General features: G+C 43.3%; 1 protein-coding gene across 1 annotated transcript; it reads left to right on the forward strand.

Moving 5' to 3' along the window:
* The first annotated feature begins 1,901 nt into the window (after positions 1-1,901).
* Positions 1,902-35,473, forward strand: LOC107388138 (heparan sulfate glucosamine 3-O-sulfotransferase 3B1). The gene is made up of 2 exons (XM_015963540.3): positions 1,902-2,675; positions 34,140-35,473. The coding sequence occupies exons 1-2, from the start codon at positions 2,215-2,217 to the stop codon at positions 34,756-34,758; spliced, it is 1,080 nt and encodes a 359-aa protein (XP_015819026.1). The 5' UTR covers positions 1,902-2,214; the 3' UTR covers positions 34,759-35,473.
* Positions 35,474-72,089: the final 36,616 nt, after the last annotated feature.

The following is a 72,089-nucleotide window of genomic DNA, read 5'->3' on the forward strand; positions in this document are numbered from 1 at the left end:
TCTCTGTTCATGGTCCCACATCCACGTCTCCTTATCTCATATATACATACATACAACACGCTTTAAAGACCTGCAGATACCCGACATGGGCAATAAACAAAGGAAAACAACGACAGAAAGAAAAGAACAACCAAAGCAAAGAACCAGAAACACAGAAAGACGAGAACCAAAACCAGTGATAACCCTACCATACATCAAGGGCATAACAGAAGAAATAACAGCAACAATAAAAAAGCACAACATAAACACACCAACAAGACCATACACAACAGTTAGAAACAGACTAGTACACCCAAAAGACAAGATATCAGCTGGACTTAAATGTGGACTCGTTTACAAAATCCCATGCAAACTCCAAAATAAACATACATAGGAGAAACCGGACGCCAACTCAACACACGAACAATAGAACATAGAAAGGAGTGCGAGAAAGAAACAAGTCGAAGACACACAAGAGCAGCAAAAGAAGAAGCAGAAAGCACAATAAAGAAGTCAGCCGTAACAGATCACTGCACAAGAGAAAACCATATAATGGACTGGGACAACACAAGGATCATAAACACCGAACAACAGAAATACAAAAGATGGATAAAAGAAGCTATCGAGATAAGGAGACGTGGATGTGGGACCATGAACAGAGACAATGGGGTCCACACATTGGATCGTGCATGGGACTGCATCATCGGAAAGGGTAGAGCGGGCAGCAGAGGGCGACAATGTCCTCTGCTGCCCGTGGATAAACGGAGTAGGGAGTGACGCCACCATCAGCGTCAGCTCTGATGACGTTTGCAGCCGCGAATGAAACTGTCAGCAGCAAGGTAAAAAAAAAAAAACGTTTTCTGTGTTTTATAAAAGAACCAAAAATGGAATTAGAAACAGAAACTCTTTGTTATTTGCGGAGTTCTGTTATTCTTTAACACATTTCAAATCAAATCAAATCAAATACAGGCCATTTACCATTTCTCATTTTATCTTATCACTCCATCTGCTTTTATACAGCATTTTTATTTTTAAAATGCTGGGTAACACTTTACAATAAGGGTGTTTTTATTAATGTTACTTAGTGCATTATTAAGCATTAATAAACAAATGATTCTTTTATTAACATTCCCAATATTGTTAACTATTAAGTGTCTTTAATGTTAGGACAAAGGGCCAGGAGTGTGTATCTGCTTAGTAATGTGCTACTTAATATTAACATTAATATTATGCAGTTCTTAATACTTTATTTAATAGTTTATTAATGCATAATAACGCCCTAAGTATCGTTAATAAAGGGACCCTTATTGTAAAGTGTTACCAAATGTTGTAAATTCAACTGAATCTATGCTGGTGAGGGCTCTCATTCATCCAGGTCATCCAAAGGGGTTTGGATGAAGATTCCTTTGGTTTCTTGAAGACGTTTCGCTCATCATTAGAGGAACTGTTCCTGTCAGAACTGACAAAGGTCCTCTGGTGAGAAGCAACACGTCTGTCAAACTGTTTATTTGGAGAAGGTAAATTACTGATTTTTTTCCATTTCCCAACAGTTTTTTTACTCATATCGCCACACCAAGACTTCATGTATTCGCTAGCCAGCCCCCCCCCCCCCCCCCCCCCCCCAGCTGCGCCTCTGGTAACCTGTTCTGAAGCGTATTTTATCAATGATGATAAATAATAAGTTAAAAGTGGATGTGGTGATGTAAAGAGGAAATTCAGTTACATCACCTTCCTGGTTGTAAAATTAAAAATCCCTTCATCATTTACTCAAACACATTCAAAGCGATTAAACTAACTACCGTGTTTCTCAGGAATGGCTCTAATAGTTTGATTGAAAGATTTTTTTCACCTGTCAACTTGAGGAGACTGGGCTGGGGGCGTGTGTTTGGTAATCAGGGCGTGGATCTGGACCGGAGGGGGTGTAGTCAGGGTTTCCTCGCCAGGGAGCCGCAGGGAGAGCACAGACGGAACGGAGCGCGGCAATGCCCACCTGATCGGAGCCGGGCTGAGGTTACTGGAGATGTCTGTAGCTGTTTCTTGACGAATTCATATAAAATCAGAGGTACACTGGATAATCGAGGGAAATGTGGAGCTCCACCATGCGTAATGGGCGCGTTTTTGGCCAAGAGCGGATCAAGAGATTGAAGTGTATCTCCTGAGTTGGTGATGAAATCAGCATGAAGTCGCTTGATGCGCCGTGTTTCCTAGGCTGTATCCTGATCCGGATTGCGACCCATGGGATGTAGTAAATGGAGAGCTGCGTTCAACTTTGGACACCTGAAGGCGCACAAGCTGTCTGCTTTCTTTACCATGATCATCCTCTTCACTTACTACTTTTACTGTCTCAACGGATACTGCGACTCCCTCCCCAGACCTGTGTACTACTGCAACCACCAAACCATCTCACAGGATGGGCTAGAACCGGAACCGCAGGGCTCGTTCACTGCCTCTCCGGTCTCGTTGGTGCGGAAACAGCTGTCGCACGTGCCAAAGAGCGCATCTCCTCAATCGAACAATATTTCTATTTCTAATAGTTTTGGCAGCAAAAAGTTCCCACAGGCCATCATCATCGGGGTGAAGAAGGGCGGCACGCGGGCTCTGCTGGAGTTTCTACGCATCCATCCAGACGTGAGAGCCGTGGGCGCAGAGCCGCACTTCTTCGACCGCTTCTACGAGAAGGGACTGGACTGGTACAGGTAAGACCCACTCTGGGTCCTCTTAAGCTTCCAATAACGGTTTCTGACCAGCTGATGTTTTAGAGCGTCTTTTCTCATTTAATCACATCGGATTTATTTATGATCTGCTCCAGTATACCAGTTATAAGTCATATTGGACATTTTTGCGCTATGTGTAAAAGTTAGATTACCGAACAGCCTCAGTTCAGAGAATCATACTTATTTAATCATATTTATTCAGGCTTGAGGCATGTTTTTTGTCTATTTTAATTATTTTGGGAGCGTTTTTTGCTTTATGTTTTAAAAAATATTTTACAACAACATTTTCAAAACACAGCTTGTTTAAGGCAAAATAGGGAACACTGACATTACACCTAAAATAAGAAGGCATGGCCCTCAGTGCTTAAAAAGTAATAAGTCAGCTGCATGTTTCTAATTTTCCACGGAAAACAGGAAATGCAGTCTGTTACTGTGATTTTTCAGACACATTGGGTGTTTTCTAAAACAGACTAACACAGTAATTAGAGAAGGCGTGGGGAACCCTGGTCCACCAGAGCTGGCGCTATCCAGCATATTTTAGTAACCCTGCATCATCACACCTGATTTCAGTCAGCAGGTGATTAACAGGCTTCTGCAGAGCCTGATGAGCTGCTGAACAGGTGATTCAACCACTGAATCAGAAGTGTTGGAGCAAAGACGTGCAGGATACTGGCCCTGGAGGACCAGGGTTCACACGCCTGAATTAGAGGATCAAAGTTTCCTTTATTTGCAGTTTTCTTAAGACTTTATTGTTTTAGATCTTTACCGAACCTGAGTTATCAATGTTTTTTTTCTTATTTGAATTTTTAGTTAATTTGGACAAAACAGGTTTTAAAATAATGTAAATAATAATGTAAATCTTAATAATGTCATTAAGTTTGACCTCATATCAAATATCTGCATTTATTTTCATGATTTTATTTAATTTAAGAAAAATTTGGTTTTAGTTTAGTTTAGTTCTTGTTCTAAAATACTGGTATTAAGCTATATGCGTAACCTGTTAACCAGTCGGGTTCAGTTAATGAGGGTAATCATTATGACCTGTTAAGGCCACCCAGAGAAATCAGTGTAGACATTTAAGAAAATGTGGAGAAATAAAATAAAAAGATTCTTTGTAAATAAAAAAAGTCTAAAGTCTGCTTCAGGAGTAAAAGCATTCATTGACTTTATTTATTTTATTTATTTATTTTACTATTTCCACTTCTTTACTTTGACTTTAATGTTCTGAAAATATTTTCACATTTTTCTATAAATTTTGCTCTGCTTAGTTTGACTTGACATCCCATCTTTATTGTCGACACTTGCAGTTTATTTCTCTTCTCCTGTGGGTGGTCTCTCCATTGAAGACAGACAGGTGTGTTTAGTGGGAGACGGTTTTGACTGGGGAACACATCTCAACATAACACTGCAGGGTTTCTGGAGGATACTCTAGAGATTTGTTTATATCTACTTTTAGTTTGGAAAAAGATAAAACAAGAAAGTAGGATCAAAGTGCATTGTTGCGTTTTAAATCAGCTCTAAAGTCTAACGTTTCACAGCAGCTCACGAACTGTTCCTTTGTGAATCTTTACTTTCATCATTCATAAACATTCAACTTTTTCCAAACATGAAAACTGCATGATGCATCTTAAACTTTTTATTTAGCGGCTGATAGTGTTGTTCACACATGTAGATGATTAACTTCACTCAGACTAGCCGTTAGCATATCAGTCCTGACGGATAAAATTTTGATTACTGATAACTCTTACACAGATACCCCTTTAGAAAGGTAAAAATATCCCTTCAATTACTTTTTTCCTTTATTTCAATTAGTCCACAAATTTTTGTTTCATTTTGTTCAAGAATCAGATCTCAAATCAGTTGTTGTGATTTCCTGCTCTTATATCTGAAGAATAATAACAACTGTAGCAATTACAAAGCTTTTGGAAATGCATCACACGTCTATGAGTGCATACAAGGCCTGCTTTTATAGCTCAAATCTGGGATTTGTCTGGTTAATTCTGACAAATCTGATCTTATCAGCAGCAGCTCGTCTCCTCTCTTCATTGATATCCCTCAGAACCAATAAGATTCTGCCCTGATAGCGTCCAGGGATGGTGGTGTATTCAGACCCCCACCAATAAACTGTTGTTTATTGAGCTGGCTCCCTATAAGTGTCCGTGTTGGTCTCCTGAGAGCCTTCGTCGATGTCGCGGGGGGAGGGTGGGGTGGCTATAGTCAGGTGATTAATAGAGATATAACTTCAGTTTAAAATCTTTCGCGTTCTTACACTGATGCTTGCACAAATGAAGCTGGTTTCAGGTTCAAAACTTGTAGACGACATCCACATTTGGTTGTCTTGATCAAAAAAGTGTATTGCAGGAAGAACGTGGGTCAACGCAGACGGGTAACAATCAACACGCTTAGGTAGCATGTTGCTAAGTGACAACGCGGATCAAAGTATACGTGCAGAAGAGAAGGTTTGGTCTAATACTCAGCACTGCGTTCAGGAAGAAGACAGGATGGGGGTGTCCTTTCACGAGCCACTTTAAAACTAATGCCTGAGACCAACATTGGCTGCTTCCTTATCAAATACAAGTTTAAAGTGACTGTTTCCTCAAAAAATCTAAGACATTTAATCCAGAGTTTAGGCTAATCTATGAGATACTTATGTGTCACAAAGGTCATCTGCAGGAACATCTTAATCATTAAGGGTTTCATTATTAAAACTTGCTTATGCGTAAAATGGGGTCTGAAAACTACGTTTACTACCTTTACGTGCAAACTGTTTGATTTATGAAAAAACTTGATAGAAAAATTTGATCAGCAAACTTTGGACCTGGAAGCAAAATTCAGAGACGGGAAACTTGGCGGCAAGCTGGTTAGATGGTAATGTTTAATTTAGGACACATTTTCAGACTTGTAGACCTCTACACACACACACACACACACGCACGCACGCACGCACGCACGCGCACGCACGCACGCACGCACGCACGCACACACACACACACACACACACACACACACTCTCTATCAGCAGATTTTTGTGTGTGCAGAGTATTCATAACACTGTTATTTATGGCAGAAAGTGGGTGTGCAGGTGGCAGGATGTCATCCAAACACCTGAGAACATTTCTAGGACAGATGTGATTTATAAAGCAGGAAGTGTGTGGAGCCGTGTGTGAGCAGCATTTTTTAGATCCAAAAATGAGTTTGCAGATTTTTTTCTTCTTTTTTTTTTCTCTTTTTGCTTCTTTCCAGAGTATTTCTCTTATCCGATGGCGCCATCTAGTTGCTGACAAGCATATCACACAAAAACTCTGTTGCTCTGTTTTTTTAAGATGGTGACTTCACATTTCTGTTTATAAATGTGCTTCTGTAACTGGCAAACAGAACTAAAACACGTTGTTTTACAAGTATAATTCTCATGTCATGTTGTGTTCTCATATATTTATATTTTAGAGACTTACTTGTCCGTGAAAAGTTCAGCTACTCTGCATCAGCCAAGGTATTCCATAAATTTGAAGCAAGTAAGCGGTAGTCTGACGCTATTGGTTAGTTCTGGCCGCCACTCAGTTTCCTATTGCATGGAGCTCTGCGGGGCAGGGGGCATGCTTAACAAAAAAAAAAAGACTTATTGCTTAAATTATATCAGAGTACATGATAAGATAATCACTTTTACGGATTTTTGACAAATCATACATAATTTCTGAAGGGGAAAACTCCAGAAAGCTGCTTGAAGTAACAGTTTAATAAGGAATCTAATCAAAATTTCCTAAATGAGGTCCCTGGTGTGTTTAATGTTTTTATACTTTACATATTTAAAAAAAACAATCAAAAATAAGCTGATTGGTTGCAACATCAAATACGTAATGGTTTGGTTCATTTGTTATTCAGTTTGTCTTGATTCTTTCACAATGCGGTCATTACCTCCTCCAAAGTTTTACTTTCTTACACATAGAAGCTAGGTGTGAATGTTACTGCTGTGTAAAGGTTTAAAGCTTTGAAACCTTTAGGTCAGCAGAAACACTTGGTAACTCGGACAAGGCATCAGCTCTTCTGTTGGCTCAGGACTGACCTTTGTTTCTTCAAACTGAGGCTGTTCAAAGTGCAATCTACAGGAGGTCAGATGCTGTTTGTTTACAGCCTTTCCACAGAAACTCATCTCATAAGATCCGAGCCACGATCCAATCAGAGCTCGAGTCCTGTTGTTAGCCACGATCAAACAAATCAGAAAGTTTAAATCTAAACTTTTATTTTTCTTTGACACTAACCTGTGCATTCAGGTTTTTCCAGCATATCTTTTTAGTAAAAGACCGGAAAAGTTTTGTTTTTAGAAGTATAAAACGATACTCTGAACAGGATTAAAGGTGACAGCATCCGTGACCTTTTGTGTTTCTCTGGTAATAAAGCTCTGACCTTACCGTGTTCTTTCAGTAGAACAAACCAAGCACCAAAAGGTCTCCCTTTCTGCTCTTTTACCTTGTGAAAGATAATGAAACATGTCTTTTTGCTCCATCCTAATCAGCTGACAGTTCGTGTCAACACAGTGTGAATTGGACCAGTGTAATGACTAGGCAGACATTAAGCCAGACAGCTCAGGGACATACAAAGGAGCTGAGACAGATTAGGCCCCCAGTTGCTGTTAAACAAGGCTTCATGAAGCATTAGTCAACACCCTGATTCAGATGTTCTCCCAAAGCTGGACCATGATGAGCACTGAGGGCTTCATACACCTCCACCCTAAACACAAAAGTTCTTCTGTACCAATATTTTTATTGTTGGATGTTTCTGATTAACACTGCTTCCTAAAATTGATGCATGTTGTTACTAAAGTTAGAAACATTCTCTCCTTCCATCTACCACCCTGGTTTAGTGTCAGAAAACAAACACTCAAAGATGGTGCATGGTTACCATCCACCTGGCAGCACTCGGGGTCTTTATGATTTGTAGTTTTTTTCTGTTCTGCAGACATAAATAGTAGCTGCACTTTTTACTCTCGGTTTTCAACTTAAATTCCTCAAGATGTTGTGTATGCCAAGTAGCCAAAAGCTGGGTCTTAAATGTACATTGTGCATTTAATGATTATTTACATGAATATATATAGTACAGAATCTGGGAGGCCGCTCAGTAAAATGTTTGGGGAAATTATTTGACCGCATTATGTTTTAGGACCTGAGTGTGGCAATGTGTGAGTAAAAATCCAACCAATGTATCTGTGCTGTCATGTGCTCTGGATAAATGCAATAAACAAATGGTATAAAATGATTTTTTTATAGTAATGAATCAGAGATCTGTTGGTTTATTTGAATGAAAATAAATAAAGGTTGGTCAGAAGCTAAGAGGGGGAAAAATGCAAAAACACAAGAAAAAACATTTAAAATAACAAATTTACTTGGAAATAAAAAACTACAGTTGTTATCTAACAGTTTATTAACTACAAGAAAAATCTACATAAAATGACTACATTTTGTTAGAGGAGTGGTTTTCCTGTTTAATCGGTACATTTGCAGTGGTCGCTACACGGCTGCCAGCTCTGACACATTGAGCGTGACACACAAATTCTCAAATGACTAGAAATTGTTGAGGGTCCCTAAGTGGACCACCGCTTTTGTAAGCGATTCCTCAGAACACAGCTGACCACATATTAAATTCATACTCAAGAGCTTAATAACATGATTGTGAAGTCTGCATCAAGTTTGATTTCTCATTTGTCTCAGAGATATCTCCATTCAAGAAACGCTTTCCTGATGCTGGCCCCTCTGTTGATCAGACCTTATTTTGCTCTTTTTAGCTTCATCACATAAAGGTTGTCCTTGTTTTTTGAGAGGCTCCACCATAATAAACATGATTCAATAAACACCAACTATCTGTAGGTCGTCTGTCTGAGAAACCTTTCATTCGGCCTGTAAAGGGTAATTGTAGCACCTACTGGCTCAAGAGAATGATTGGATGGTTTGGTGTACCCACATATAAATGGACAAAAATGATGTCTATAGTTCACATAAAAGGAATGAACCTTAAAAAAAACACTGAGATTTTCAGGCCACTGTTTGTAAGTCAAGCTTATATCTCATGGATAATGACAGAAAGTAAGAATAAATTGTTAATGTGTCAATAAAATAGAATAAAATAGTTTTAAAATAATCACTAAGAGCTTAAAGTGACAGTGTGCATTTCTTCTGGTGATAGGGGGCAGTAGGTACCTAAATTGTTGCAAGCAAACAGCATTTTTGTGTTGGAGTAAGACTTTACCAACAGATGCTCATTAGGGTCAAAAAGCCCTGGGGAGTGCAAACTTTTGCAAAATAAGCACATCAGACTCCCTTTCATCACTGGCAACAAGTGAAGAGGTAAATGTGTAAAACTACAACATTTAAGAGTGACGAAAGTTTTGTAACCTTTTGTTTCAAATCAGTAAATGCATTTTGTCCTAATGGGCTCCCGTAGAAGGAAACAGCATCTAATATCGCATCACCCAGAGACTTAGACTCGCTCCCATGTATTTTAGACCTGATTTTATGGTCATTTGTTACAAAACCGCCATATTTTTCAACAACTGGGCATCATTTCATTCATTTAGAACATTTTGATGGATATTTCCAGAAATCAATGGTAAAAACTACACATTGTCTCTTTAAAACCAGAGAAACAAAATAAAACAATGTTGACTAATACCATGGACGTAATTTTTGGGGGGGGGGGGGGGGGGGGACACACACTTTTTCCAAAGTCAAGTTTTGATTCCTGCACTTTTTACCATCCAAAAACAACATTACGCTATATTAAATTGACATTGGTTGAGCTCTAGGACCAAGCGGAAAACAACCGTTTGGCTTGAAGCCTGTTTCCCATTAAAGCATACTGTAAAGATACCCCCCCCCCCCCCCGTGTCCCCCCCCCCCCCACTTCTAAAGTGAAAATTACATCCATGACTAATACAATCAAACTTATCTGAACTAGTCACCTTCTTTGCTTAAATTTGAAATGTTATGCCTTAAACATAACTCTGAATGCATCCTACATATTTATTCCGTCATAATGAACGACTGTAAACAGTGTGAGCGAGTTGCTGACGTCAACTGAGGCTATAGTCGGACGGTGGAAGGAATACTTTGAGGAGCTCCTCAATCCCACCAATGCGCATTCCGAGGAGGAACCAGAGCTGGGAGGCCTGGGGATGGACTGTCCGATCTCGGGGGCAGAAGTTGCTGAGGTAGTCAAACAACTACACAGCGGCGGAGCCCCGGGGGCGGATGAGGTTCGTCCTGGGTATCTCAAGGCTATGGATGTTGTAGGGCGGTCATGGTTGACACGTCTCTGCAACATTGCGTGGTCATCGGGGGCAGTTCCTAGGGAGTGGCAGACTGGGGTGGTGGTCCCCATCTTTAAGAAGGGTGACCTGAGGGTGTGTTCCAACTATAGGGGGATCACACTCCTCAGCCTCCCTGGAAAGGTCTACTCCAAGGTACTGGAGAGGAGGGTCCGATCGATAGTTGAATCTCAGATAGAGGAGGAGCAATGTGGTTTTCGTCCTGGCCGTGGAACTGTGGACCAGCTCTATACCCTTGCAAGGGTGATGGAGGGGGCATGGGAGTTTGCCCAACCAATCCACATGTGCTTTGTGGATTTGGAGAAGGCTTATGACCGTGTCCCCAGGGGCACCCTGTGGGGGACGCTCCAGGAGTATGGGGTGGGTGGCTTTCTGTTAAGGGCCATTCAGTCCCTTTACCAGAGGAGCGTGAGTTTGGTCCGCATAGCCGGTAGTAAGTCGGACCTGTTCCCAGTGAGGGTTGGACTCCGCCAGGGCTGCCCTTTGTCACCGGTTCTGTTCATCACTTTTATGGACAGAATTTCTAGACGCAGCCGTGGTGTGGAGTGTGTCGAGTTTGGTGGCAGGAGAATCTCGTCTCTGCTTTTTGCGGATGATGTGGTCCTCCTAGCTTCATCCAGCTCTGACCTTCAGCTCTTGCTGGGTAGGTTCGCGGCCGAATGTGAAGCGGCTGGGATGAGGATCAGCACCTCCAAATCTGAGACCATGGTTCTCGACCGGAAAAGGGTGGCTTGCCACCTCCGGGTCGGGGGAGAGGTCCTACCTCAAGTGGAGGAGTTTAAGTATCTCGGGGTCTTGTTCACGAGTGAGGGTAGGAGGGATCGGGAGATCGACAGGCGGATTGGTTCGGCGTCTGCAGTGATGCGGACGCTGAGCCGATCTGTCGTGGGGAAGAGGGAGCTGAGCCAGAAAGCCAGGCTCTCGATTTACCGGTCGATCTACGTCCCAATCCTCACCTATGGTCATGAGCTTTGGGTAATGACTGAAAGAACGAGATCGCGGATACAAGCGGCCGAAATGAGTTTCCTCCGTAGGGTGGCCGGGCTCAGCCTTAGAGATAGGGTGAGGAGCTCGGACATTCGGGAGGGACTCGGAGTAGAACCGCTGCTCCTCCGGATCGAAAGGAGTCAGTTGAGGTGGTTTGGGCATCTGGTCAGGATGCCTCCTGGACGCCTCCCCGGGGAGGTGTTTCGGGCATGTCCTGCCGGCAGAAGGCCCCCGGGTCGGCCCAGGACACGTTGGAGAGGTTACATCTCCAATCTGGTCCGGGAACGCCTTGGGGTCCTGCCGGAGGAGCTGGTGGACAAGGCCGGGGAGAGGACGGCCTGGAGCTCCCTAGTTGGGATGCTGCCCCCGCGACCCGGACCCGGATAAGCGGAGGAAGACGAGACGAGATAATGAACGACTGTGTGTGTTATTCTGTGGCTTGTTTGACATTTCATTTTCTTGTCTTTTCCTTTTCCGTTTTCCACTTTCTTGCCCTTTGTGAATTCCTCAACATAATTTAGGCTTCTAAAAGTATTATTAATTTAAAATAATTACATACTAAGTACCTGGAGATTCGCTTAAGTCACTTTTAAACTGAATTTGTGAAGCCAAGACACTCATGTGCTGGATGGTATTGCGGAAGCATTTCTGCTCTGACAGAGCTTTTCATCTCAGACTGCTGGATGGGTCTTGGAGCTCAAACATGGCCCCTGTCCTCACTGGGTAATACACATGGACGCCATTAAAGGAAGCGTTTGGCAAATTGTTTGAGAAAAACATGTTTAAATGTAAAAGGGCTTGGCTTTACCATCTACTGGCAACAACTGTGTGGTTTTGTGCTGGAGAACAAGGGTTCAAACAGCATTCATTCACAATACTTCAGCCATTCATTTTCCTCCTTCCCACACATGAATGTCGTTTCTCAGTATCAATCACTTCCATTCATCTCCTTCTAAAAGCCCAGATCTTTTGAGAAATGGTTGATTTATGTCGTATTAAACATTTAGTGTATTCATTTTTTTAACTTCACTGTAATTCAGATTATAGTTTATCTTAAGTCAATTGTTTTTGTGCAAAAGTTAGAACTGAGTACTCCAATATCCTAAACAACCTTTGTTTGGACAAATAGTTGACACGGTGAACTGCTGCAGTGTACTTCTGCTGTGTTCAGACTAGCCATTAGCTCATCAGTCCTGTAGGAACATTTTCTCTAAACTGGAGACATTCAGGAAGTTATCAACAACACGGTAGGCGGTAAATGTTCATTCTGATGTATCCCTCTTAAGGGATGTTTTTGTTCATCATTTCTCAATAACTGACCACATTTTATTTTTCCAAATATATTTCCTGTCAAGATTTCTAATCACTAGGGATTCTCCCGTTGAACTCTGTTCTGCTCACATTCGTGGAAGCTGCATGCTGCTGTGAGTGTTTTTCAAGCTGACAACGGATTTGAAGTTGAGGGATTCTTTTAGTGAGGAATTTGGAAGAATAGGGAATGTAGAGCTGGAGCTGGAGCGAGAGAGCGAGAGAGAAAAGCAGCGGGTCTACTCTGATGACTAAGCTTCTCACCCTATCAGGGAGAGCCCAAAACCCTGCAGAGAAAACTCATTACCCAAAGCTCGTGACCATGGGTGAAGGTAGGAACACTGATTGACCGGTAAATCGAGAGCTTTGCTTTCCAGCTCACCTCTCTTCACCACGACAGATCGGTACGATGCCCACTTCACTGCAGGCGCAGCGCCAATCCGCCTGTTGATCTCACGCTCCAGCTTTCCCTCACTTGTGAACAAGACCATGAGATACTTAAACTCCTCCACTTGAAGCAGGACCTTGTCCCTAACCTGGAGAAGGCATTCTACCCTTTTCCGATTCAAGACCATGGTCTCGGATTTAGACGAACAAGATCCAGTAAATTGTGAATAAAAGCAGAATAATTTGTGGAATAAAGAGCTTATGTGGCAAAACTGAGCTTCTTCATCTTTTTTAATTTTTTAAATTTTTTTCCCCGTTTCCTGTCTGGCTGTGAAGCAAACAGAAGCATCAAAGCTTCTGCTTTAATGTTAAGCTTGATACTTAAAACTTTATTGTTATTGTTTTTTGAATGCTTTGTAATTCCAACCAGACACGGAGACAGAGGTGAAAGAGAAAGGAAGATACAAAGGGAAGAGGGGGTTCCACAAAAATAAATAATCAATGATAAACAAGTCTGCTTCTAGACCATCAGAAAGAGAAAAACAAACAAAAATAGGAGACAACAATACAACAAGAGCAAGCTTTCACTGCGTCATATAAAATTGACATTGTTTTGCTGATAAATCACAGTGCTTTAAGTGCCAACCACAGCCTTAAGACATGTGTTGAAAATGCCCAAGTCCATACTTATGAGAGCACCATGTGAGCACCTGTGTGCGTACACACACTTGTATATGTAAGCTTTCTCTATAGGAGCATCCGATAGAGAGTGTGAGTGGCCACAGATCTACCCCCAAAGATGTGTAGGAGATAGAGGGAGCTCCAAGCCCCAGAGATCCAGGAGCTGCCCCAGAGTGCAGGGATCCCAGGGAGACTGTAGCCAGAAAAGCCCCAGCCCTCTCTCGAGAGATGCAGAGGATCGCCCCGGGGGGCCACAACCATCAGCCAGCAGAGTCCTGGGAGATATCAGCGGCAAGCCCACAGGCTGGCCCGCAGCCTCCCACCCCCAAGCCGGCCGAGCCCAGCGACCTGGGACCCTGGGGTGACCAACCCCGCCGGGGACCCAAAAGAGCCCAGTGATTCAGGTCGCACCAGGCAGCCACCGGATCAGACAGATGCCAAAAATCTTGAACCCCCTGAGACGGGAGCTGCAAACACTCAGGCAGACCAAGGCACCACACTCCACACCAAATGTGACAGGGGTAGGGTAGGCGAAGATGTGTAGCAGCACAAGAAGTCCCAGGAGAGGGGAGGAGTCCAAGACCCCACCTGACATATACAGCCATACACAGACACACTCAATACAACATACAACCTAAGACTTACAAAAATGAATGCCAGACACCCACTCACGCTCCCCATACACACCCTATTCACTCGGGTCCTGGTACTGCTGCACAAAGCATACAACCATCACCGGTTCTCAGAGTTCGCCCCTTTCTGTTGGGGTGATGATGAGCAAACACCCCCGCCCAATGCCGAGCAAAGAATCCCACCACCCCAGACCCCAACCAGACAGCCAGCTCCTCCTCCTAGCCTCCAGCCCCGGGAAGCCAAGCAACAACAGATGTGAGCTAAGACCCCTAGTCTCCCTCTGCCTGCTCCAATACAGTGTTGGTGCGTGTTGATGAGGTGTATTCCATGGCTGGGGTGAGCGGGCAGTGCAGGCATCGTCTGGCCTACGCCAGCTGATGCCACCACACAGCCCTACTTCCCCCCACAGCCCTCTGTGTTTAAGTGCAGTTTAAAATTGGAAGTGGGCACCGGCACTCGGGATGAGGCTGAAAGAACCCCTTGCCAAATGCCATTGAGTGTGCTCACTCCCAAGACCCTAAGTGTGTGTTTGCGTGGAATGTCGTTGGTGGAAGTGTTTAATGAGCTAATAAAATTTTATGGCAGGCTGCCACAGAAATGCGGAAATGGGGTCCATACCCACACCCCCTGACTTGCCCACCCCCAAGGTCCTATGTGCATGTTTGTGTGATGATGTGAGGGAGCAGGAAGAGAAAAAATGTATAGGGATGGGGGGGAATGGCTGGTTGGCCTAAGCCCTCCATGGAGCCAGCTCCCCCACTGGCCCCAATAGGTGCCTCTGTTCCCAAAATGTCACCCAGGGCATGGAGACCCCAGCCCATCTCGCCAGGGCCCAAAACAGCAGCATTGCAGAGCCCCACGGAGTCCGAGGGCACCAACCCAGCCCCACCCCAGCAGAATATCTACTACCATCCCTGCATTTGCACAACTTCCAGAATATAGAAGACATAAGACATCTAGGTAAGGTTGGGTCCTCCCCCTCCTGGACATCCCCCTCCCCCGTGATGGGACAGTATTGTTATTATTTCAGAGGAGCCAAGGTCCACCTGAGGCCCCTGAGCTTGGGCCAGGCACTGCTGCGTGTTCCCTACTTCTTCCCGGCAGCATACAATTCAGGACCCAATCCCCAAGGTCCCGCCCAGATCACCACATGGGGCCCGCCGCCCCCACACCCGAGCCCCCACCCAGACCCATTCAGGGGCGATGCAGCCAACAGGCAGCAACCCGTGGTCACCGCCAAGACCCCCCCAAGGGGCCCCACTCACAACCACCAGTATCCACCCCCCAAGGCAACCCAAACATCTCCAGAGCGGGGTAGCAGCCCCCCAGCCCCAGACACCCACAGGGAACCCACCTCCAAGGAACGTCTGGATGGTCCAAACTCAGACACTCTACCCCATCACCCACATCATTCCGCAGGACAATTTCAATGACCCCCTATCATCGCTATGTGATGGAACCGATCAAAGGAGCCCAGAGAGATTGGTTTGAAGTGGAAGCAGAGGCTGTATCAAGTGTAATATGATCTAACAAAAGATTTCTATCCAGGTTGATGCAAAGAGTATCTCTATTTTTCCAATTTATGAGGATAGTTTTTTTAGCGATGCATATAGCAGTCAGAACCACGTGAACCAAAGATGTTTCAATCGGGATCTCGTCCAGCTTTCCCAGCAAACATAAAGAGTGGGAAGTTGGGATATGACATTTCAGACACTTTGACAGGTCTTCACATACTCTACCCCCAAAATTCCTGGACAGGTGGACAGGACCAAAGTACGTGGATGTGTCAGGAATGTTGTTTGTGCAGTGTGTACAGGTGTCAGACGACACAAACCCCATCCTGAACATCCGATGACCTGTATAGTGTAATCTGTGCAGAATGTTGTACTGAATTAATTGTAAATTGGAGTGTCTGATCATTTCAAAAGTTTTTAAACAAGTCTGGGACCAGAAGTTCTGGTCAAAGTTGACTGAGCTTCTTCTTCCACTCACTCATGTATGGTCCTGCAATATTTGTGTCTGACCCGCCTTCGTCTGCAGACTCATTAATTTTTAAAAAGTACTTCACAGTGAAATAAGCTTAAAAGGAAATTAAGCCATTTTGGTTTGCTTTTAGCACCCTCTAATTTCCGATGAGTAGAACCAAAAGCAAGATCTCCTTGTTGAGCGTTCGTCTTTTTAACACCATGGTCTAACAGCTGAAATGTCTCCCAGCCTTCCTTAGTGTCTAGAGGAGTGATTCATCACTAAATCAAACAAATCAGCTGTATTCATGATCTAAAACATGCAGGAAACATGCTGGAACCAGACTGCAGCACCAGGCATATCAGCTCAATTTTTTTCTGGGTCCAATAGACCGGACCAGCACTCTGCAGTCTCCACAGTTTCACTCTCCATCTTGGTGGTCCAATTTGACTCGCCTGCTCCTGTGAGTTTTGCTTTGTGAGCCAAGGGACCCCAGCCCCAATGCAAGGCTCTACTCTACTGTGACTGTCAGATCATCAGAAGATGAGGTGGCTAAAGGGCTACATGGTGGGTCATTCGGTAGCACTCCCGCCTTGCAGGAACAATGTCACTGAAGCTTTTATTCATGGAGTTAGCATGTTCTCTTCATGCATACGATTTTCTCCAGGCACTCCGTTTCCTCCCACAGACCAAAAACATGCTAATCAGGCTGACTGGAGACTAAACCGTCCCTAAGTGGGAGTGAGTGTGATTGGTTGGTGCCTCTATGTGTCCATGTGATGGACTAGCAACCTGTCCAGGGTGTCCCCCCACCTCTCACCCGATAACTGCTTGAAGTGAACTCCCTATGACCCTAGAGTAGTGGTTCCCAACCTTGGGTCCTTGACCCCCTTGGGGGTCCCCACAAATTTGGTTGTTCTGAGGTTGTGAGGTTACCAAGACTGTTTTTAAAAATGTAATCAATAAAATTACACCCAGTAGTATAATCAGAACTTTGAGGGTTGTTACTCTTTATCTCTTTACAGTGTTGGGCAAGTTACTTCAAAACTGTAATGCATTATTTATTACTTGTTACCCTCATTTTAAAGTAATTCGTTACATTACAATATTACTCATTTTAAAATGTAAGGCATTACACTACTTTAGCATTTCTTTAAGTTACTTTCACCAAAACAACTTCAGTATGAATCTGGTAATCTGACGCTCAGTGAGCTCATGACATGTATGTGGAAAGTAGGGTTGTCACGGTAACCGGTATAGCGGTAAACCCCGGTAAAAAAGTTGACAATAAAAATAACCGTCCAGTTTTTAATAAACTAAATTATCTCTGTGGGTTTACCGTGGCCGCGGTTTCGGCGCGGTGACCCTTACCAGCCACCTTCGCTTCAGCTGAAGTTCCCGCGGCGCGCACACGCACTTTTTAGTTTGCAACGGCACCAAAACTTTGAAGCTGAAATAATGGCCGAAGGAGGAGACGGCAGCGCCCAGGACATCCATCAGCCCTCAAAGAAGACTAAATCGGAAGTATGGGCATATTTTGGATTTCTGAAAAACGCTGAGGGACAGTTAATAGAAGACGGCTATCCCGTTTGCAGAACGTGCAGGAAACAAGTGTCTGCAAAAGGCAGCAACACTTCGAATCTAACGGCACATCTGCGTGACCATCACCCATGTCTCTACAGCCAGTGCAAGGTAAGTTTACATTAGCATTTTAGCTTAAATGCATGACGTGAGGACTTTTGGCTGAGGGAGAATGCAACGAGTCACTATATACTGCAGCCGCAGCGTCCTCTGCCAGCATTTAAACCGTGTCACGGACACCCTGTTGCTGGATGAAGCATCTTATTTGTTGATGATGAAGAGAAATATACAATTAGTCCCTTGTCATTGATTTGTTTACTTACTCAATGCCATTTATACTTGAACATTTGGATTTGATTACATAGTGTAGTAGTTATTTTAGTAATTTGTTTAAAGTGGCTATTTATTTTAAATACATATTTTTTTAAGGTTGACTTGTACAGCGCTCAAGTCAAGTGTGGACTGGAGTTTTAGATTTTCATTTTGATAATGAAGAAAACAAGTATATGAGAAAACAAGTGGTGTTTCTTTGATTTGTTTACATATTGTTTATGTTTTGAATGTTTGGATTTGTATCATTTAAACCTGCACTGACTACTGTAACATGTTCCAGAAAAAGAAGCTATTTGTTCCTTTACTTGTGAAAAGTTGCACTTTTGCTAAGACTTTGTGTTATTTTAGGTTTAATAAACACTGTTAAACCTTTTCAAAACTATTTCAGTTTGTGTAGAACAGGACTATCATTGCTTTCTGAACATATGCAACACCGTTTAAAAAATACCGCGATAATACCGAAAACCGTGATAATTTTGGTCACAATAACCGTGAGGTTAAATTTTCATACCGTGACAACCCTAGTGGAAAGTGATGTGGTGTCTGAGCTAGGATTGCTGTTAAAAACAGTCAGATGTAATAACAGTGCTTTAAAATGATTGTTTATTAAATAAAAGCAACAACAATCTGTACTCTCAGCACGCTGCCATCTTATATTAACTGAGCAGGGAGTAAGGTGGTGGGGGCTCAAAGCATATATTTTCCTTGGTCCCCAAATGCCTTGATACGGCCCTGGATGTGGGACTGACTTCTGGGGTGATCTGATTCTATCACATGTAAAAATATTAAATGCTTATATATTATTGCTTTTCACTGGTAAAAATGTGTATTGGGGATAAATCTACCTACTTTTTTTCTTTTCAAGCACTTTGTTTTGTTTTCTTGATTTTATTTGAATAATTTCCTGCCCTTTCTCTCTCTAACCTTCCTGCATGCTGCATGTTTTCTCCATCTTCCAGAAAAACTGTTTCCTAGATTTCCTACTTTCTAACTAATCAGCCAAAGGGATCTACCGAACGTGAAAAAATAAATTAATTAAAAAAGCTTCATATGCGCTGCGCTCCAGCAGCAATGACTTGAAATCACCGGCGCACAGATTATGAACTCAGCTGAAAAGTACATGAAGTACCAGAGAATATGGGCTGATATAAACGATCGCAAACGAATTACTTTGTTTTGGTGGAGATGATTTTGTGAATATAACAGCGGCCGCGCGCAGGACGCAGCTGGAGTATTTGAGCCATTACCGCTGCATCCTCTCTGCTCACAGAATGCCCGCAAAGCTGAGTCCATAAATGACGTAATATATGTGGATACTGGATCTTTTTTCAGGCTTCCCGCAATTTGAATTTTTAGGAAACCCACATCTTGATTCTGGGTTTGAAAATGCATTGTAATTACTGCGTTACTGACAATTGTACTGAGTAAATATTACCATTATCTTTCCCTGTAATGCCTTACATTACCACATTACAGCAAAAAGCAATGCATTACAGTAATTAGTTACTTTTGTACCGTGTTACTCCCAACATTGTCTCTTTATAAAGTTTGTAATTAATCTCTTGTAAGGTGTGTAGGAGTTAGGGTTGGGGGTCCCTGACTTGTCTTTGACACAGGCATGGGGTCCTCATGGAAAAAAGGCTGGCAATGACGGCCCAGGAGGGTAAAAATGGATGAGAGGATGGATGGATGGATGGATGGATGGATGGATGGAGTGAACGATCTCTGTAACAGTTTGCTGTGTTTCATCATGACTGATTTAATTCCAGTCTTCTGGATTTCATCACCAAACAGTCGTGACTCAAACGTGCATGTCTAGTAACACTCGCCCTTCTCCAGCCACAAACCCAATAACATCTATATCTTTCTGTTAAACAGAGAGGAAATAGTGAGACTGAAAGAGATCTTAAAGATCTGAGTGAGTGATGAGCTGCCACCCCTAATGCTCCATGACAATTTAATCCAATTTCTGCTCCTGTTTTCCTACTTTTCTCCTTATATCCACCCAACCTCTCATTATGCTATTTGTTTTCAGCTCATTTGTATCAGGCGTGCATGCACAAGATGTTCAGGCAGGAGCATCTTCGTATTCTAAAGATCACAAACTAAAGAGTAGAAAGGTTCAGTTAAATTTGTTCTTGGTGCATGATACTGATACAAACATTTATTTAGGATGACACACTCAATTCTCAATAAATAGAAAATGTTATAGGAATTTTAAAAATGATTCCGTGTGTCGTGCTGATCCTGATGTCCTCCTGTCTGATTGGGAGGACGGAGGTCCTGGTTATCCCTCCGAGCTCAGGTACTTTCACGACAAAAAGTCAGCTCTGAAAGAAAACTCAATTGGACTTAACTAACTTAGGATGAGTGGTTTATTGTTTTTGACGTTGGTGCTGGCTTCTAGAGGCAATTGAGTTAATTATACTTCATACACTAGCACGCTAGGCGAGGTCTCGACTTTTGGACGAGCAAAACAAGATGAGACATAGTGATGGGTGGAAATCTGGAAACCATTGCCGGCTCATGTGTGTGTGCGTGCGTGCGTGTGTGTGTGCGCGTGTGTGCGTGTGTGTGTGTGTGTGTTTCCAAGACATGCTCAGTCCACCCTAAAGAGCTAGTTAGATGACACTAATAGAAAACCACTGAATGGCTGTTTCCAGTTTTTCAGCCTGTGCTGTTACCAAAAGTCGTTTCCATTTTTCTGCTCAAACGTTGTTGAGAATGAGCTGAGAAACCTCAAGGATAAAGGCTGGAATTGTTAGGAAGTGGCTTTTTGGAGGTGAGTGATACCGGGTGTTTTCCACTGTAATGTGGATACATGGACAACTTGAGGCAGGTTTCTTGTCCCCCTCCCAATTTTTGAGTTCATTTGTAAGAAAAATCTTTACATTGTTATTAAATCAGGTAAGTAAAATTATTTTAAATTGATTCATTTAGGATCCTTTAAATTTTTTGAGAAAAACATCAGCGGATTCATTTTCCATCCCTTTACATTTATTTTTCAGATGCTATTTAATGTTCTTTTATAAATGTATCTGCTTGTTATACTGCAGGTACTTAAATAATTATTACAATAAAATTTATTTATTTATTTAAACACAATTTTATACGGAGGAATAACCACTTGAGATGAAACATCTAGTTTTCCAGTGGGCCCTCCTTTACAGCAAAAAGAAGAACAAAAATTAAGAGCAAGAAAGCAGAGCAAAAATCAAAACATTACAACAATCATTTACAGACACATCCACACACAAACACACCCTCAAAGGCTCACAAATACATTTCCTCCTCTCAAATCTCCCGTAAGGTTGCATAGCGTGTTTCTGTAATTGGTCGTTTCTCCTACCCGTCTGTCCTCTGGTCTCTCCATCCTGCTCTTGGATAAGGCTGGGTGTGGCCCTGTGGCTCTCAACTGTTCACACATGAAGCCACGCAAGTAGGCCGCTGTGGGTCCAGCAGGAATCCAACAGCAGATTTTCCCATTTGATAACTGGAAAGTGGGTGGAAATAACCAGTCATAGTAACAAACACACACAGCTCCCCATTTATGCACATGTCCATATGTCAACAATCTGTAATTACAAGCATCTGAATCATAAAATCACTACTTCCTGTGTTGGGGCTCTTTCTGTCCTCATGATTTTTGACTGGGGTCATTTATTTGAATTGTGTGTTTGTTTGTTTTTAAACTTTAATGTGAGTTTTTTTTATTAAGACCATAGGGGACTGAACACAAAATTAAAATAGTCGTTGAGATATTTTTAAGGAGATTTCTGTGAAAAGAAATCCGAAAACCTAGCTTACCTGTTAACTTGAGCAACCTCAGTTTAGAGACATAAAGATGAATGTGCCTTTCCAAATAAAACTAAGGTGGATTTCTAAAAAATGTTTTAAACAACTTGAGTCTTAAAAATGAATATAGCAGTTTATCAAAATACGCCCTGTATTGGCTAGTGGGTATCTCATTCATCCAGTCAGAATTCCTCTTGATGTTTCCATACTGAGGTTGTTTGAATAAATATCCACAGTAGGTACGACATTCATTATACTTCTGAATGATCATTTCAATGCAATTTTTCTGTTTTTAAATATAGGTTTTCTTCACTCGTTCGCTAATACGGAGAAGCCAACAGCTATAAAGGGTGGATGTCAACCTGGTCATTAAAAATTATAACACAATTATTATAAGCAAAACGTTATACAGTAAGTTGTCTTACAAACAATAATCTAAACAGTATAAATGTTTTTCACACTTGTTTCAGTGCAGAAAATATTTAGGAAGGGTTTTTTTAAGTCTTGGCACATGCAAATGTGAGTAACCCTATTCATGAGTGTAGCTATCATTAAGCTGCTTCTGCAGCTCAGGCCTTCATCCCAAATCTGTGCTCAGCAGAGCAGCTCTCAGTTCCAGTCCAGCTTGTCCAGGTTTAGCCAGTTTTGGCACTTCCAACAGCAGCGGGTAAAAATTAGTGGCTTTGTTCAAAGTCACACAAGCATTCACACATAAAAGCTTACGGCTCTTCCTCCTGTCAGGCTGACAGATCGACCCCTGTTATTAAGGTTTCTCACAGGAAACTGTGACTGACCTCTTCTCACTCACCCACCACTGTCCGGCCTCCAGACGTGTCTATTAACCGTTACGCCTCTTGTTTTTCCTCTCAGCTAGACACATTCTTCTGCTCTTTCCTACCGACCTACCCCAGTGATGCAAACCTCCTCGGTAAAAGTACTCATCGCCGCACCGATGTGTCTCCCAGACTTGAAGCCTCCTGCGCCACACACACACACGATTGTCAGCTCATGGATTTTTGTCTTTGCTCATTAACGTTTTAGACTGATGTTTTAATATCTTTAAATGTTTGATTTTTAATTCTTGTTTCATTAAATATTTTTGTGACGTTTAATGATTCCAGATCATGCTTTTTAAACCTTTGAGAGCAAAGGTAGGCAAAATAAATGATAAAACATTATCATTGGCACTACTGTGGTGTCATTTAATACGAGTTATTTTTAATAGGCTGAATTTATAACTGGAAATGAAATGGTCTGTTTCAATTAGGCTCCGCCCACACACTCATTCCTACGAAACATGCCTACGACAGCATCTTAAGCCTGATTTATACTTCTCCGTGAGCTCTGCAAGGGAGAGATGCACACAGTGCCAGACAGGTTTTCACATTCGAACTTCTGTTCAGGCAGCGGGAATTGCAACGCTATTCCACGCCAGGACAACAGAGGGCGGAGTGCTGTTCTGTGGTACCCTGCCACCATAACACTCATGTATCTGGTCCCCGATTGTGTATTTACCTGATATTTAGCAATGTGTTCATATATTTCAGAGACTTTATAACACAGGCAAATTTGTCCTTCATTCTCCTCCACCTCTTCATGCGGTCGCCACCTCCAAACCCACTTTTACCGTCATTTCCGTCCACATTTGCTCCATATTTTGTACTCGCTCACTCACAGGTTAACATGTTGGTGATAAACACATTGTTTTTCCACATAATGATAATTATATATATATCAATCAGTAAAAATGTATAGATTGTTTTGGATGCTGGGCAGGTTGAAGCATTGTTATTTAGTCTGTTAATGTAACATAAATTACTGTGAGATTATTACTGTGAAGCACCTTTTTGAAGGCACCATACAAGAAAAAAAAACTCTTCATCTACTAAATACCTTGAAATGAAATGTTTTGAATCTGACTGAATTATGGGAGGTTTTACAAGATGTAATTTGTTTATGTAGCTTTTAGAACACAAACCAAAAATCAATAATTTCCAAATAATTCATCAGAGAGCAAAAATGAAACAAAAGCTTTTAATAATTGTAATAAATAAACTTAATATAACACTGAACACAATATAATTTGAAATCTAGTATTGATCGTTATCAAGCATTATTAATTATATCACTGTAAATAATAAATCTTGCTGTGTACAATCAAGTCTGAATATATTTTTTGCTGTTTTATTGTTGTTGAGAAAAATGGGTTTCTAGAGACTTATATACGTATTCATGCAAAGTTGTCCAACTTTAAAATTTTATGTAACCCATGCCAACTCCCGGTCGGGGGAGAGGTCCTGCCTCAAGTGGAGGAGTTTAAGTATCTCGGGGTCTTGTTCACGAGTGAGGGTAGGAGGGATCAGGAGACCGACAGGCGGATTGGTTCGGCGTCTGCAGTGATGCGGACGCTGAGCCGATCTGTCGTGGGGAAGAGGGAGCTGAGCCAGAAAGCCAGGCTCTCGATTTTCCGGTCGATCTACGTCCCAATCCTCACCTATGGTCATGAGCTTTGGGTAATGACCGAAAGAACGAGATCGCGGATACAAGCGGCCAAAATGAGTTTCCTCCGTAGGGTGTCCGGGCTCAGCCTTAGAGATAGGGTGAGGAGCTCGGACATTCGGGAGGGACTCGGAGTAGAACTGCTGCTCCTCCGGATCGAAAGGAGCCAGTTGAGGTGGTTTGGGCATCTGGTCAGGATGCCTCCTGGACGCCTCCCCGGGGAGGTGTTTCGGGCATGTCCTGCCGGCAGGAGACCCCCGGGTCGACCCAGGACACGTTGGAGAGGTTACATCTCCAATCTGGTCGGGAACGCCTTGGGGTCCTGCCGGAGGAGCTGGTGGAGAAGGCCGGGGAGAGGACGGTCTGGAGCTCCCTAGTTGGGATGCTGCCCCCGCGACCTGGACCCGGATAAGCAGATGAAGATGACGACGACCTAACTGACTCCGGTTTGAACTGTGTGTTTATTCATTTTGTGTCTATGATGAAGCCATGGAGACTTAATAAAGAAGCCACCTTGTGAGCAGTGAATCCTTAATTGTTGTCAGTTATACAGAAATACTTGATTTCAAGAGGAAAGACAGCTGAAAATGTAGTTATGTAAAGGTTTGACACAACATGGAAATTAAATTAGATATCCAAATTTGAATTTTATCATCAAATAAAATTTTAGAATAAATAAACACATTTTAAGGGAGTAAAGGGGAAAAGGAGATTAACACCTTTCAGCATGTGCATTTCCTGCTTTTTCCAGCAGTGATATTGCTAATTCTGTTGAAGGAACTTCACTGTTTAAGGAGAGACAGCTGGTGAAAATGATATGTAAATAAGTAAGAATGCCTGTAGACCTACATAATTAAGCAAAACTGAAACACTAATATAAAGTATGTATATATATTTTTTTTCTCCCTTCGAATCTGGGAGGGTGGAACCCCAGCGCCAGCTATGGACGAGCCCCCAGGGGGCCCAACTTGATATTTTTTCATGGGGCCCAAAATCTCTGGCAGCCCCCCTGCCGACACCCACGGTAAAACGGACATTTTACCCAATTGTAATTTTGACCCTCTTGCAGTTTAACCTTCCCCTAACCCCCATCCTAATCTTAACCCACTTGCACACGCAAAATTTTGTTTCTAGTTGTATCTTTCCTCTAAAACATGGTTCACAGGAAATTTAGAACAAGAAACTGGGTTACGGTTATGATGGGGGTGAGAGGAAGGTTAAATCGCTAGAGGTTAGAGGTTAAATGTTGGTGAAATCTGTTTTATCGGAAAGTGATGCTCTGGCACAGCGCGCTTGGTCACCCTTCATCAGTTTTAACTGCTTCGAGTGTGAGAATGTGTTGATGTGCTTGTGTGGACCTCCATTGGTTTCCATTCATTTTAGGGACTCCACTATGCCTAACCCATGCCATAACCGTAATCTTAATCAATGCTCTTCTATTCCTAACCCTAACCTAAACTAAAACTTCATTCACACCATATCTTGAAAACCAAGTATTAGGGTGCTTAACATTGCATGCATCAGCAAAATGTCCTCCCCGAGTGTACCACAGGGGCCGGACTTAGCAACAGATATGAATAAAAATGTAGCTAAATATATTATTTATAACAAACATACTAAAGTAAAAGTAAAAGTACAGACTTTAAAAACAACTTAAGTATAAAAACACAAAAAACTACTTGATTACTGTAATGCGGGTAAAAGTAATTCATTACTTTCCACCTCTGCTTATAAGTTCATACAACTGAGTTTTACGTTCTTCAAACAGCCTACAAAATAATTTATTTACAGAAATCTGTTAACATTCTTCAAAAATAATCTGATCTTTGTTTTTCATCATCAAACACTACAGCAGATTTCTCTTCATAAATCCAAGAGAAGCATGAACACAGAGTGACTTAAAAATACTTAATTTATAAAGTTCATAATAAAAAGTTGACATTTGAATTAAAAAATTAAGTTTATATTGTTAGTTAATATTAACAATATTGTTTTTATCTTTTATTTTTTTATTTAACATTCTTATTTATCTACATTATACCACAGCTCTGAATTAATAATAAACGTTGTAGAATTTGAACTTTTGTCAAACATTTTAGTTTCTACTTAAAGTGTCAGAAGTTACATTAAGACAGAAAAAGCTAAGAAAACTGTTTCTTCTGATGAATTTAATCCTAAAATCTGGCTGTGGCAGCCCGAGAGCAGGAAACTTGTGTCTAAAGAGGAATAAAATCTCTTGTGTTTTCTTTAGATGACAGTCGATACATTTAGTCAAAGACTAGAGTCTGGCCAGAAACATCATCCATCTAAAGCAATGGTCCAAAATCAACAGACATAAAGAAAAACTCTCCTTTACATCCACTTTATTGAATAACTCACACTCCCTGCTGGACTTCAATCAGCCCACAGAAACTCCAAGGCCCTGTATTTTCAGACGGTGATGACAAACCTCTTTTCCACAAAGATCTTTGAACACATGCAGTTAAACTCTATGTGTCTCTTCCTGGTCCATTCACTGGATAGATTTTTTCAAACTTGTCAAAAACATTCATGAGCCAATCTGACAAATACGCCAAGTGGATGTGGAGGAAGATGAGGAGTTTGTTTTATTTTGAAAATTAAGCTGAACGTACAAGTGAGAACCCTTCATGATGGTGCGTGCGCTCCACGTCAGTTACAACGACCAACAGCTGACCTTCAGGCTGGACCATGATGGAGATTAAGAGGCTCTGGGTCTGGCTACAGAGCGGGTATAGATCACAGCATTTAGAGTTCTGACACACACACACACACACACACACACACACACACACACACACACACACACACACACACACACACACACACACACACACACTTCATTGCTTCCAGATGTGAACCCATCTTATGAAAAAGGAGTTGTGCATGTGTGTATGTGTTAGTGTTTAAGAACGTGCTAAGAGATGATTTGTGCTAAAAGGGAAAGGAAATCAAGCTGAATGGTTGCAGATTGTTTCAAAAACTGAAATAGTCAAGATGTTTAAATTATTATATTCAGCATCTAAGTGCTTTTTATTTCTTCCTCTGAGCAAAATCTAGTTCTCACGTGTGCCATGGGTTTAATGTGTGTGTCACGATTCAGAGAAGTTTGGGCAGCAAAAGGCTGCACAGGCTGAGGAAAACTGAAATACAACAGGAACTTTATGGAAAATCCTAAAGCCGCTTACCTAAACCAGACAAAAGTTTGATTGACTACATAAGTGCATCCTAAACCACTCTCCATAGAAATAAATAAGTAATGGAAATCTGTTCTTAATACTACCATAAGTATGAATAATTTTTTAACTCGGTAAAAAAAATTGAAAAAATAAAATTATATTTTCAAAATGGTCAAAAATTAAAGGGAAAGCTTAACTTGATTGTGTCTTTTACGCATTTTTATAATTTAGAAAAGTTTCTTTAAACCTTGAAAAACTAATTTGACACTCATTTACATAGTTTGTCAGCAAAAAAAGTTGATCAGGGGGTGACTTGCTCCTTAAATGTGTCAATTTCAGCTTGCATGTTTTTTTAACCCATCATTTTGCAAGACGTCTTCATTTTGCATTAGTATAATATTGTGGTGGACACAAATGTTTTCACACAAGAAAGGCATGCTCTTATTGTGATGGAGTGTGGTTCAGGAAGGGAATTTTCGAGTGGCGTGAAAGAAGGGGAGAAGGAAGGAGTTCTGTTTTGTGAGTTCTGTTTTGTGAGTTTTTGGAAGTTCACCTTTAAAAATTTTGAGACTGCAAACACGTTTCCTCGTCTCTTCTTTTGGACTTCCACAATGTCGGCCTTTTTCAAAATCCATCACTTGTTCAGTACAGCATGTCTGGATGTATGTAGTTATTTAAAGTAAAAGTTTAATATACGACATGTTAGTTGTAGTGATGCCAGGTATAAAGGTGAGGAGGCAATAGCTGCCCAATAAAAGTATTGGTCCCAGCTAATACCTCCCAAGTTAAACATATTATGTGTTTGTTTCTTTGTTTACATTTATTACTTATTTATAAAATGTATCTATCTCTACATCTTCATTGGCCTGAAGTGTAGGCTTTGATTGCCTTAAAACACAAGTTTACCGAGAAACCATCTTTTACTTGCTTTTTTAAATACTATCGATCACTGAGTTTAACATGAAAATGATAATAGTGTCCTACCCCTATTTCCTGCACTAGCCACTGATAGAAAATAGACGGGGAAACAGTTGGGTCAGACAAAGTCAGTCAGATCTACTTTACACTACTGTCACCTAACATTCTTGGACTCACCCATCTTGGCTCCTGACGGGGAAGGCTGTTTTTGGTTTAGCGTCCAGGAGAGAGCAGAGCACATCTCGGCTAGTAGAAGCTAACTGTTAGCGTTGGTAACTGCACAACATGGCAGAACTCCTCCATTCTCCTCCATGCTAGGGCACAACTCTTCCATTTGCTTTACTTCTTGTGTTCTTTGTGGAGATACAACATCAACTTTGCAGAGCAAATGGAGTCTGTGATAGAGTTGCTTTGCTGTTAGCCAATCAGAGGCGAGATGTCCGTATATCAGGAAATAAGACTCCAAATCTACTATCTTCTGTTGCCCCACTCCCATGGCTAACTTGTAGTTGCTGGAGCAGGACCACCAGAGGTTTCTTTCCCACAGACATCAACTTACAAGTAATTCAGTTGTACTAGATACAATCACATTATTGGAAATCAGGTCAGACCACGTGATTTTCAGAAAATCAGAATCGGTTGGGAAAAGTCGGATTAGATAAACCCTAGATGTGTTTTCAAGAATGCTGGTCTAGTTGTCCTACAGCTCATCCAGGGAGAGGTAATCCTACAAGACTCAGAAAAAAGTAAACATGTTCTTCTCATCTAAGAAGCTGTCTCAGTTTAAATGTGAAAAATGTGAAGCAACAAGGTAAAAACTGTAGTGGGGTCTTTGGTATTGTAAGCCCTTGATTCTCCCTCCTGAGGGTCCTTTGAGTCTCTGAACACTAGCTAACATTGACAGAGCTCCTGATAAAACATAAATGTGAACTATTCTTGTTCAAGATGATTTCTCATTTCATAAAAATGTGGGATAAGAAGCTGGTAACCTACGGCGAGATGCTAATGTTAACTAGTTTACTAAACCTTCTTGCCTTTTTTCTAAAACTATCAGAATATTTTATAATCCTTTTTGTTGAACTTTAACTGGAAGCAGCAGCTTGTTTGAACTGTCTCTGTGGCTGGTGGGAAAATAAATGCCGCATCTGTACTTTGCCAAGCGTGGTCTGGTTTGATGTTTACCTCTGTTCTGTCATTTGTGCAATTTCTGCAATGTGCTTTAATGGAAATTATACATTTTTATTGAATAATTTATCTTTAATGCAATAAAAAAGTCAAATTGGGTTCCTGGTGTTAACTCCGGTTTTAACAAAATATCTAGTCATGTTGAATAGAAAACACTTCTCAAGTCATCACATCCGCTTGGATCTGCCTCCTGTCGCCGAGGCCAGCAAACACGGCTCACACCTCATCATTAGAGTGATGAATGCTTGTAGTTCTTTAGAGAGGGCCTAAAAAACCTAAGCCCACCCACGTGTGTGTGTGTGTGTGTGTGTGTGTGTGTGTGTGTGTGTGTGTGTGTGTGTGTGTGTGTGTGTGTGTGTGTGTGTGTGTGTGTGTGTGTGTGTGTGTGTGTGTGTGTGCCTGAGCAGATTTGTACTGACAGATAAAGGCACATCTGCATACTCTAAAGCCCACTGGCATTCGTGCTACACCTGCAAACAGTAAAGGTGCGATGAAAAGAAACGTCAGGTCAGGATTATCTAAACACGCGCTATCAGATTAAAAAGAACAAAGGGTGTGTGTGTGTGTGTGTGTGTGTGTGTGTGTGTGTGTGTGTGTGTGTGTGTGTGTGTGTGTGTGTGTGTTTTATCCTTATGAAACAAAGATTCAGAGTCACAGCTGAAGTTTAACAGGAAGATTTTGTGCCGTTTTCTCTCTACTCCTCTCCTCACTCTCTGCTCATGTTTGCCACAGATTTCTGTCCAAATTGTAAACACCATGTCAAGAAGCACCTTTAAGCCTCAAACAAAACACTGTGGCTTCAGTTAATCCAGTGTTCCTCTATTATTTTCTGTCACGCCCCTTCCAGTGAACTTTCTTTTGAGCGCCCACTAATTGAGAGCCACTGAATTAGCCAAGCAGCATAGACTCACTAAATTTCTCATGAATGTAAAGCTGTTCAAGTTTCTGGCTCAATAACCACTGAAACCAGTATAAATGCAATAGCTTACAGTGTCTAAAGTGTTAGAGTTGCTTTTCAATTATGCTAATTCAAGTTTCCAGTCACAGCAACGAGCACTGACAGGCGTTTGAAGGGACACTTCCTGTGTAGCTCTTCCATTTGCTTTACTGGAAGCTCCTAATTACCCAGGCATGTTCTCGGGTGGATTTTAGAGAGCCAGTTTTGAGAAAAGTAGGAAAATCAAGAGTAGTAGGTGCACTTTTACTACAGAACACCTCCAAGGTTGATGACTTGTTCAAGTATCCAAGGTTGGATTTTCCACTTAGAGAAAGTAACAAACATTTATTGGATACAAATTAGACACCACCTCTTTGATGCAGAACCCAGATCTATTAAATCGATATTGCCCATCCCATAATGAAATAAGTTTCTGACCCACATGTTCCAAACCAGGTTTCAGGACAGTAGTTGATGTCTTGGCTCCAAACTTGCATTTTTGAACATCCCAACAGAGAACGAAGCCATAGAAACAGCCTTGTTTTCCAAAACCGTTCTCCATTTTTTGCTGATTTATTCCCATTTTACGTTTTGCTCCAGCCCTCTAATAAAACTCAGATATTTTCTTTTGCCTGCCTGAGGTTGTGCGTTCAGCGTTAGCCCCCTCGCTGCATGCCAGAAGACACGCTGGACTTGGCATTGTGTGAGTTGGATCAAAAAGACAGAGAAGCGGAGTTCGCTTCACTCCATCTCCACACACAAGAGCTTCATAAGCTCCTCACTGACAGACCAACCACCAAGTCTCCAACCCTACCGCCACCACATGCCTGCTGAGAAGGGAAGGGGAAGCATGGAAATTAGCTGAGGGATCTTTTCAAAGCTGCAACTCTGGCATTCCTTACCACTGAGATTTTCTGTAACACAAACTGAGTCTATGATTTCAATCAGCTCTAAAAGGAGCAGGACTGTTTTGTTATTTTTATAGAGCAAGACACAGGTTATTAGATTCAGTTTAAGCATCGCAGATATCTGAAAGGACAAGACAAATAGGTTTTCCTTTCCTCTGGTTTCCCTTCATTTATATATGCTCCACTCTGGCATGTTATATGGAGTCAAACGCAGGCTTTGGGCAGGGACTGGTGAGCTTCCTTAAATACTACGCTAGCTTCTCAGGCTATGAGTCATCTAGAGTGAAGGGATAAAGATCGAGAGGAAAAGGGTGATTCGGTTCTCCAAACTCCATGGGTGCCTAGAATACGGAGCGTATGGATAATTTCCAACTTAATTTAAATACTTTCAAATCTTCCAGAGGAGGATTTTTAATGGAAAAATAAATGGTTCAAATGAATAAAAAAGTAAATAATTAAAGGGACATTTATTACCATTAGAGATGTAGCCTATTTTAGGCTCCATCTCTGAGTTTGTTAGGGTTAGGGTAAACCCCTGTAGAAGGTAAAACTCTTCCACATAGGTTTTGTAGATGTGACTTTGTTTAAACACAAATTCTGATTTGAAATACCCGCGTGCTTTCACCAGAGCTGAAAATTTTTATTACAGCTGATTGCATTAATTTGTCTGTGCAACAAATAATATGTTGCAAGTCAATGTCTGTTTATGTATAGAAAGTCCAAAGCTCGCTGGATCAGTTTTACCAAATCTGCAAAAACAAGCTTTCTTTTAAACACAAACAGTCACAGAACCCCCCACCCACCCACACACACACACTCGCACACCCCACCCCCCTCCCCCCGGCATCTATCATCCCCAAGCCGTGTCTGCCTGATACGTGCATTGCCAGAGTAAACGAGAGCGTACTAAACACCCGTCACAGTTTTCTAGGTGCAAATGTCTAAATGTTGTTTTTCTTTTGTTCTGTTGCCAAATACATACGTGTGTTATGAATGGAGGTCCCAGGGAAGCGCGGAGGTTTGGCGAGACCGACAACCAGATGCCCAATAGCTGCTTTCGGTCCAAGCCATGTTATTTCTGGAGGTTTTAGGACAAATGCAAGAGAACCACTTCATTATTTTTTCTTCTTTTTTTTTAATCACCACAAAATATTTATAGCTACTTCGTTAGAAAATTGTTAAGAGGCATGTGAAAAAAAATGTTTTAAGCTAGCTTATTTTGCAACTTTGCCATTGTAGCTTTAACACTCTTAGTGGAATAAATTAAAATGGATTGATAAAGTAATTGAAATCACTGAAGAATTAAGTAATGAACTGTAATATAACCAATGGTAAAGATTATTTTTTTGCGAGTTATTTGCCTTATAAACAAGGCATAAATCTCACCCCAAAAGCCACCTCCCATAAGTTTACAGTAAAATTTTAGGTGTTCATTAAAGAGCAAGTCATCCCCTACCAGAATCTAACTCCACTCCCATTTCCTGTTTGAAAAATGCACCACAATGAGGCATTGCTTGGCAGACCGAGGGGGCAGAGACGCTAACCAACACACATACAGGCTCATGCGGCATTGTGACATCATAATGTATCAGCTAACGTCATAAGGTACCTCTTAGCTAATAACGATAACAGATTTAATTTCTAATGCAGTGCTGAGTTTTTACCTGAAGAGGGCGCAACACTGACACTTTTAGGCAGAATAGTTAAATTTTAACTAAAATGCACTAAAGTGCAAAATTAACTACACGTGTCTACGATTAGATCCTCATTTACATAGTTTATCAGCAAAAAAACTGATTTGGGGGTGGCTTGCTCTTTAATGACTTCAGATTTTTTATTTTCTAAAGTGTAACACACTTTATTTCCTACATGTCTGACATGCTGTTGAAAACAAATCTGAATCTGCATGAAAGATAAAATGTGAGCATGTTGTTTCTGGGCTTTTGTATGAGTGTTTAAATACCGATATGCTGTTTATTTATGGTGCAGAGTACAGTTGGTGCTTATTTCTGCATCAGGACACTGCATTGATACTTTTTTTTACAGTGGATCCAATTTATCAGTGACACGCAACACCCAGGTGAAGATAAAAGGTGTTCCCCTTCCATAGAATAAACCTGTCCATTATTCTGAAGAACACAACAGCATATCACTTCTGTAAGAAACGAATGCAAGTTTTTGTCATCTCTTCCTCGATGATCATCACCCTTGTTAAATAGACCTGTTCAGTTGCTGGAAAATTAGCAGGAAATGGAAAAAAATAAAACAATTGTAAAGTAGCAGTGAAAATAATGCACCCCTACAGTAAAATTACAGCAATTAGGTTTTTCCAGTCCAGCAGGACACTGGAACCCAGAGAGGAACAAGAGCAGTTATGAGCTTGTTTAGGAGGAAGCAGCAGATGAGAGGAAATGACTTCCCTGACGTTAATATACCCTTGTGGTTTTTCTTACTGTGGCCGTTCACAGGCTCCCTCTCCCAGTCTGCACTGACACAGTCTCTTCATCGGTGCCAGCAGTTAAATTCACGTTTATCTCCCTATAATCACAGATTTAGGCCTCTAATTACTAAATCAAGAAGCCCCAAAGGCAGGAGAATCAACATCAAACAAGTGGGTGAGAGTATTAGGAGACTTTATAAACATGATGATGGGCCTTCAGTGGAGTTTAGCATCACCACCAGGGTGTGAATGAGTGAGTGAGTGAGTGAACGAATAATGGACTCCCAGTAAAGTGCTCTAATCCATTATTATTGTTATAAATCCTCCATAATGAAACTAGAGAATCATTAGTTTCTTTTTTTGGTTTCTTCTCACAGGAACCTGATGCCTCGTACTCTGGAGGGTCAGATCACCATGGAAAAGACTCCAAGTTATTTCGTCACCAAAGAAGCCCCTCGCCGTGTCCTTTCCATGAGCCGTCGTACTAAACTCATTGTGGTGGTGCGAGACCCCGTGACCCGGGCTGTTTCTGACTACACCCAGACCTTGTCCAAATCCCCTGGACTTCCATCTTTCCAGAGCCTGACTTTCCACAATGCCACCACAGGGCTCATTGACACATCTTGGAGCGCCGTTCGCATCGGCATCTACGCCAAGCACCTGGAGAACTGGCTGCGCTACTTTCCACTCTCGCGTTTCCTCTTTGTGAGTGGGGAACAACTCGTGACGGACCCAGCAGGGGAAATGGGCCGGGTCCAAGACTTCTTAGGGCTCAAACGCGTGGTGACAGACAAACACTTCTACTTCAACCAGACCAAAGGTTTCCCATGCCTAAAGAAGCCCGAAGGGAGCAGCCGGCCCCGCTGCCTGGGGAAGTCAAAGGGCAGGCCACATCCTCAGATACCGGGTGAGGTCCTGCTCAAGCTTAGAGACTTCTACAGACCCTTCAATCTGAAGTTCTACCAAATGACAGGCCACAATTTTGGCTGGAACTGAAGGACATCTCACCAAAGCTGTTAAAATCCCACAATACCAGCTTTATGTGGCACCACGTGGCACCACATTATATCTTTGTGGGTTTACAAAAGGCATCTTTAGAAGGTTTGATGAAGCTTTGGTCTTTAAAGCCACTTTAGCAAAGGAAAATGGTCCTAAACACAAGCACAGAACAACATGTTTTCCAGGGATTTTTTTTGTTTGTTTTCCCTTAGTTTCTGTCCAAAACACACCACAGGAATAAAAGAAGAAAAGAAAAGTAGAACAGTCGTGTGAAACAAGGTACCTTCATGTCAAAAGGCTATCAGAGCCTAGCGAACCAACCAAGAATAATGAATAATGGACAATGCTACTTTCATAACTAAGATGGTTGAGACGGGTGATTAAGTCAACATCCTTTTTCTTTTCAGGTTTGAGTAAATTAAATGATTTTGTAGTTAACTTTTAAACACAGATGCAATAGCTGGTACAAAGGCACCAAACACACACAAAGCTGTTCTTGAGATGTACGGTTGCTCTTATTTATGTCTTCAAAGTAGTGTTCTACATCTTTACAGATCTGGAAAGATTATTTACAAAAAAAAATTTCCTGTATCATTTAAATGTACTAAAATGCAAGTCTGTATTTTTTTTTATCTTAATTTATTAGACAACAAACTGTTGTAGTGTTTATTTTTTTCTGAGAATTTTGTATTGGAATTTCTGTTGAATTCTGACTAAACCTTTATTTGAAAGCATGTATCAGGGTCTTTTATCCACTTTTCTCTGTTCTCTTTGTTCTGACTCTACACAAGGCCATGCTGAGAGAGCACAGCCTACATCTGCTGGGCAGACGGGTTCTGCCTGGTAGAAAGCTGCCAGACGCTGGATGATGAAGAGAGAAAACGTAATTAATCACGTTTGTATAATTTCACGTCTGAATGGTAAAGCCAAGAGTTATTTACTGAAAGAGGGTTGTTAGACTCTTAGTTCCATTAGAGGGATGTCTTAATGGATAACCCATGTATAGATCTTACTTCCATGAAAGTTTCCACTGAAACTAGGAGTTTGAAAATGATGATAATTCAGTTTCAGGGGCTTCATTTATAAAATGTTGTGTAGAATCCTTACTAAAACCCAGCTTAAGCTAAGCTAAATAAAACATTTTTGCAAACTAATTTTCCCACCTATAAAACCCTGCTTATGCACGGATGTAGCCGTTTCTGTTTTATAAATCACACCTGTCCTAGCAACGTGCTCAGGTGTTTGTGGATCACAATCCGCCTCTTACACACCCACTTTCTGCCCTCAGTTTGAAGAAGTCCTCTTTGACTGGACTCATGTGGTAACCGCTTATCCAAGTGGGGTCCATTCCCAAGTAAATTTCTTTTACTTTAGAAATACGGTGGCTGGGAAGGTTCAGTAAAATATAAAAGCCTCACAAACAAAGGGAGCATGCACATGCGGGAGGAGCATGCGCTGGCGGCCCGATCACCGGACACACGGCGGCGTTTTGAAGCAGATGGCAGCTTGTTAATCAATTTCCACAAACAATTAAGACAGACTTTTGCCTAATTCACTCACTGACGACACAAAAAAACTAATAAATCTGGTAAGTATAACACTCAACCTGGAGGTAAGTGGAGAAAATTTAGAAAATTTGCAAATATATATTGACGAGGTTTTTGAGATTTTTGTCATGGGACCGAAGAAAGCAGCAGCAGCTGAGACGGAAACACCTGGGACCAAGAGGAGCCGTCCCCAGGACTCGCCCGAGGCCTCATTTCCCCATAAGGATGTCTTAGATTTATTACAGTCCATAGATAAACGGCTTCTGGGGTTTGAGGGACGACTCTACCTGATAGAGGTGCTTCACAAGGAGTTCCAGGACCTCCGAACATCTCTGGAGTTTAGCCAGGAGCAGGTGGAGCGGCTTGCGGCTGAGAACGCGTCTCTGCGGGAATCGGTTTCCTCCTTGACTGCAGGATTAGATCGGCTCTCCCAGGACAACAAAGTTCTAAAGGAGACGGTCCTGGATCTCCAATCACGCAGCATGAGATAACCTGGTGTTCGCAGGCCTTCCAGAGCAGACCGGAGGAGAAGCGGAGGATTGCGAACAAACCATCAAGAACTTTCTCCACACCCAAATGAAGATACCTGAGGAAATGGTTAAAAACATCACCTTTCATTGGGTACATCGCCTTGGAGCCAGAAGAACAGACAGCAGAAGACCTCGTCCCATCGTGGCTAAATTTGAGCACTTAAAGCAGAAAGATCTTGTTAAAAGCCGCGGGAGGGAGCTTAAAGGTAAAGACTACAGCGTAAACGATCAGTTTCCTAAAGAAATTCTGGATCGCCGCCAAGTTCTCTTCCTGCTGCGCAAGAAGTTTATCCAGGATGGGAAGCGGGCTGTGATCTCTGTGGATAAACTGTTGATGGTAAGATCTACAAAGAACTAGGAGTAACAGACTGGCTTTATTGGACAAACTTCAGGTACAACTTTATTATTATTAAAAGCACTCACTGGGTTTGAACATGTCAGGATTTATAGCTGCTAGATCCGTTTAGAAATGTTCACCTGTTCCCTCACCACCTCACAACCACAACACTTTTTCTTTTCTTTCTTCTTTTTTCCTTCTTTTAACCTTTATAATTCCTTTCTTTCCCTTTTTTTATCTGCTTATGGGTCTTTACATCTGCATGGCACAATTTTTTTCCCTTTCCACACTGCAGCGCGCACACACACACACACACACACACACACACACACACACACACACACACACACACACACACACACACACACACACACACACACACACACACATATAGACTCCATACGCAGTCACACGGATAAGTAGCCTAAGGCGTTTCATTGCACAATCAAAACACTGTTGGGCTTGTCTTGTTATTATTATTATTTTTTTTATTGTTTTTGTTTTTTATTATTATTTATTTATACTTTATCATTATCAGCATTAATATTTTGATATTAATGTTGTAGGAAAAAAATTAAAACAAAATTATTATTATTGTATTTTTTTGCTACTATTATTGTTATTATATTTAATGTTGCAAATGGTAATATTGATTATAATCATATCCTTATTATTCTCTATTATTTACTATAAGATTAATGTATGCGTTTAATTACTTATTTTATCTCATACACATGAAGGTGTCATATTATAGCTACTCACACACACATCTATGGGTGCACTAAGGTTTGTCTCACGGAACCTACATGGAGCTGGCTCTAGAGAGAAGAGATTAAAATTTTTTTGATCAGTTAAAGAGAGTGCAAGCAGACGTAATATTATTACAAGCGACTCATAGATCTGCCACATCTGCAGATGAACTTAAAACACCTGAGTTTCCCAGCATGTTCTCTGCCTGCTATAACTCTAGGCAAAGGGGTGTAGCTATTTTAATACACAAAAACATCAATTTCGCAGTATTGGACACAATTTCAGATCCAGAGGGTAGATTTATGATGTTAAAAATATCTATACAAAACCAAAGCTTATTTATCGCCAGCATACTCTGTCCAAATAATGATGACCCTCCATTCTTTCATAATTTTTTCTCTATACTCTCCGAACACTTGGACTGTCCACTTATACTTGGAGGTGATTTTAATTTTTGGATGGACACTTTAACAGACAGGCTCAGTACAGCTGGGACTCAGTGCAATTGGCAATCCACTAATATAGTTAAACAGTACATGAGTGATTATGGGCTTTGTGATGCATGGCGATCTCTTCATCCTAACCGTAGAGAGTATACTTTTTCTCACACATCCATCACTCTCATTCACGTTTGGATTATTTTCTAGTCAGCAGCTCATTGTTGGCTGACATTTCAGACACCACGATACACCCCATAGTTGTCAGCGACCATGCTCCGGTTTCATTAACTCTGGTAAATAGAAAGACAATCCCACCAAGCAAAAACTGGAGGTTTAATACATCACTGCTTAAAGACGAAGGTTTTATTGATTTTTTTAAAAAGGAGTGGGCTTTATATTTAGAGCATAATGACCTGCCTGGAACATCAGCATCTATTCTCTGTGAAGCAGGAAAGGCAGTGATGAGAGATAAAATAATCTCTTTCTCATCACATAAGACAATAACAGAAAACAAACGTATTCAGGAGTTAGAAGAAATCATTAAGTCTTTAGAGGCATCCACAGAAGAAGAGTTACTGAGCAAATTATGTAAAGCTAAATTAGAACTTCTTGGAACTATTGACAAAAAGACACAAATTTTAGCACAAAGACTATACGAATAGAAAACTTTGAACATAGTAATAAATCAGGTAATTTCTTAGCTAGCCAATTAAAAATAAATAAAGAGAAAACTACCATATCTGCTGTTAAAGACTCAACCGGGAATATAGTTAATGACCCTGAAAGAATAAACAACACATTCAGAGACTTTTACCAAACTTTGTACTCACCACAGATAAACCCATCAGATAACAAGATCAATTAGTTCCTTGACAGGATAACACTTCCTAAATTATCAAACAGCCAAGTTACAGTCCTGGACTCACCACTAACATCAGCTGAGCTCCAGGAAGCCCTCAAATCCATGACTAATAGGAAAGCTCCAGGTCCAGACGGGTTTCCAGCAGAGTTCTACAAAGAATTCTGGATCATTCTGGCTCCAACATTTTTCAGAATGGTGAGGGAAATCGAAGAGAGCAGCAGCCAAACACGAATTCAGCCAATTTTTGTCTCTTGTTAAAACCAGGCAAAGACCCTGCATTTCCTACCAGCTATCGCCCAATGTCTCCTATTAATGTTGATCTTAAAATAATTTGTAAATCCCTGGCAAAAAGAATAGAGAAGGTAACCCCCTTCATAATACACCCTGACCAAACTGGTTTCATTAAGCGTAGACAGTCATCCACAAACTCGCGTAGATTACTTAATTTGATAGATTCCTCTTACAGTAGAAACATAGAAACTAGTACATTATCTCTAGATGCAGAAAAGGCTTTTGATAGAGTTAACTGGAAGTTCTTATTTGCAACTTTACAAAAATTTGGTTTTGGGAACTTATTCATAAACTGGCTACAAACATTATACAGGTCACTAACAGCACGTGTCAGGACAAAAGACCAAATATCAGCTAGCTTCTGTCTTCAGAGGGGGACCAGGCAGGGATGCCCACTCTCGCCCTCACTGTTTGCTATTTTTATCGAACCACTAGCGGCAGCAATTAGGCAAACAACAGATATTAAAGGGATAGAGTGTAAGAAAATAGAACATAAGATCAGTCTTTATGCAGATGATGTTTTACTCTTTCTCCAGAATTCTCAATCCTCTCTCTCCCATTCAATAGAACTGATAAACTCTTTTTCAAGAGTTTCAGATTACTCTATAAACTGGTTCAAATCCACAGTTCTACCAATTAATTTCTCATTTGTCAATTTGCTTAATACACAATTTGAGTCAGGGAATATCACATACCTGGGAATTAATGTCTCTCCCAAGCTGGCAGATCTAACCAAACTAAACTACATCCCACTTTTAAAGAAAGTGGAAGATGATCTTGCAAGATGGATATCCTTACCGATATCACTCATGGGGAGGGTTGCTACAATTAAAATGATGGTCTTACCCAGAATAAAATACTTATTCTCGATGATCCCAAACAAACCACCAGCTGACTGGTTTAAATCTCTGGACTCCTCAATTACTAAATTCCTTTTGTAGGATAAACCTCCACGAATTAGCTTAAAAACGCTTCAGAAGACCAAAGACGGAGGAGGACTGGATTTACCCAACTTTTATTATTATTTCTTAGCCAACAGGCTGCAATTTATACCAAGATGGTTGCAAGATAACCCACTAGATGAGTCCTGGTTAGATATAGAACAGACACTTTGCAATACGATAGAGCTCTCAGGCTTACCATTTATCAGCTCAAGTATAAGAAAACATGAAAGCTTCAAAAGTATTAGTATCAGCACCTCTCTGACAGCATGGTGGGAGTATCTAAAAATGACAGCGTCTTCACTAGTACCATGCAGACGCACACCTATCTGGAATAATCCTGACATTTTGCAAAATAACCAAATGATGAACCTTCCGGACTGGAAAAATAAAGGAATCCTATACCTGGAACACATATATGAAGGATTGGACTTCATCCCATTTAATCGAATAGTCTCCCAATTTGGAATAGATAAGAATAGCTTTTTAGAATATCACCAAATTAAATCTGTAGTCAAACAAAAATTTCAGCTCAATAAAATAGAATTACAAACACCACCAAGGGTATTTGACTTCTATTATCTCAACCCCCCCAAAGTACTGTCTAAAGTATATAAGACACTGTCCAAAATAGACGATAACATTGCAATCCCTATTGAAAAATGGGAGGTGGATCTATCAGTTAGCTTTGACCAGAACTTCTGGTCCCAAACTTGTTTAAAAACTTTTAAAATGATCAGACACCCCAATTTACAATTAATTCAGTACAAAATTCTACACAGAGTACACTATACAGGTCATCGGATGTTCAAGATGGGGTTCTTGTCATCTGACGCATGTACACACTGCACAAACAACATTCCTGACAATTGCATTCACGCACTGTGGTCCTGTCCACCTGTCCAGAAATTTTGGGGTAGAGTATGTGAGGATCTGTCAAAATGTCTGAAATGTCATATCCCAACTTCCCCCACTCTTTGTTTACTGGGAAACCTGGACGATGTCCCAAATGAAACATCTTTGGTTCACGTGGTTCTGACTGCCATATGCATCGCTAAGAAAACTATCCTCTTGAATTGGAAAAATAGAGAAACTCTCTGCATTAACCAGTGTAACGGAATAGAGTGATGTAACTATCTAGAGTTACTGTCTAGAGTTACCCGTGTCACTCTATCTAGAGTTACACGGATGTTACTGTGCACAGGGGCAGCTGTGTGGAGCTGAAAATAATGAACTTCATAACCTTACACCAGTATAGAAATCTTTTGATAGATCATATTGCACTTGATTTAGCCTCTGCTTCCACTACAAATCAATCTCTCTGGGCTCCTTTGATCAGTTCCATCACATAGCGATGATGGGGGACCGTTGATATTGTCCTGCGGGATGATGTGGGTGGGGGGGTGGAGGGTCTGAGTTTGGAGTATCCGGATGTTCCCTGGAGGTGGATTCACTGGGGGTGTCTGGGACCGGGGGGGCGTTGCCCCTTTCTGGAGGTGCTTGGGTTGCCTCGGGGGGTGGACTACTGGCGGTTGTGAGTGGGGCCCCTTGGAGGTCTTGGCAGCGGCCATGGGTCACTGCCTGGCAGCTGCATTGCCCCTGGGCGGGTCTGGGTGGTGGCCTGGGGGCTCGGGGTGTGGGAGTGGCTGGCCCTGTGTGGGGATCTGGGCGGGGCCTTGGGGGTCGGGTCCTGACATGTATGCTGCCAGGAAGAAGGCAGGAACATGCAGCAGTGCCTGGCCCGGGTTCAGGGGCCTCGGGTAGACCTTGGCTCCTCTGCTGTTCCATCACAGGAGAGGGGGAGGTCCAGGAGGGGGAGGACCCAACCTTACCTGGATGTCATATGTCTTATATATTCTGGATGTTGCTCAAATGCAGGGATGAGCATAGACTTTCTGCTGGAGTGTGGCTGGGTTGGTGCCCTCGGACTCCGTGAGGCTCTGTGATGCTGCTGCTTTGGGCCCTGGCAGGATGGGCTGGGGTCTCCATGCCCTGGGTGGCAGTTTTGACAACAGAGGTGCCTATTGGGGCCAGTGGGGGAGCTGGCTCCCTGGAGGGCTAAGCCCAACCAGCCATTCCTCCCCATCCCAGCATATTTCTCTCCTCCTGCTCCCTCACATTATCACACAAACATGCACATAGGACCTTGGGGGGTGGACAAGTCAGGGAGTGCTGGTATGGACCCCATTTCCGCATTCCTGTGACAACCTGCCCCCCAATTTTATTTGCACCTTATACACTTCCACCGACGACGTTCTACGCAAACACACACTTAGGGCCTTGGGAGTGAGCACATTCAACGGCACTTGGCAGGGGGATTTCTCAGCCTCCTCCCGAGTGCCGGCGCCCACTTCCAATTTTAAACTGCACTTAGACACCGAGGGCTGTGGGTACGAGTGGGGTGGTGCGGTGGCATCCGCTGGCATAGGCCAGACAATGCCCGCACTGCCCGCTCACCAAAGCCATGGAATACACCTCATCAACACACAACACTATAATGGAGCAGGTGGAGGGAGACTAGGGGTCTTAGCACACCTCTGTTGTTGCTTGGCTTCCTGGGGCTGGAAGCTAGGAGGGAGATCTGGCCTTCTGGTTGGGGTCTGGGGTGGTGGGTTGCGGCCCTTAGCGTTGGGCGGGGGAGCCTGCTCATCAGCACCCCAGCAGAAAGGGTCAAATTCTGGTAACCAGTGATTGCTGTACCCAGTGTGCAGCAGTACCGGGACCAGAGTGAATAGGGTGTGTATGGGGAGCATGAGTGGGTGTCCGGCATGCATTTTTGTAAGTCTTTGGTTGTATGTGCATGTGTGAGCATGAGGGAGGGAGTGTGTGACTGTGTTTGTGTATGACTGTATATGTCAGGTTGGGCCTTTGACTCCTCCCCTCTCCTGGGACTTCTTTTGATGATATAGATCTTCGTCTCCCCTCCCCCAGCCGTACCTGGTGTGGGGTGTGGTGCCTTGGTCTGCCTGAGTGTTCGTGGCTCCCGGGTCAGGGGGTTTAAGATTTTTGGTGTCTGCTTGATCAATCCCGGTGGCTGCCTGGTAGGGTCTGGGTCCCTGGGCTCTGCTGGGTCCCCGGCGGGGGTGGTCTCCCCTGGGTCCCGGGTCGTTGGGTCCCGGGCTCGGCCGGCTAGGGGGTGGGAGGCTGCGGGCGGGCCTGTGGGCTTGCCGCTGATATCTCCCAGGACTCTGCCGGCTGCTGGTTGTGGTCCCCCGGGGCGATCCTCTGTGCCTCTCGAGGGGGGCGGGGGCCTTTCTGGTTGCAGTCTCCTTGGGGTTCATGTGTTCTGGGGCAGCGCCTGGATCTCTGGGACTTGGAGCTCCCCCCATCTCCTACACATCTTTGGGGGGCGGATCTGTGGTCCCTCACACTCTCTATAGAGCTCCGGACCCCACATGACTCTCAGTTAGTGGACGCCATTTTGGCATGCAAAAAAGGTAAAGAAACACGGATGTAACCATGAACATGAACGGGATCCGCTTGGATTTTACTTCGTCGGAGTTTACCTCACACTTTAAAACAGAAGAAATCGTTTTATATAGTCAGAAATTAAATAGACTAAACATCTCCGACCCTTACCGTGCCCCTGGGATACTTTTTAAAAACGCCAGAAGCTGTCGGAGCGGACTTCTTACCGGCACAACACCGGACCTGGCCGGGGAAACCCCTTGGGATTCCCCCAGCCGGAGGAGCTGGGGAGAAGGTCTGGGACTCTCGACTCTACTGCCCGCTCCGACGCCAGCAGCTGTCGGAGCGGGCTTCTTACCGGCACAACACCGGACCTGACCGGGGAACCCCTTGGGATTTACCCGGAGGAGCTGGCTCCGGCGGCTGGGGAGAGGGAAGTCACGCTACTGCCCCCGCAACCCGACTCCGGATACACGGATGAAAATGGATGGATGGACGGACAAATAACAGATTTACACGTAAGTAGTCTCGGTGAGACAGATAATAGCAATCCAAAGTGCTTTTTATGTGCGATCTGATCAACCATTGCTTAAAAATTAAATACAGCTTAGCCGGTTAATTGCTGTCATCATAAAACACGGAAACGGCAGCACGCAGAACTCACGAGGCAACGTTTTACGTGATGTTTATTGTTGCTATGAGTAATAAGACAAAAAAGCCACGCCAAAATAAGTTTAGGAAGCCCACTAAGAATCATAATAAAAGCATTTAAAATAAATACCACACACAGTTGAGGAAACGTTGGTTTAAGTACCTGATATGAAGTGGTCGCTACATAAGCGAAAACCTTTACTCTCTGGATCCCACAGCTTCATTTTCGCCCGGTCACTAGTGCGTTTTATTACAATGATCCAACGTTTGCGGTGCTCCGGATCTTGGGGAATCCTGTAGATGGCTCTTTCCTTCTGTCGTCCGCGTCTGTTCTGCATCCTGGGGCACAACAGGAATCTACCATATTTCCCATTTGATTGAGTTTTCTGACAATAACAAATAGTCCAGCTGCCGGCTTCTGCATGCCAATATGGCGCCGTTTCGATTTGAACTGTTGCATGCCGGGAGAAGTGACGTCAAATCCCAGAGCTCTATTGGACGCTCCTATAGAGAAACCTTACATAAACAAGCGCATGTACACACACAGGTGCTCACATGGTGCTCTCAAAAGTATGGGCTTGGGCACGTTCAACAATTGTCTCAAGGCTGTCGTTGCCACTAAATGCACTATTATTTATTATCGTGTGACTGTTCAGTTAAACAATGTTGATTTTATATTTCATCATCAGGTTGACGCAGTGATAGCTTGCTCCTGATGTATTGTTGTGTATCCCATTTTTTTCTCCTCTTTCTCTTTCTGCAGGTCTAGAAGCAGACTCTTGTTCATTATTGTTTATTTTTGTGGAACCCACCCACCCCCACCCCCCACCCCCACCCCACCCTTCCCCCCTCTCTTCCCACCTTTTGTCTTTTCCTTTCTCTTTCACCTCTGTCTCCGTGTCTGGTTGGAATTAAAAAGCATTCAAAAACAACAATAAAGTTTTAAGTATCAGGCGTGACATTAAAAGCAGATGCTCCACCTGAGAGTAAATCTGTAAGGCTTGTTACCAGCATTCGGACATCAATTCTGTTTGCTTCACAGCCAGACAGGACGCGGTTAAAAAAATAAATAAATAAAAAATAAAGAAATACGGTGGCTGGGAAGGTTCAGTAAAATATAAAAGCCTCACAAACAAATAAGTGGTAACTTGAAAATTCACAACGCAACAACAAAAAGCCACAACACAAATACAAAATATGCAGTGAGAGTAATTATAAAATGGAAGTTATGTTAGCCTTAAATATTCCAAAATCCAAAGTTCTGACAAATGACAGCCATTTGTTATTGTTTAAGGTCTGTAGAAAGCTCCTTTCCTGATTACCTCCAGCTAGCTGACCTTACTTTCCTGGTTTAATTCCAGGGGAGGAAGATCGGTCACACTCTGCCGCTGACTCCCAAAAATGATCATTATTCAATAAATTGGTTTATGTGGAAAAAGCCTAGAAAATTGTACAAATAATGCACCTTGTGTCAGGACTCAGGTATCTCCCGGCTGACCTTCGGACCACAACTCCCGACATGCCCCTCGTGGGGAGCTCCCAGCGTGCTCCTCGCGGGGATTCCCTCCACGTCACAGCCAAGCAAGGCTATATATGGAAGACGCCGTGACCGGCTTCTCATCTCAGTCATCGTTTCTTCCTCACAGAGATACGACCAGAGAAATAATAAAACTGTTAAACGTCTCACCTTGTTCGTCTCCTTCATCCAGTCTGATCAGCCTGACAGGATGACTGAGATCCGAGTAGATTCGACGGAGATCGATCGTCTCCGCCACGAGAACGTGCAGCTGCGTTCCATGGTAGATCAGCTCAACACCAAGGTGAACTCCTTGTCCGACCACACCCTGCGTCTATCCACGGCTCTCACGGCTCTCCAACAACAGGCAAACGATCAGCAGCAACAGATCGCTGCACTCCAGCAGCCAACCCGCTCTGCTCCTAGGGAGGAGCCCCACTTCAGCCTGCCGGAGAGGTGGAACGGGGAGACGGGGAGCCCCGATGGTCTGCTCGCCACGCTGGACATGCAGTTCGAGTGCCAACCTGGACGCTACCCATCTGCGCGCTCCCGAGTGGCGCATCTCACCTCCCTGCTCTCCGGACGCGCTGCGGAGTGGGCTGCTGCGCTTTACAATTCCAAATCCTCTGCCTGCAACGACTATGCTGCGTTTGTGTCTGCTCTCCGGAAGACCTTTGTTCCCCCCAGCAGCGAAGTGGGAGCAGAGACACGCCTTCTCAAACTCCGCCAGCGAGAACGCTCGGTGTGCGCTTATGCGTCAGAGTTTCGCACCATCTCCGCCAAGCTGCAGTGGAATGACTCCGCTCTGCGGGCCGCCTTCCTGGAGGGGCTGGCACCCTACATCCGTGATGAGTTGGCGGGAAGGGAGCTGCCTCAGACCCTGGATGAGGTGGTTGATCTGGCGCTGCGCATCGACCAGCGGGTTCTGGTTCGACCCAAGTTATCCACGCGTCCACCCAGGACGCCGGTGCCTCGCCCTCGTTCACCCACGCCAGCTCCTGTACCCATGCTGGCGGAGGAGCCCATGCAGCTCGGCCACCTTCCCCCCGAGGAGAGACAACGACGGTGGCGCGAGGGCCTCTGTGCCTACTGTGGCTCTCCCGACCACCGACGCCTGGACTGCCCGCTACGATCGGGAAACGGGGGGCCCCACTGAGTATTGGGGTCGCACAGTCTGGGTCTTCTTCTACCCCTGTCGCTACTAACCGTCTCCTTATTCCTGTCACCCTCCTCCATGGTGAGGCCTCACTCCACGTAAACGCATTGGTGGACTCGGGGGCCGCGGACAATTTCATGGACCTAGATCTGGCAAAACGCCTACGGATCCCCCTACAACCCCTGGAGAGAGTTATACCAGTGACCTCGGTGGACGGTAGGCCTCTCCAACCCTACCCAGTCCGAGACCGAACCCAGTCACTCCGTATGATCACCCAAGGCCACCAGGAGACCCTCCATTTCCTGGTCATTTCTGCTCCCTCTTCTCCTCTAATCCTGGGGTTCCCCTGGCTCCGTCTCCACGACCCTCATATTTCCTGGTCCCAGAACCGCCTGCTGGGCTGGGGGACCTCGTGCCAGACCCACCTCGTTCCTCCTCCATCCTCGGCGGGTCTTCCGGACGGGGGCCCCGGCTCCACACCGCCCCACCTGCCGCTGCCCTATCGGGACCTGGCCGCGGTGTTCGACAAGCGGCGCACCACCTCCCTGCCACCTCACCGGCCATATGATATGGAGATCAAGCTGCTACCCGGAACCAGTCCTCCCCGCGGGCGCCTTTTCTCTCTCGCGCCTCTCGAGACCAAAGCGATGGAAGAATACATCGCCCAGGCCCTCCAGCAGGGGTTCATCCGACCCTCCTCCTCTCCGGGTGCCGCTGGCTTCTTCTTCGTGAAGAAAAAGGAAGGCGATCTTCGCCCCTGCATAGACTATCGGGGTCTGAACAAGATCACGGTCAAGGATCGCCATCCTCTGCCGCTCCTCACTACCGCTCTGGATGCCATCTCCCAGGCACGGATCTTTACGAAACTGGATCTCCGGAGCGCCTACAATCTGGTCCGTATAAAGGCCGGGGATGAGTGGAAGACCGCGTTCATAACACCCACCGGCCACTGGGAGTACCTGGTTATGCCCTTCGGACTATGCAATAGCCCTGCTGTCTTCCAACGTCTCATTAATGATGTCCTCCGCGACATGTTGGGACGGTGGGTGTTCGCCTATCTGGACGATATACTGATCTACTCCAAATCCGAGGCCGAACACATCCATCATGTTCGCGCCGTCCTGACCCGGCTCCTGGACCACAACCTGTACTGTAAACCCGAGAAATGCTCCTTCCATCAGCAGTCCATATCCTTCCTGGGCTACATGATCTCGGACGAAGGGATAACCATGGACCCTCAGAAAATCCAGGCGGTGAAGGACTGGCCCTTGCCAACCAGCCTGAAACAACTGCAGAGTTTTCTGGGTTTCTGCAACTTTTACCGCCGTTTTATAAAGAACTATAGCACCCTCGTAGCCCCTCTCACCTCTCTCACTCGACCAGGCTCCCCTGGCCAGCTGTTTTGTCTAACTCCCGACGCCATTCGGGCCTTCCGCCACCTGGTCACCCGCTTTACCTCGGCCCCGATCCTCCGCCATCCAGATCCTGCAGTTCCCTTTGTGGTCGAGGTCGACGCCTCTGACGTCGGCGCCGGCGCCATCCTGTCTCAAGGCGGGCCCGACGACAGGCTCCATCCCTGCGCCTACTTCTCCAGGAAGTTTTCCACCACCCAGCAGAAGTACGGTGTGGGCGACCGTGAGTTACTGGCCATAAAATGGGCATTGGAGGAATGGAGGCAGTGGCTTCTGGGCACCACTCGGCCTTTCACGATCTGGACTGACCATCAGAACCTGACCCACATTAAATCTGCCAAGCAGCTTAACCCTCGCCAGGCTCGCTGGGCCCTCTTCTTTGAACCCTACGACTTCCATCTCGCCTACCGCCCGGGAGCCAAGAACCAGAAGGCGGACGCCCTCTCCCGCCAATTCACCCACTCCACGCCCTCGTCCGAGCCAGCGCCAATCCTCCCGGAACACCGCTTCCTGGGCCAACTGAGGTGGCCGTTGGAGGAAGCTATCCAGAACGCCCTCCGGGACGACCCCGCGCCTCCAGAGTCCCCCGCGGGTCGCCTCTATGTCCCCACGGCCTGTCGCAGCGAGGCGTTGTCCTGGGCCCACTCATCACGCCTGTCTGGCCACGCTGGTTTCTCCAGAACTCTTAAATTCCTCCAGCGAGCCCTCTGGTGGCCAGGCATGGCGAGGGATGTGAAAGAATACACCAGCGCCTGTGACGTCTGTGCCCGCTCCAAGAACCCCAACCAGGCCTCGGCTGGTGCCCTCCGACCTCTTCCGGTGCCCAGCCGCCCCTGGTCCCACGTGAGGCTGGACTTCGTCACGGGTCTCCCGCCGGTCAATAACCTCAACACTGTCATGACGGTTACGGACCGCTTTTCCAAGTCTGTCCATTTCATCGCCCTTCCGGGTCTCCCCTCAGCCCAACGCACAGCGGAACTGTTCCTGGAGAACGTGGTGCGCCTCCACGGGTTCCCAGTCGACGTGGTCTCGGATCGGGGGCCCCAGTTCACGGCCCGGTTCTGGAAAGCTTTCTGTCGGCTGATGGGAGCATCGGTCAGTCTATCTTCAGGCTACCACCCGCAGACCAATGGCCAGACGGAGCGGGCTAACCAACAGCTGGGTCGGTACCTTCGTTGTTTTGTCTCGGCTCAACCCTCGCAGTGGCCTAAATACCTCCTCTGGGCGGAGCTGTCCCACAATCTTCACACCTCATCTGCCACTCGGCTCTCCCCTTTCGAGGTCTGCTATGGCTTCCAGCCCCCGGTCTTTGCCCACCAAGAACCCGAGGTCGCCGTTCCGGCAGCGGAAGCCATGGTGAGACGCTGCAAGAGCGCCTGGATCAAAGCACGAGCCTCCATAACCAGAGCTAACACCAGCTATGCTCACCAGCATCTCCGTCGACACCGTCCTGGTCCCTCCTATGCTCCTGGGGACAAGGTCTGGGTGTCCACGGCTGACCTTCGGGTCCGTGCCGGGTCCAAGAAACTCGCCCCTCGGTTCCTCGGCCCATACCCCATCCAGAGGGTCATCAACCCGGTCACGTACCGGTTGCGGCTGCCGGCTACTCTCCGCATCCATCCCACCTTCCATACCTCCCGGCTCAAGCCCTACGTGGAGTCCTCCCTTCTCCCGCCTCCGGCTTCGGCGCCGCCTCCTGCCCGCTTCCTCAACGGTGAGCCTATCTACACCGTCCGGCGCATCCTGGACGCTCGCCGCAGGGGTCGGGGCTGGCAGTACCTGGTGGACTGGAAGGACTATGGCCCCGAGGAACGCTCCTGGGAGCCGGCTCGGTCCATCCTGGACCCTTCCCTGATCTCTGACTTCTGGGTCCGCCGGGGTCGCGCTGGGACTTCTGGAGCCGTCCCTGGACCGGGGGGGCCTGTCAGGACTCAGGTATCTCCCGGCTGACCTTCGGACCACAACTCCCGACATGCCCCTCATGGGGAGCTCCCAGCGTGCTCCTTGCGGGGATTCCCTCCACGTCACAGCCAAGCAAGGCTATATATGGAATACGCCGTGACCGGCTTCTCATCTCAGTCATTGTTTCTTCCTCACAGAGATACGACCAGAGAAATAATAAAACTGTTAAACGTCTCACCTTGTTCGTCTCCTTCATCCAGTCTGATCAGCCTGACACCTTGACCCCCTGAAGTTGTGAACTGCAAGCATTTTCTGCTAGGATGATTACATGCAGTGCACACTTGCAGCATCGGTAGCATTTCTCATTTAGAATATGACTTTTCTTGCTAGAGTTAAATAAGATTTTTGCTAAATGAATGATGCACTGTGCAACTGATCACAATGCGAAGGTTTAATTGTTTGAATGAGCTGTTATTTTAGATCAAGGTTGTTTCACCAAAGTTGGGCTAGCTAGTAGCTCATCTTTATTGTTTTTTTTTTTCGATTGCTAAAACTCAAAAAGCAAAAATGAGGCACAATTTTCACAACCTCTACTTCTGTTCCCAATCTCTTGACTCAATGAATCACTACTTCAGATTTCCTTATCATATTAGAACTCTGATTTTCCTCCTTTACACTCTGATGTTAATTTCACATTACCTTGCTGTCAAAACACAGCACACGATTTTCAGGTTTACACACACTTCTCACATAAATTCTCAAAGCTTCAATCAACAACCAGTGGCGGAGCTTGATATGTGCAACATGTGCGGCCGAACAGGGCGGCAGTCTGTAGGGGGCGGCATTTAATTTTTTATTTTTTTTTTTCTTCCATCAACCGATACATCAACAAAACATAGAAATCACATGTTCTTCATAATAATAATAGTGATTAGTGATGATAATAATAATATTTCTGTAATAAAAGCACAACAAAGTCATTGTTTGCGTTTATATTGGGATTTTATTGCGCCCCCTTGTGTCCGCCGCGCCTCTGTAGTGCGCTCTATAGCGCCCTTTATCAGGTGGGGGGCGGAGGGATCTCGGAGAGTGATGATGGAGGGATACAGGTACCGTTTCACATATCACTGCTCACAAACATAATGGAGAAGAAGCGGTCGAAGCCATCTGGTGCCCAATTTTGGAAAAAAAGAAAAGAAGAGGAGGAGAAAGGAGGAAAAGATGCAGGTATGCATCTCTTTATTATTTAGTTGGTATTTTTCCCGCCTGTCCCCCAACTTATTGATTACCTAACCTCTCTAATCTGAACGTTTTGCATGGTGCTATGATGATCCCTTCAAATGTCTTTTGCTAGCTTCTTATGTTGCATGCATTTAGAACTACTTCCAACCGCTAGCTTTTTCTTTGTCACATGAGCTTTTATGAAAAGCTAAGAGTGGAAAACCGAAAGGCTGATAACCAAACGCTATCAAATTAAAATTAGTCTTTGAGTATTTTGCTGAAATACATTGACGGCGGGCGGCAGGTCTCGCGCCGGCGCCATTCGCCTTTCTATTTGGACTCGGGAAATGAGCTACGTATTATTTACCCCACGAAAAACGGAGCGGCAGCGGGCCGCTGGAGGTGCCCTGCTAGTAAGATCCCGTTTATACTGTAAACTGCCATAACATAAAAACTATAATAGCTAGAGCGGTCTTTTTTTAGCTGAAAGTTGAGACTGTCTCGCCTTTCAGCACTGTACAAGTCGATGATGTCATCGTGTTGCGTTAAGTGTGCTGCACAGCACACCGCGGCTATGTTAACTCACAGTGACCAAGAAGCAGCGTGGGAGAGTTGAAGAATTTAACCAGTTAAAATGGATTCATGGATATTTAATCAATAGTTGTGGCTCCTCTTGTCATTTAGTTTTTTGTGTGCCGGAGACATTTGCTGAATAAGGAAATAAAAACTTAAAATGACAAAAAAAATTAGGGAAAAACACTTGTTTTGTATTTCATCAATTATTAATGATTAATAGATTGTTGGTGTTTTAACTTTTGGTAAAGGAAAACACACAATTTCCAGGCAGCCCCAGTCTGGAGAAGTGATGGTGACATCAGCCGTTAAAAATAAATAATACTCTGAGGTTTTTATTAATAATTTCTACTTTTACTTCAGTATTTCTCTAACAGCAGTACTTTTACTTGTAAATGAGTAATATTTTAGCAATGTAACAGTACTTGTACTTGAGTACAGATTTTCAGAATTCTTTCCACTACTGCTGAAAACTGTAAATGCTCATTGTAACATCTTAATTAAAATGCTTAAGCAACAGACGTGACATGAAGATTGTATTGTTTGTTTTATGCAACATCAGGAGCCCTACGCAGATATTTTGGGATGACATCAGCTGCCACTGAGGAACAGCCATCTACCTCCACTGCTCATAGGCCAGTATTCGAACTCGAGGAGGGAGAGTCTGCTGGCACCACATCTCCCCAGGAAGATACTTTAGGTGGGTTTTGCACACGTGTGTGTGTCCAGCAAACATTTAGCTATAGACATTTAAATAGTATTTTCACAGAATATGGGAATTGTTCCATATAGCAATGTGGTGAGTTATGCTTCCATTTTCTGTCAATAGAGAGACCTACCAGTCTATGTGAACTTGATGAGGGACAGCCAGCTACCACGTCTCCCCAACAAGATACGTCAGGTAAGTTTTGCACAAGTGTGTGTGTCCTGCAAACATTAGAGAAATTTGAATGTCACATATTGCATTTGAATAGAATATGTGAAATGGTCCACATAGCAATGTGTTGAGTTACGCTTCTGTTTTCTGTCAATAGAGAAGCCTGAACGATCAACCAATGAGTCCCATTGAAGGTGATGATGAGCCTCTTTCTTCAGACCCAGCCAAGTGGCCATCACCAATTACCGACAGCATACGCACAGAGCTAGTTCGAAGAGGACCTACCAAGGTGCCAACTACTTTCATATTTCCCCTGCGATGGCAGGTGTTGTCATCATCACTATTTCAGTAGAACTTTGACAAGTGGTGAGAAGGTGGCCAGGAGCTGGATGTTGTATTCAGTTAGCAAACTTTGTTATATATAATACACTCCACGCCATTTGAAACAAAGTTGTAGGTGTAATTTTTTTTTCTTGTGTGTGTGTGTGGGGGGGGGGGTGTCACGGGGGATCTCGCACAGGGCGCCATTTAGGCCAGCTCCGCCTCTGTCAACAACACACAAATATTCAAATCTCTAAACTTTCGGGTCTGGCGAGCAATTTGCAATCAGGGACTGCAGCATAAAAGTAAGTTTCCACAAGGCTACCCAGGTGTATGAGTGGTTTCAGGACCACCCACGGTTTTCTGTTTTATACCCTCCACCATATTCCCCCTTCCTCAATCCAATTGAGGAGTTTTCCTCAGCCTGGAGGTGGAAGGTGTACGAAAGGAATCCACAGAGCCAGGTCGCACTGCTTCAAGCCATGGAGGAGGCTTGTAGAGATGTGGCCTTTGAGGCCTGTCAGGGCTTCATGAGGCACTCGGGGCGGTACTTCCAGCGCTGTTTGGACCAGGAGGATGTTGATGAGGCCTTCTGGCCAGACAGAGACCGGAGGCATGATGCCCCATGATTATGCTTGAATGGGAGAGGGGGTGGGGGATTTAACTGTAAAAATAAAATAAAATGTTTTGTCTCAAAATTTGTGTGATGTCTAATGTTTGTCTCAGAGAAAAGTGGGCACTGTCATACAATCAGTGTGTAATTCATTGTGTTCCATTTAGACAATTGTCCATGCTTGGAAGTGTTCACCCAAAGGCTACTTGTGTTTAAGCAATGAATGGTATGTGTGTGTCATGTGAAAATGTGGCTGTGTTTGCCAAATAAAAACGCGTGTTCCATTTTGGGAACATGTTACAATGTGTGATGGCAGGGTTTTGTTGCAAAGGGAAGCCACGGTTTAGGAATTTGTGTGTTATGTTTGGGGTTTTGTGTGTGCAGTTTTGAAATAAACGTACAGTTTTGAAAAACGTGTTTTAGCAATCGAAAAAAGCTGTAACGAGCACCTTTCCACTGAAATCTCTAAGATGTTGAATTATGCAGACTGGATCAAGTAGTGGGTCGTGAAGATGAAAGAATCCTGGGAGTAAATGTGAAGTGAACTCCGCTTTTCTGATGTGTAAGCGATCAATTCACCAGAGTGATTGGAGGATCATTGACCTCTCCAGTCCCCTCTGACCTGTGAGTCAGGGTGCCATAAACTGCTGACCACTACAACCATACTGCTTAATGGAGTCACCCTGCATGAGCCATTGGAGTGGATGGATGCTCTCAAACACACACACAAATAATCACACACAGAGGCATGCAACAATTCCCTCCTGATCCATTAATATTGCACTCTGAAGCTCCCGGACCTCCACCAAGAGGACAAGGTAGGGATCAATAACTGTCTCTTTAGTTTATAGGCGGTGGGGATGTGTGCTTATAGCAACCACGCTCCACTGTCATTTTGATTTAACACTAGGGTCGAGCACGGGTCGCTATCATATTTTGTAAAATATTATTTAATGTCTGATTTTTATTCCATACATGTGGAATCAATGCCGGAGTCCTGTGTGTATGTTGAATCCGATTACGACTTTAATCTCTCTAGAGCTACAAAACCAGAATGTCAATGACATTCATATTTTCTCCTGGTGATCTAGTTGTTGTAGTTCTGGTTTTATGTGACATTAAATCATAATAAAGGATCAATTTCATTCATCTTCAGCAAACTGGACCCAACTGGCAATGTACTCTTAATTTTCTTTAAATGGTTTGGCAAAAATGGAGCTAATACTTAGTTATATAAATAATCGTTTTTACATTTAGAGGGCTTTAGGTGGTCCATGTTTTGATGCACTGTTGTCACTGGTTCCATTTGCAGTTGGAAGCAAGCTTAACAACTTGCAATAATCCAACAGTTGTTGGATTTATTTGCAGCAGCAACAGGCTAGCAAGATGGTAAATAGCTGTTTTCAGACTGTTGGTTGTTCCAATAGATCTTGGTGTGACAAAAATGCCCAAAAGTTGTATAAAACTAAAGAATTGTATCAGAAGCTGTGAGTGAGGACTAGACAAGCTAAAGAAAAATCTCACTAAGCGTTTTTCATTCATTAATGGACTTAAAACATGTTAATTTGTGTGTTTTGTGGCTGCTAAACAGAGCACCAGTGTCCTCACCACCACTCAGGTCTACTTAGCTGCAGTACTTTGTGTTTTGTATCGATATACATCTATATATCAAAATCTAACTGATATTTGTTTGATAAAAATGAAACATATTTGTCATTTCCTGCCCAAAGCCCCTTTGGGCCAAATTAAATGTTTTCATTTAATATTACACTTTGATCTGGAACATGTTGTTGAGACATGAGCAGAGTGAGGTACTTTTTCAACGATGTATGGCGAACTGCACCATTGACAGGTTTACGTTGCTATGAATATCTCACATAGTTTGTTGCTCTGATATGTTCTAGCCAGCGGTGGCCTGGCCATCAGAGGCATTGGTACATATCCTGGTGGCCTGACCACTCACCAATAGAGAGCCTAAGTCTCCTCCCTTTCTTGTCAGCTCATGGGTCCCCAGAAGAACAAAAAAGTCAACAGGGCTAAAAGAGCTATTTTCAAATCCTCTTTGCCTTAGACCCTGGATCTCACATATGTTTTACTTCATTTAAAATAAAAGGTAAGGATGTGTGTTTCGACCACTAAAGTCACGTACTTAGAAATGTATCAGCTTGTAAACATTTGCTGTCAGCATGAATACAAATCAGACTTCGGTATGTTGCATATGTGACGTCGCCACAGAATCTTCTCTCCCCTAGCGTAGCTGCTACTCACCACATGGCCAGATTCATGGTGGTTCTTTCATCTTGAAAGAAGGATTTGAAGTTCGCTAAACTTACAGCTGTTTTTTCTCCGTGTCTGGATCAATGACATCAATTTGGTGATGTGCATTTTTAGTTCTAGACGGATTTTCACACAAAACCTAAAATAACTTTTCCCTTTGTTCAAAAACGGACGCATTCTTGGCAACAAAACGGCAAAAATCAAATGAGTGATATATTTCTCGTGTGAAAATTTGTCCGTGTTCCTTAACCAACCAAATGTTTCTCTAATTAATAAAATGATACAAGCTTGCTCAGGCAAACTAAAATGGTCCTGGTCCATTACTCTCAAACCAGAAGAGCCAGATGCTCTGATCCTGAAGTATCCATATTCTCCTTTAATGAGCCAAACAACACATCCCCTCATTCCTAAAGTGACTTGAACAAATGGCTCTGATCCAAACGGTGGAGGTCAGGATTGGTTCTCTGTTCTGCCCATGGGGGGTCTCAGTTCAAAGTGCATTCCACCTCCAGGGTGACTTCTGGTTGGTTGACCCCAATAGACGGGGTTAATCTCAGACTGGTGAGTTAAACATTATTAATCAGTTTAAAGTCTTTGTGGCATTTTCTGTAAATGACTCAGTTGAAATGATCATCATGGCAGAACCTTTACATCATGTTGTGTAAAAGTCAAGTCATTAAAGAACTCAGTGTCAGAGAGATGTTTGTGTGGAGTATGAAAGAGGAGTCATCTGTTGCCCTTTGACCTCTGAGCATGGAAATGGAGAGTCTTCTGTCAGCCAGTCACAACTCAGCCTCACACTTCAACTTTATCAGCTGCAACTCAAAACTTCTGATTACAGATTCAATTTAATTATTCTAGTTGGTCTTTTTGTTGTTAATCTAATAAGGAGGCCCGAATCTGTATGGTGTCCATTTTAGGACATTCTCAGATTATTGGTTTGGTTGTTTGTATTCTACAGTTTTTGGTTGTCAGCATTTGCTGTGTTGCTGTGATCAGTTTGTTTTTCAGTTATTTCTTTGGTTCATTGTTTTTCCTGTGCTTCAATTCACACCTGCTTCTCGTCGTTCAATCAGCCAAGGTTTTGTCATCCAGCAACCACCCTCCCACATATGGTTTTTATGTTTCTCCATTTCGTTGTCAGATCCCACAGTGGTGTTCACTTGTCCCTCCACAAGTGAGTAGTCGCCTCATGTTAAGCCCTTGGAAGTCTTTTATTTTTTTACTTTTTATTTTATTTTATTTTATTTGTTGCAAAACCACTTCTGGTCTTAAAGTATCCAGATGGAGTATCAGGATTAGTACTTTCATCATAAATCTGCCATATCCAGTCCTATACGCATCTACTGCCCTCTGGTGGAGGATCTGTAAAAGACCTATTTTATGTCTTTATTTTCTGTGTATTGTTATATTATTACAGACAAAAATAAAACTGATTATTATATCTGTGTTATATTAATGCTTGCAATGTGTTCACCAGAACCAGTTCAGTACGGTTTTGTACTGGTTTGTATCCAAGATATTTATTGTAGTTCAGTCATTCAGTGAAATGGTCAGGTCACAGAGCAGTTAAGTTAATGAGGATCATTAGCAGTTTTTATTTTATATTATTATTCTGGAAGAGCTGAGAAACAGATGAAAGCACAGCTGAAGAACTTCCCCTCTGGGAGGATCCAGAACTGACCCCATAATGGGTATCTGTGGGCGAACTTTGACCTTTAAAATGCACGTCCAGCAGACAAATTCTTTAGTTATTCTGGAGATGCACTGTGCAAAAAATCCAAATGATTTCAAACATGCAAAAAAGAAACTGTGCTTGCTTAAATTTTTACAGATTTATAGACAATTCAACTTTTTTTTTTGGTTTCGTTTTTTATTTTCTCACCTGAAAGTATGTTTTTGTTTGCTTTTGTTTATAATTGTTTATTATTTTCATTTGCTCTTTGCTAATTAGTTTGTGGTTGTATCTGTGAAAGATGCTATGGACAGAAGTTCTTCTTCTTCTTCTTCTTCTTCTTCTTCTTCTTCTTCTTCTTCTTCTTCTTCTTCTTCTTCTTCTTCTTCTTCTTCTTCTTCAAAAGAAAACTGTTAAACTAACATTTAGAAGGTGTCAGGTTGTATTTAATAAGCAGCAATCCACACAGAATTCCCATTCCCAAGCCGTCCTTCTCTATGGAAGGTAAATTAGATGTAATTCCACATAACAGATGTCCGGGGAGTCAGGTCTCCTCTAGTCCACTATGGGTCTCTGAAGGTTTTCTCAGGTCAGGTGGGGTTTCCTCTCACTCCCACCAAAGAGACGGGGGACGTCTTCTGGGAGCTGATCATCTTTCAGCAACCCGAGGGACGAGTTAACAGCTTTATCACCTCTATTCCTGGACTTCAGGTCTGTATTTTCTGTTTATATAAAATAGTGGTCAGTCTGATTCTTTGGGTTAGAGGAACCTATGCTTGTTGTATTGTTAAAATCATTAATGTCTTTATTATTGTTTTTGGCTTTCAGTTTGTAATGTGGTATTTTTATTGGTCCCAAAAATGTATTTTGCTGTCAGTAACTGCATTAGGAAGCAGATAAAGACTTAATTCAGATGATTGATGGGCTTTTATTTTGAAACAACTATGACAGATTGAAGCGGGATTAAATCTAACATTGAGCGCCAAGACAATTGTGCATTGGCAAGTTGTGATGATTTATTTTCAGCCACCAAACTAATGCTTTCAAAGACTTAAGTCTAGGTTTCACATGTATTCACTCCTTTTTCTCTCTTTTGAATCTGTTAAAGCCTGCCACCTGTCAATGTGTAAAAACTCAGATACACCTAGACAAAAGCACTTGGACAATGGATGGAAGTAATAAAAAACAACCAGGCTTGAGGTGATTACAATAAATACGAGCAAGTAAACTATTTTTCATTTTAATTTATCTAAAATAAAATTTGAATATTAAAACCAAGAAAAGCCTTTAGAGGTATCTTCAAAGTCACTCGAAGTTCGCTTTGGCAAAAAATAAACAATTTTTAAGCATTTTTCTTTTAAACTGCTTTATCCTCATTAGCGTTGCATGGGCAAAAGACGGGGGACACTCTGGACAAGTCTCCATTTCCCTGCAAACAGTCAGCGTTGCATGGATGTGCAGATCATGTTTATGTTAAATCCATCAGCCCAGACCATGTCTGTAGGACGTCCAAACTAGGTCTTTGCACAGTGGGTTAAACTTCATTTTGTCTGAAAATTATTTTTTTACAGTGTACAAAATGTTATTTTATTTTCACTTAAAACAAAAACTTCTAATAGTCTTAATTCAACTTGGATTTATTTATTTATTTATTTATTTTTACAGATTGGGCAAAACTATTTCTAAAAAGAGAAAATACTATAATAATAATTGCAATAATTATTATAATCATAATAATTAGTATAATGATTATAATAATTATGATAATTATAATAATTATTACTAGTAATAGTAGTATTAGTAGTAGTAGTAGTAGTGTTACTATTATTAATATTAATATTATTATTAGTAGTAGTAGTAGTAGTAATAGTAGTATTACTGTTGTTGTTATTGTTGTTGTTGTTGTTGTTGTTGTTGTTGATGTTGTTAATAATAATAATACTTGTAAATGTAACAATTTAAACCACTTATACCTTTTAAACATTTTGAATCATGTATTTATAATAGTTTTTGTTTTTCTTATTTTCTTCCATTCCTCTCACGATTTTAATTTTATTGTGGAACTTAAATATGGTAAAAAATTAGGTTTGGAAGTTAAAATAAATACACACCATAACCTCTGTTGTCCTTTATTTCCACTACTCACAGTGTTCTTTTACACAAAAGGGATCCGTTGATATAAAAAGATAATCAAGCTTTGTTTTCTGTTGGGATTAATGCGCACGCACGCACGCACACACACACACACACACACACACACACTGCTGCAGAGAGCTGGACTACAGTTAATTCCCACTTTGGAAGCAGAGATGAGAACAATATCACATTTCCTGCCCGGCGGCTCTGCAGATCGCCTCCCCGACTTTCATTATTTAATATCAGAGCGCTTTTCTCAGAGGCTGCCACAAGGTCAGAGATTAATGGTCAGCGTTCAATGTAAAGCGGGTCACATGTAGGAGGAAAATACAAAAGCAGGGATCCATAAGACTGGGATTCCATTTTCTGGAAAAGATACACTAAGAGATACAGATGAAGGAGTATTGAATGGTGTCAGAAGGAGATCACAAAAGACAAGATGATCACACTTTGATGAAAGAAAAAGAAAATGAGTTCCACTTCTGATCACCATCCTGTTGTGACGACAGAAAGATGAAAACCTAAAAGGTTTATTTGATATAGATCCTTCGGCTATGGCTAACATTTAGCTAACAATGCAGTGAATTAGAAGCAATTAGTTGGCTCTAAAAATATGTCAATCTGCTTTTTAAATTATCCAAACACCCTAATAGGGAGCCTAAGTCACGCCCATCTACTTCCGGACCATGGGTCCCCAGAAAAACGAAAAAATCAATGCAAGTCAACGAGGCTCAAAACGCCTTTTTCTAATTACGCTAATAATGTGCCATGGATTTCAAATATGATGCCTGTGAATTTTAAAGATGCATTTTGATACCAAGAAAGCTCTTCTTTTCGAACGGGGGAAACGTTATTTTAGGTTTTGTGTGAAAATAAGTCCAGGGCTACAAATGCACATAGCCAAAGCAACGTCAACGAACGAGACGCGGAGAAAACAGAGGTTGCAAGTTTAGCTAACTTAAATTCCTTCTTTCAGGAGGAAAGAATCACCATAAATCTGGCCATTTGGTAAGTAGCAGCTACACTATGTCACGATCTGCCCCTGCCTTCCTGACTGTGTTCCTCTCCTGTCCTGATTAGTCCTTATTGTTCTCACTTGCCCCTTGTTAACCTGCCCATGTGTTCCTGATTTCCCTGTGTATTTACACCTCCCTCCTTGTGCCAGTCTTTGTCAGATCATTGTTGTTTGTCGTGTTGTTCTCGTTGTTCCTGCCGTATCCTGTCATTAAACCCATTTTTACTTTATCCGTGCCTGCATTCCTGCCTCCTGGTCAGCTCCGCCACACATTGTCCATCATCTCCACCATCACAACGTGACACACTAGGGCAGAGGAGATTCTGTGGTGATGTCACATATGCGACGTGCCGATTTCTTATTTGTAGTCATGCTAATTACAAACTTTTACAAGCTGATAATCTCAAAGTATGAGACTGGCGTGGTCGAAACACCATCATTACTTTTTGTTTAAATTGCAGTACAGCATACGTGCGATCCAGAGTGTAAGGCAAAGCGGATTAGAAAATAACTCTTTTAGCTCATTTGACTCATTTTTTCGTTCTTCCAGAGACCCATGAGCCGACCAGAAAGGGGCGAAACTTCATTTCCCTATATTACAGTGAAATGTATTTATCCACTCATCAACTTACTTTGTATGACTCATCTTCACTCGTCATCAAGAACCTTCTGGCGCTGATTCGTAACTGACAACAGCCATTAAACTCACTTGTAATGAAAATGGACTCCACATCACCCAAACCAGACGACAGGATGTTATTCTTACTTCATTCTTACCTCATCAACCTTTACAAAATGTAAATTAGATAAACATGTTGAGACCCCACCCATCCATGCACTATTCACCCTTCCTCCTTCAGTCGTAAGATTGAGCTCATGGCGATTCTGTGGTTTGATGCAGCTTCTGTAACTGCTTATGTAAAATCTTCATAACACCATTTGTTTTTCAAAAGTTCACTGAAAACAAGCCCTGAAAAATCCATATTGTCATACATCCCATCAGGTCCCCTTGACAGGCTCCAGGTGCCATAAAGTGTCCTTCTAAGGCGGGGCCTCCTCGCCGTCCCAGAGATCAATGGACAGGTCGTAATCCTCCCAACCCTTCAGCTCTGCAGTGATGCATGGTCAGTCCTAGCACTCTTGTCAGAGACGCTGTCACTAACACACAGCTAATAGAGCACATTACAACCAGAGCATGGACGGCCACTGCAGGCTTGGTCAATAGGCAACGAAAAGAACAGGTAATATTATATTGACAAACCAACAATTAGCAGATGTGTTTGATTTTATGTCTGTGTGCATGCTCCTCCCTCAGCAGCCATGTGAGCAGATCACACGCCTGAGTTCATTCATCTTCCTACATCACAAATGTGTCTTTTGTTGGTTTGACGTAGTGGCTGCAGCTCGCTGGATTAATCATAGACCTGAATGGAAATCAATTACTCGGCATCTATGTTAATATAAATGACACGAGAGATCCAACTAAGAAGACTCCTATTTTATGCTTTTAATCCATCTTTATTTTTAGCGTTTTTATTAAAACCGTAAACATTTCCAGGAATGCTACCAATAAATCCCCCTGATTTAACTTAATCACTGCAAATAAACCAAAGCAAAAGTGTAAAAACACAAGTTGACATCTGGTATTCCAATTAAACCGTCGCTGACAGCGATGGAGGACACAGTTTAGAGGTCAAAATACGAGAGAATAAATGTGACAAGTTGGTGTTGTGTCATCCATATATAACACACACATATGCAGGTTCAAAAAAGCCAGACGGGATTTACAGACAGACAGTCGTGAGCTGGTGTGGAGGTCAGCATCAGGTCAGCAGGCTGTAAAACAGACAGCCTAAACCTGCAGAATTCAAGCTCCAGAATAACCACAAGCCCACACAGCCTCTGCAAAGACGTGAAGCTTCTGCTGCTCAGACCTATTCACCGGCTGACACACAGCTCGGGCTCAGACTCAGGCTCAGACTCAGGTGATAAAATGTTGCACCGCGGAGCGTGTATCTGCCATGATGGAGTCATCAGGATTCTCTCCATGCTGTAGGTCTGACCCTGACTGCCACCTTGTGCAGTGGCAGCTGATCTGAGATCAGACATGTGGCTTAGGGACCAGATCCGCGCACTCAAAAGCACCCACTTACACCACCATCTGCTCTCTTCTTGTATTTTTTTTAGCTCTGAGATTCATGGTGGTGTAGTTGGTTGCACTGTTGCCTTGCAACAGCAAGGTTGTAGGTTTGAATCCAACAGCTCTAGGGTTTGCATGTTCTCTACATGTATGCGGGGGTTTGCTTTGGGTGCTCTGGCTTCCTCCCACACACCAGAAACATGCATGTTTGTCTTTTGGGGACTCCAAATTGCCATTAAAATCATGTATCAGTTCTTTATTTCCTTGAAGTTGCTTTACTTCTTAATTGATTAATTTCTTCCAGTCAAAATAAAAAAAGAGTAGTGTGAAGCTTTAAAACTGTGGACAGAGTTAATGCTAACCAGTGATCTGACCTTTCTGAGGGTTGCCCTAAACCACATGCAGAACATTCTGGTCGTACTCCGCCCACCCATCCCCCGCTAACGCTGCTGAGGAGCTTCAATATCTGGGAGGGGCTCAGACTAGAGCCACTGCTCCTTCAGCAGCAGGTCTCTCTTGCACTTGAAAGGTGGCGCTATTCTACCTCCTCGTTTATGACATCACAAAAGGGGACTTTTTCAAACGGCTTGTTTTCGACACATAATTATTCCAACCAAATTGAATGGATGAATTTTTTTCACATCGGGAGTGTTTATAGAGGCAGTAAAGACCCACATGGCAACACAAAAGGATGCAAAGGGTGAGTTTAGCATAGCATGTCCCTTTTCATAAAAACTTTGCTTTAGCCTTTTAGTATACTCACTGACTCGTGTTTTATATGACTACTGGTTTTCTCAGGTTCTCTCAGCTTTAGTCCCGAACAGCCAAACTGGCACAGCTTACAGATTTTTACTCTAGATCGTGGGATATTATTATTACCGTTCATAAGTAAATAGGACAGGCACTGATTATTTTTCATGCATTTTTTCTTTTATTAAAAAGATGAAAACAGTAACCCACACTGAGAGAGGCCAAGGGTGAATTGTGTGTGTGTGTGTGTGTGTGTGTGTGTGTGTGTGTGTGTGTGTGTGTGTGTGTGTGTGTGTGTGTGTGTGTGTGTGTGTGTGTGTGTGTGTGTGTGTGTGTGTGTGTGTGTGTGTGTGTGTGTGTGTGTGTGTGTGCATGTTAGTTTGATCCAAAGAACATTTCTAAATTCACATTTCGATCAGAACCGCTGAGTTTTCTGGTGAACATTTGTAACAACAATGTAATTTGTAATAACAAGCAGACTAACTTTAGATTAATTTTCTGCGGCAAATCAACTATTTCTTTTGTGTGTAATATAAAAACATAAATGTGTCTTCCTATATGAGCTGCAAAAGGAGTCATTCAGGAAAACGATCCCTGCTCCGCATCACATTTGCATGCTCTGTTTTCCTTTACCTCTCAGCTGGTTTAACTTTGTCAGATTCCGTTGACTATCTCTCTGTGTGTGTTCCCACTTTAATACCACTGAACCCTGCTCTGGTCTCTGTCGGTCTGAGCCACGTCTATGTGCCGCAGTAGATGATCACGGCCCTGACTAGGATGGAGGTCATAATTTGTTCCAGTCCTTTTTATTAAAGCCGTAGCCATACTGTTATTAGTGCCTGGTGAGGAAAGCTGCTCTGCAACAGTGTGATCTCTTCCACATGTTGATGTTGCAGCCATCCCAGTAGAGGGCTAAAGGAGAAAGATGAAGGCAGCCCTTTCCCTCTAGTAGAAGTGTTTGGTTTGACGAGCCCCTTGGTGACATCCAACCGATTGTCAGCCTGGTCTAAATTCACAGGTTGATATTTCATCCTGGAAAGGCTCTGTCTAAAAGTCTACATTCATTCCTTAAAATTTCTTAGAAAATTAAATAAAAGAAGGACTATTTTTTTTGGCACCATCTAGCATAATTCCAGCTGGGGCTGGCTGCAAATATATTTAAAATTAGATTTTTACCGCAACCTCCAAACACAGTAGAGCTTTTATTTTGATCTTCTAGTTATAAAAACTGATAACATACAATTTGACATGAATTTACAAGAAATATTCCCCATATATTTAACTGTTCAAAGCCCCACATGCAGAACATTCTGATCTTACTTCATTCTTACATCACCAACCTTTACAAGATGTAAATTAGATAAACATGTTGAGACCCCATCCATCCATGCACTATTCACCTAGTCTAGGCCCAATATCACAGCATGTAAGGTGTGCCCTGAAGACAAGTGAGCATGCTGACCGTGATGTGTTGTTTCCTGCATGTCTAGTCTGCCCACAACCCATGGACAGAGCTCGACCGTGGGGCGGAATCTAGGGTTGTCTTTCAAACTGTCACACGATTGGACAGCGCTGGGACCAATCAGAGCAACAAACAATGTTACATTATTGCAACGAAAATCAATCAAATGGGCAGTCCACCATTCTACGTACAAAAAGAAGAAGGAAATACATCATTTTCCATTCTAATTCAATTCAAAGATACTTTATTAATCCCAGGGGGAAATTAGAGTTTCAGTACACACAGTTCTGAGATCAGACATACATACATAGGCATAGACACATGACAAGAATTGGTGACTGTGGTCATTCGCAACCCGAGTCGCGCTACCTTAATAGAGATCAAAGGGTTTTTATGAGGACTGGGTCAGGTGGAGGAAAAAAAGGCACTTCAGAGTTACCTTCACAGGGAGGGCAGCTTTGCTATGCAAAAAACATCTCAGACAGAAATGCAACATACTTCAGACATTACACAACTTAAGTGTCCACTAGGTGGGGGGGTAGGGTTGGGGACTCTCCTCGCATCAGTGCATGCAGCCATGATGAGCAGCGCTCATCACCTCTGCTTGGACAGGGGAGGGAGGTCGTTGGGTTAGAAAGCACAGTGACTCCTGGAAACGGTTCCATGACCTTCACCGGCCTCAGTCCCGCTCAGGCTGGGATAGGGAGACAGAGTTGCCATGGCGACGGTAACATTCCACATTTCTTCTGGTGCCCTTGAGCCTCACAGGCTCAAGGGCACCAGATTCAGATAAGAACTTGTTTTGGGGCCAGACAGATTTAATTTCTTCTTTGTCTTAAAGCTCTGTTGGTCTCCAACCCCTCTCAATCCAATAATGGTGTGAATTAATCTATTCCCAACCGTGCTGTCCAGTCAACTCTCTCTTTGCTCGAATCAACCTTCTGTGCCAGAGCCTGAATCTCGGCCAAAGTTCCAAGCTTACGACTCATCTCGACAATTATATGAGTGTGTGTTCACAGCGCGGTGTAATCCATCCCTGAGCTACGGGATTGAGCCAATATTCCTTGAAAGCTCATTAATTTTGTGGTAGGCCAGGTAACCGCTCAGGCCAAACAGCAAGAAACGTGACACCAACACCACAAATATCCAGACATCTTCAGAATCCTCTGCAGACAGTTGAGAGAGGCAGATCAGGTTCCACTGTTTCCAGGAGTCCATGATATACCCAGCTGGCTCTGTCCCAGAGGGGCAACCGGGAGCCGCTTCTCCCGTTCTCATCGTTGAAAAAATTTTGTCAATCGCGTTGAGAGACCAACTGACCAGGTCCATTTTTAATAATTTCAAGTTTCCAGAAAAAATGCAGAAGCTCCGTACACCCAAAGACAAACAAAGAGCCTTAGGATAAGGTAGGGAGGAGAGGAGGAAAAAAGCGTCTGTACTCTCCAAGAGCCGGAAGAAAAATCCTGTTTCAAATTAAAAGACTTAGGTACCTCTTTTTTTCCATGTCTCTGAGAAAAGCCAACGTCTACTGGCGCTTACACAATAGCGTTGGCTCGGTCCCTTCCAGTCCCTTCTGGGACAGTAATTTTGTTTCACACACAGGTCAGATTTGCGTTTTCCGTTCCGAGGTGACTCTTTTTTCAGACTTTCTCACCAGTGGTCAGACTGGGACCGGGGCGACACTACGGACTGATTGGCCGGCTGAAATTACGCCTACCACCTCCAATCTGCTAGAAGAATGAGCCAGCGGGGGGGTTCCCGCATGCACAGGTCATTTTCATGCTGGATGCCGTTCCGGAGCTGCCGCTCAGTGGGAAGGGGAGGAAGGAGTGAGCTCTGTGTGTGTGTGTGTGTGTGTGTGTGTGTGTGTGTGTGTGTGTGTGTGTGTGTGTGTGTGTGTGTGTGTGTGTGTGTGTGTGTGTGTGTGTGTGTGTGTGTGTGTGTGTGTGTGTGTGCCTGTTCTCTGCAATGGAGCTGCACCGGGGCGAGCAGACAGTTGTTCAGGGGAGAAAGCAGTGTGTGTGTGTGTGGCCCAAGATTATGAGGACACACACAGCAAATTAATAAAATAATGTGGTTCAGAGTCTCCAAAAGCATCACAGCTCATGCCGCCTTTGTTTACCTTATAATGGAGGACTTTCCTGCACGCATAAAACGCCGTCCACAGGCTCGGGGATTTTCGCATTCCTGAGAAGTCCCTCGGATTTATTTGTGAGCACTGCACCGCCCGTTCGAGACTGAACTCACGCCATCCAGCCTGACCAAACCCCGACCATGCCGACGCTAATGTGTAAGCGCCAAAAATTGTTCAAGGTTGATTCCAAAGCTGTTTTAAATGAACGCAGTTCCTGAGCCGATGCCATCTTTGTAGTTTTTCTCCATCGCAGCTCTGGTGCTACACCAAACATCTCTTCACAAACAGAGCCCTGTGATTGGCCCAACCTAAAATTATTTGAGCCAGTAGAAGATTTGCTGAGGCTACAATGAAGCATGATTCCTGTGACAATTTGTCTGGACTTCTAGGCTACTGGGCAGACCCACCCCTTGTCACATGGAGGCCCAGAGCAGAACGTTATTTTGAGCCTACATATTAATTCTGCAGTCTCAGATGTCTCATTTCTTTTTTATCTCTCTTCCTACCTATGCTGGATGTTGTTCATGGTGCTCAGAACATGGAGCTCCTCACGGAAGGTTTTTTTTTCCCCAAGCATGATTATTTGGTGCCCAAATGGCCATTCGGTGCCCTTTACGTGTGGTGCGGGGTGTGCGTGGGTGGAGTGGAATCTCATGTTTTGAAAACATTCCACATTTAAAAATTTTGAGTGTGAATCTGGCCAAAGCTGGCATACTATTTCCTTTTGATAACTAAATAATAAATTGCCTGTATTTGATATAGAGCAGTGGTCTCAATAGGCGGCCTGCAGGCCCCCTCTTTGTGGCCCCCGAGCCCCACGCGCAGGAAGTAGCCATCAGAGGATGGGTACATGGTGGTCACGAAGGGACGGACATGGTCAGAAAAAATTCCCAGGTAGCCCGTGGCATTTAAACGATGCCCAGTCGGCACTAAGGGGCCTAAAGTATGCCAAGAAAACATCCCCCACACCATTACACCACCACCACCAGCAGCCTGCACGGTGTTAACAATATGATGGATCCATGTTCTCATTCTGTTTACGCCAAATTCTGACTCTACTGACTCTGAATGTCTCAACAGAAATCGAGACTCATCAGACCAGGCAACATTTTTCCAGTCATCAACTGTCCAATTTTGGTGAGCTTGTGCAAACTGTAGCTTCTTTTTCCTATTTGTAGTGGAGATGAGTGGCACCCGGTGGGGTCTTCTGCTGTTGTAACCCATCCGCCTCAAGGTTGAGCGTGTTGGGGCTTCACAAATGCTTTGCTGCATTCCTCGGTTGTAACGAGTGGTTATTTCAGTCAAAGTTGCTCTTCCATCAGCTTGAATCAGTCGGCCCATTCTCCTCTGACCTCTAGCATCAACAAGGCATTTTCGTCCACAGGACTGCCGCATACTGGATGTTTTTCCCTTTTCACACCATTCTTTGTAAACCCTAGAAATGGTTGTGGGTGAAAATCCCAGTGACTGAGCAGATTGTGAAATACTCAGACTGGCCCGTCTGGCACCAACAACCATGCCACTCTCAAAATTGCTTAAATCACCTTTCTTTCCCATTCTGACATTCAGTTTGGAGTTCAGGAGATTGTCTTGACCAGGACCACACTCCTAAATGCATTGAAACAACTGCCGTGTGATTGGTTGATTAGATAATTGCATTAAGGAGAAGTTGAACAGGTGTTCCTAATAATCCTTTAGGTGAGTTTATACTGTCCAGCCACTCTCCCCGAACCACTCACTTTATGAGCTAGATGAATCCTGGTAGCTATCATGGGTTCAAATCCACCTTCTTTGAGACTTTAAAAATGGGTCCAATGGTTCCCCCCTTGACTCTCAGCATTTAGGGGTTCAACTGTGATCTTGGAATTTGCTCGTACCATTAGGGGAGATGCAATAACCTGGTAATTCAGGATATTCAGGTAGTCAGCTGATCTTATTCTTGCCCTTGACCCTAATCATTAGTTCATCTGCCTCACTTCTCACCCTGATGCACCATCACTCTGGAACAGGGTCCATCTGGACTCATCATACCAGTTTTTAATAATGCTTAGGACAGTCTAAGGAGCTTTGAAAGAAAAGCGTCTGGACTTCTTTGAGTTGCTTGAAGACGTTTCACCTCTCCTCCGAGAGGCTTCTTCAGTTCTAAGGTCAAATGGTGGAGTCCCAGATTTAAACCCAGTGGGAGTTTCCCCCCGAAGAGGGAACAAAAGACCCCCTGATGATCTTCTACATAAACACATGAGCTAAGGTGTGAGGATGGGTGTGGGTCCTATTCAGCCAGAGTTTCGGGTGAGCTCATTGTGAAGCCTGGCCCCACCCTATCATGTGAATCCCTGGGTCAGATGGCCCAGGATATGCGTGGGCGTTGAGGCATCTGGGAAGGGATCTCAAAACTGGATTATAGATGGCAGACAGTTGGTGTCGTAAACCACAGCCTCTGTTCAAAGATGGTTGCTCACAGTGGATGTAAATGGCTTCCTTTACTCCTCTTTCAAACCACCTGTCCTCTCTGTCCAAAATGTGAACGTTGGCATCCTCGAAAGAGTGACCTTTGTCCTTTAGATGCAAATGGACTGCTGAGTCCTGTCCCGTGGAGGTGGCTCTTCTATGTTGTGCCATGCGCTTGTGAAGTGGCTGTTTGGTTTCTCCGATGTAGAGGTCTGGGCATTCCTCGCTGCACTGTACAGCACACACCACATTGTTCAGTTTGTGTTTAGGAGTTTTGTCTTTCGGGTGAACCAGCTTCTGCCTGAGTGTGTTGCTGGGTCTGAAGTACACTGGTATGTTGTGTGGTATGAAGCCCACACACACGGACCAGTACCTCCTCTTCGACTCACATCACCCTCTGGAACACAAACTTGGAGTAATCAAGACCCCACACCACCGGGCAGAACGTTCCCTCCAAGCCGGAAGCGAAAAAGAAGGAACACACACATATAAAGGAATCACTTAAAACATGTGGCTATCCTAATTGGGCATTTATAAAGTCAGCAAAGATGCACAGAAAAGAAGACCAGACACCAGCGAGGGAGGATAAGAAAGACACGACGCAACAACCTTGTCATCCCCTATGTAGCCGGTGTATCAGAGAAACTCAGGAGGGTTTTCTCCAAATATGCATATGTTGACACCAAACTGACAAAGTTGCACACTTTGCACATCAGCCCCACATGCTTTAAAATCAGCACCTTATCAAAGCAGCCCATAACCCTTTAATCCCACATTTCATTGATTTTAGAGGCAGAAATAAAGACCTAATTGTTCTGTGGAATATGTGCTTCTGTTTTACATATCACTCAGTGGAAAAGAAAGGAATCTGTTTCTGACCTTGTGGTAGAATTGAGGAAAATGAACTTCAAAGATTTAATTTTTTCTAAACGAGGCAGCTGAGGTCAAATCTGGAGAGAGATATACCTGTCAAAGCACGTCAGAGGGGGACTGCAAGGATATTTGGGACCGCAGGAGAGTTTTTGAAGTGTACAGCTCTGGGTCTTTCCACGATTAAAATGACAAATGGATGAAAAAAGTCAAAACATCTCCTGGGGTAACATTAAATTGACAGTGGCAGTATATCAGGGGGAAGGTTTTTATCCAAGTGGATAAAAAGTTTCAGCTGACTCCTTTTTTGTGCACATATGCTCACAGACACGTAGATAAAACACAGTCTGCAACTGCAAATCAAACTTTAACTCACTTTATACACATGACTGTAAAATGTATTTTTACTTTTTCTTTTCCAGATTTATAAATGCAAGAAATTAGTGCATGATGTGCTGCACATGGGAAAGGTTTTAGCAAGGCATGGGCTGTAGAGACTTTGGTCTGCATGTAAGTGGATGTCTAACTAGTTTGGCTAATGCTGAGCGGCGCTCAATTCAAAATGCTTGGAGCTCTTCGTGACAGGGGCGGGCATAGCAAGAATATAAATTGACATATTGCCTTAGGGATTTCTAAAAAAATCATACAAATTGCATGTATACATATGGAAAAGGGAAAAACTCTAGATTGCTGTCCATTATGTAAGAATGACATCCTGTGGGCAATAATTCATGGCCGAAACCATCCCAGGCCATCACTGATTTACACAAAACATTAAAAGTGAGTCAGGTTGGGCGCCTACTGATGTAAAAGTGTAAAACAACTAAATTAAAGCTTCACACGGGCCTTTTTTCTTTCCTCTACAGTAGAAATATTTGTGTTCTGCTACAACCTTTACTTATGTTGCATATTCTATTTAATTCTGTTAAGCATGCCCTATGCACATTAGATGAAATGGAACAGACATCGTCCACCCGAACTTGACTAGCAGGTATCTCCATGTCTGGCTCCACAGAATCACACCACAAGCAGAGACATACTGTCATTAGTGTCATTTAGGTTTACAGCTTAGT

Source organism: Nothobranchius furzeri, chromosome 16 (assembly GCF_043380555.1).
Source record: "Nothobranchius furzeri strain GRZ-AD chromosome 16, NfurGRZ-RIMD1, whole genome shotgun sequence".
NCBI lineage: Eukaryota > Metazoa > Chordata > Actinopteri > Cyprinodontiformes > Nothobranchiidae > Nothobranchius > Nothobranchius furzeri.

Coding starts and splice junctions, on each gene's coding strand:
- LOC107388138 (XM_015963540.3), top strand. CDS start 2,215: ATGGGATGTAGTAAATGGAGAGCTGCGTTCAACTTTGGACACCTGAAG. Junction 2,676..34,139: donor AAGGGACTGGACTGGTACAG/GTAAGACCCACT, acceptor TTCTTCTCACAG/GAACCTGATGCCTCGTACTC.